At 42.8% G+C, this 72,089-nt stretch overlaps 1 protein-coding gene across 1 annotated transcript; it reads left to right on the top strand.

Moving 5' to 3' along the window:
* The first annotated feature begins 24,931 nt into the window (after positions 1–24,931).
* On the top strand, positions 24,932–30,752 carry LOC136933337 (uncharacterized). Its single transcript, XM_067228652.1, has 6 exons — positions 24,932–25,133; positions 25,514–25,585; positions 25,777–25,881; positions 26,249–27,087; positions 29,186–29,356; positions 30,396–30,752. The coding sequence occupies exons 1-6, from the start codon at positions 24,932–24,934 to the stop codon at positions 30,750–30,752; spliced, it is 1,746 nt and encodes a 581-aa protein (XP_067084753.1).
* The last annotated feature ends 41,337 nt before the right edge of the window (positions 30,753–72,089 follow it).

Here is a 72,089-nt window from a genome sequence, read left to right as displayed (position 1 = left end):
CATAACTTATGTGTGTATGTCTGGGTCAAATAGACCAAAAAGATACAACTTCACATCATTTAAGAGTTGGAATGTTGTTTAATGATACTAGTGTTGACAGTCCAGGCTTCTAACCTTGTTTGAGAGCACCTGACATCCCTGTTTCCTCATACCAGCTAGTCCCTGTGTGTGTGTCCTGTGTATGTGTCCTGTGTGTGTCCTGTGTGTGTGTCCTGTGTGTGTGTCCTGTGTGTGTGTCCGGTGTGTCCTGTGTGTGTGTCCTGTGTGTCCTGTGTGTGTGTCCTGTGTGTGTGTCCTGTGTGTCCTGTGTGTGTGTGTCCTGTGTGTCCTGTGTGTGTGTCCTGTGTGTGTGTCCTGTGTGTGTGTCCTGTGTGTGTGTCCTGTATGTCCTGTGTGTGTCCTGTGTGTGTCCTGTGTGTGTGTCGTGTGTGTGTGTGTCCTGTGTGTGTGTCCTGTGTGTCCTGTGTGTGTGTCGTGTGTGTGTCCTGTGTGTGTGTCCTGTGTGTGTGTGTGTGTCCTGTGTGTCCTGTGTGTGTTCTGCTTCGCTCTCAACATTCTCCACAGCCTTTGAGAAGTCTGACTGGCCTGGCTCGTCGGTTCTCAGAAATAGTGAGCCCAATTACTGGTAAATGTATGTGTCTATCGGAAGTTAACACTACACATAAGTAGCTTTTCTTCACACAATATTGACAAAGGTTTTTGTATACTATTCATAACTTTGTACCACAATTTATAGTGTGTACAACGTTACAAAAATACGATTTTTTATTTATTTATTGGAGGTAATATGTGACTTAGTGATATTCTAAGGACCTTGACATGACCACAGAAACCTTCACTCAGATCCACCAGCTTTTTCCAGCACACACCATTAATATCTGTCATTGTAACGTGGGAAGGGGACCAGGAGTTGGATCCAAATGCAGAACAGAACTTCAATAAGCAGGGTCCAAAGGAGTAATCCAAAACGAGCAAGTATCAGTACAGGAAAACCTGGTGTAGAGGATCAAATCCACAGGAGCAGGGTCAAGGGCTGGGGATGGGTCAGACAGGAGCAAATGAGAGCAGAAGGTTGATCCCAGAGACTGGGTCAGGGTACATCCTAACAGGCTCTGTCAGGGTGGCAGGGTATACACAGGTAGCAACACTAGACAAGACTTTGCAAAGTGACTGTGGTGAGAGGGGATCTACTTACAGGTGGGGATTGCAAATCAAAATAGGTGTGTCAGAAGTGAACAAGGGGTCTGGCTAGAATTCAGGAGATGATGCCCTCTGGTGGTGAACAGGTGAAAGTACATAGGAACGTGTAGGTGTTACAGTCAGCCCTGAAACTATGATGGTGTAAGTGATTCACAATGTGTGTTACACAGTAACACACCATTATAATCAGTTTTATTTACTGTAAGCAAAAAAAAAATATGTGCATTTCATTCAATTAAAAGGACTAAAATTCCAGACGGGTATGTTCATAATTGTATTCCTTTAAAAACTGTGTAACGTAACTGTGAATAAAATAAATCATGGGTTTTTATTATCATCAAAGTCCTTGTTGAGGACGGGGTGACAGTTAGGTAGGCTGTGTGGAACACGACAGTAACAGAGGGGAAAGTGGGTTTGAATGTGCTTGTACATTCCTGCATCGTAGCCACCTAGGGCTGGGCACTGATGTGCTGCTGGGTGCTGCGACACCCAGGAACTCCACACACACCAGCAGTGGTGGACACATTCATCTGGGAGGCACGGAGGACAGCCACTGCCTGATGGATCTTAGAGAGCAGAGCCTGTGGAGACTCCAGCAGGTGGATCAGCTCATCGTTGTCCATCTCCAGGAACATTCCGGTGAGCTGTGAGCCAGGCGTGGTTGCACCTTGTGGATGAGGGTGATGAGACACTCTCCCAGCATCAGTTTCTGGTAGTGCGGAGGAGTGGAGGCCAGCGTGGAGGCTGTCAGAGGCTCCTTGCCCCATGTGTAGACAGCAGGCTGGAGAGAGGCAGGGCACATATCATAGTTAAATACACACAGTTAGATAGATACACTAGACACACAAGGCTATTGCTGCCACCTTGTGTATGACACATTCAAGTTATAAATGTCTGTACGGTATATGTCACAGGCTGGACATAATTTTCCCACTGTGTTTACTTGGTTTGCAGTGATTTATAACTTGGTTTGCAGTTATTGTTATTTTTCCTCTGTGTAGTTGTGTATTATTATTTTTCATCAAATGTTAGTGTCTCTTTGATGACTGTAGACTTATGCCCTCTAAACCTAACTAATGAAGATTGACCGACAGGGCAAGCGGTCAAAAGGATACGTGAGTGTCTGCCCGCTGGGCCTATGGGAGTGGGGTGGGGGTAGGACACTTTGCCCCTCACCAAAATAGGTGGAGACTCTGTACAGGAGAGCAAGAGACAACAAGAGACAACAAGGAGCGAGCAGCTGCAGAGAAACACGCTGGGAGAGGAGGAAGACAGGGAAGCCGCCATGTAGACGCTGACCATGACATCTAAACGCCACAGGGGACACTAGAGAGTAGCATGAACGCACACCCACAAGGCTGCTCAACACACACCTGGGAGGTAAGCCACTGCTTACTCCAGGACAACTGTTCACCCTTAAGTTTCCTTACTTATGGTTGCGTGTTGCTGTGGGTGTACTGAGAGTAGAAGTATTGGGTGCGGTGGGTCTCTGGTGGGTTGTGGAGCGGGTTAGGGTCAGCTGGATAGTCCAGCGGAAGGGCAGGGTGAATCACTGTCTGTGCTGGACGCACTACTGGCCAGTGTTTCTCTGTTTACTGCTGCAAGACACTAAAGAGGAGAAGGACTGCAGCGACCAGCAGGACCGAGGAGCGCGGGCAGAGGACGGCACTCCACAAAGACTGGATCCATGCCCGCCTCTCTTGGAACTAATACTTTCATTAAAACTGTATTTTACTGCTCAATTGTTTTAAGTTTGTTTTGTCTGGGTGTCCCACAAACTGCTCCTCCCTCCCAATACAAACCTTTCTTGAAGCTTAGAGTTCCTGTGTACCTTTAAACTTAAGTGACGTAGTCAAATCACTTGCCGTTCACATACTGTATATACCTTCTGTGTAGACACAAAGGCAAGGATGTGGGCCTGGGTCTGGACCTGAGGCTGTGTCTGGATCAGAGCATTGCCTGGGTCTGGACCTGAGGCTGGGTTAGGACCTGAGGCTGGGTCTGGATCAGAGCATTAGCCTGGGTCAAGACCTGAATCTTAGACTGGACCTGGGCCTGAGGCTGAGTCTGGTCCTTGGCCTGGATCTGGGCACTCATGTGCTGCTGAGGGTTAGTACAATGTGGAATTAATTCTTGAATATTGTCTAAACATAGAAATAGACCGCACTAGAGACAGCACTGTCTTTTTACTGAGCGACTGAAGTCTGCTCACCTGCTCCTTAGAAGGGTTAGGTCATGGAGCTGCTTCTGCTGGAACCCACGCTTGAGCTTGGACTGACGCCCTAACCTCTTCTGGACACGACCAACACAGATCAGCTTGGACTGACGCCCTAACCTCTTCTGGACACGACCAACACAGATCAGCTTGGACTGACGCTCTAACCTCTTCTGGACACGACCGACACAGATCAGCTTGGACTGACGCTCTAACCTCTTCTAGACACGACCAACACAGATCAGCTTGGACTGACGCTCTAACCTCTTCTGGACACGACCGACACAGATCAGCTTGGACTGACGCTCTAACCTCTTCTGGACACGACCGACACAGATCAGCTTGGACTGACGCTCTAACCTCTTCTGGACACGACCGACACAGATCAGCTTGGACTGACGCTCTAACCTCTTCTGGACACGACCAACACAGATCAGCTTGCTGCTCATTTCCATTCCTTTCATGTCATCCAAAGCTTCTTGCGCGTCATCGTGCCTCTCAAAGTTTAGGAAGTCGGGACTTGCCATTCTCCTCCTTCATGACGCAGACGCTGGTGATCTCTCCATCAATGCAGAACACCCCCGTCTGCTTCTGCTCATCCACATCCTGTCCAGAGTTCTTCATGAAGACGTTGGTGAACTTCAGGCGGGAACATAACTCAGCTTTGTGCTTCTTACTGGGTTTAAAGCGTCCCACAAATGCTCTTCTGTCGTACCATCCAACCTCTCTATAGACGTCTCGGCAGCCCCTGAGGGGTTAGCATTTTGGTTGTTTTCTTTTCTTTGGCACCGTTACTTTTTGTTAAGAAATAAAACCCTTGGTTATTTACACGCTGTCTGGTTTGTGTTCGTTGTGGCTGCGACACCTAACCTAACCCCTGTTCCGTTAGGCCCTCATTACCCCATAGACATCGACCTTAAACGTGCAGGTTCAGAGAGGGTCGTAACAATAGATTTGTACTAATTACATTTTTATAGTTTGTTTGAGAGCCATCATCACTATGACCCAGCTGCAGTAATGCAGCATCAGCGCTCTTCTCCCCCAGAACATGTGCAGAACTCTGTGATACGAGGCATCGTATCTGCACGGCAGAGTCACATTCTGGCCTTCGACAGACACAGGACCATCATACACACACATGTACACAGAAACACAGAAACACACACGTGTACACACACATAAACACAAACAGACCCCCACTCACATACACACACATATGCAAACACACAGAGATACACTGACACACATGCCTGACATGTAAACTATATCATTCTCTCAAACTTTCTTTGACCAATCACATCTCTGATCTTAATATCATGATACAGTAACTTACAGCAGTGACTGTTCTTCCTGAGTTTGCCTCCCAGAGTCACTGGTCTCATGACAACTTCTGCTCCTTCTAGAACTTCCTCAGTAGAACTGTGCTGCTCTCTGCTGGCCTCAACCTCTCCTGCAGGGGTTGACTTTCTGACTGCTGCCTCCAGCCAGCCTCAGAAGAAGGAGAACATAGTTAATATGTAACTACTTCTAATGTTTAAACTTCTTAATGAACTCTGCCCTTAAAGGAGTGAAGAGAGAGAGAGTCTGAAGGAGAGATACAGGTGAACTCCGCCCTTAAAGGAGTGGAGAGAGAGAGGGAGTCTGAAGGAGAGTTTCAGGTGAACTCTGCCCTTAAAGGAGTGAAGAGAGAGAGAGGGAGTCTGAAGGAGAGTTTCAGGTGAACTCTTCCAGACTGCCTATGCACTACGTTGTAATAGTGTTACGTTTTATAAATGCTGTGAGGTACTAAAGAACGAGACCCTGTCCTGTTTCTTGCCCACAAACACTGCAGACCCACAGGTTGCCACAACATACACACATGTACACAAACATACATGCACATCCACTCACATAGATACACATTATGTAAACAGACACGCACACACGACCTGACACGTCAAATATATAATAGTCTCAAACTTCCTTTGACCAATAACCTCTGATCTTGATAACATGATAAGGTAAATGTTCCTCCTGAGTTTGCTCCTTCTAGAACTTCCTCAGTAGAACTGTGCTGTCCTCTGCTGGCCTCAACCTCTCCTGCAGGGGGCTGACTTTCTGACTGCTGCCTCCAGCCAGCCTCAGAAGAAGGGAAATGTCTGCATGTGTGAAGAGTAACTTTGGTGTTTCATCTGCAGTTCCTCATCTGACCTCTAGGGATGGAGGAGGGGTTATACACACCTGTTCCCCACCCAGGTTAAAGTACAAGTGTTTTTACAGTACAGCAGATGAATTAAGAAAATACGTTTAGATCATATGTACAACCATGGAAAGGTATGAATTACAGATAGCTAGAGATTTATATTAAACATCTGTCTGATAAAGTATTGGAATTCAAGTTCAGAAAAGGTAAGAAAAGATCTTGATGTGTTCATGTCCGTATTGAGGAAACAGCAGCAAAAACATGTTTCTGTGTGACTCAAAGGTCAGAAGAATAAAGTCCTTGTGGTTTGCCATGTCAAATGGAACAATAATGAAACGGTCATGTTTTGTAATGTTTTAGCATGATCAAGTGTTGTAACTGTCTCTATACAGGAAGGACACATGGCAGAGGCCGGACAACACAGTAAGTGGACACAAGTAGTCTTTGTTTGCATTGAAACATTAAGTATAAATGTACAAACATGTTCACAATCTGACATCCCCAGACATCCCAAGTCTCCCGGAAGGTCCGGGAGTCTCCCGCATTTCAATAGCGTCTCCCTGACGCCCGCAAATGCTGTACAATCTCCCGGAAATCAGGGATTTTGTATTTCGAGCGAGCGAGAGACTGTCTAATGGGCATTTCTTGTAGAGATAGGAGCAGCATATTGCGCGTCGTGATTGCGTCTGGGGAGGGGATGGGGGGGGGGGGGGTATGTGCAGGTTGAGGGGGTACATCATGCGTCCGGATTGCGTCCCGGGGGGGGGGGGGGAGTTTTGGGGGGGAAATGAGTCTCTGCAGGTTGGGATGTCTGCATCCCTCTAGTCATTAAATGAACAAATTCAATACTAAATGAACATATGCAGTATACAAACATTATGCTTGTTTGTATGCTATCATTCTGCTGTGTTGTGTGTGACCCTCTCTACAACCATCCATGCTGCTGTGTTGTATATAACCTCTCCTTACTGGTTACATTATCATCCAAGCTGTCCTTCATGTTTGCTAGTGATGTGAGTTTAGATTCTTCCTACACGTCTCTCTAGGTTGAGTGTGTATAGAGCATATAGAGTCTGTGTGTGATTGTTACTTCATAGATGCAGACTGTATACTTGTCATGCACCTGCAGAGATGTCAGTACTGTTTCTCTTCTCCCCAACAGATGAGTTTAAACTCAGGGTACCAGAGAGGGTTGTGGGGGCTGATGGGGGAAAAGATGTTACCCTCTCATGTCACCTCTCTACTGAGACCAGCGCTGCTGCCATGACAATCAGGTGGTTTAAGAAGACAGAGTGTATTTACCTGTATAAGAATGGCCAGGTGATAGAGGGGAGGGGCTATGAGGGAAGAGTGGGTCTGGTCACCCAGGAGCTGAAGGGAGGCAACGTGTCTCTGAGGCTGAGAGACTACAAGGGGTCAGATGATGGAGTGTACATCTGTCAGGTCACCTATGGAGGACAGAAGGAGGAGGAAGCTGTGTATCTGTTGGACAGGGGTAAGTGTTCTACAGCTACAGAACATGATTATGCACATCTCTACATGAACTATGACAACACCGTCTCTCTGTCTGTACAGATACAATTATACTTTAACATGTAAGTATGAGTTAGATTATTAGAGGTGTTCTGACTTATCTGGTAATGCTGCCCATTCTAACCCCTCTATACTCTAAGCTTGTAGAGATGTACAGTATTGGAAGAGAAACGCTCAAATCACTTACTAGTGATGCAAATTAGTGAAGAATATGTTGAACAAACAATGCACATGACAACATTTAATTATCTTACTGGATTGAAGATGATTATTCTGAGATGTTATATTCTCTCAGTAAAACATGAAATGCTGTAGTCTATATGTGGAGATGAAGAACAGTCATCCTCTTCATGAAAGAGCCTGAACACAGAACACAGGAGCTCCATAGATTACACTGATGTATGTTGATGTAGGACTACTGACATAGAGCAGCGGTATCTCATAGAGCAGCATTTTATTGTTGCTCATAGTTCATCTGCTTATGATAATTTAACTTAATAATAACTTTTTCATTTCTTTTGAAACAGTGGGCTGGGGTGAGTAATTTTTAACTTCTGCATTATAACAACACTAAGTAAAAAAAATTATCTTTATCTGTTAGATAGTAAACATTACACTAAAGTATGTTAGCATTGTCAAAAGTTCAGAGTGAACCCGAGTTCACAACACAGACATGGGAGATGAGGTGAGGTCTAGGAAGGTTTCTTGTAGATGATGGTAGGAGTTGAGGAGTTATGGTGAATGTTGTGGACAGGCTGGGAGCAGAAGTCAGTTACTTTGGAGGATGTTTTGAGGGTAGTTGCAGAGCAAGGTAAAGCCATGAGTGAGTTAACACAGGCTGTAAAGAATCTTGTTACTCCAGAGGTAGGCACTAGTAGAAGGACTAGCAGTAACCTGCAGACACAACCACAATTCACAGAGGAAGGCAAACCCATATGTTTCAGTGTCAGTCAGAGGGACGTATCACTGGGAATTGCCCCACAAAGGGAAATGTAACCGGAAAAGATAGCACTGTGTCTGGTGTGCAGGGAAACGAGACCCCCGGTTGTGTTGACTCGAGCATTTCGGGGGTGCACCTCAGACTCATCTAAAGTCAGCCCATCTCATGACCAGTTATTAGAGCGTGCTGTGGGAACATGTCCTGTAGTGGAGATCAAGATTGGGGGGGTTGTAGCGTCTTGTCTATTGGATACAGGCAGTCGAAGGGTTTCAAAAGGGTTCTTATTTTGGGCAGGGAGGAAGGAGATATGCTCTAGACATCTGGTTGGCTCAAGTTAACAGCAGCCAACGGTTTAGACATACCCTATCTGGGGTGTCTAGAGTTAGTGGTTGAGACAATGGGCATGACAGTTCCAGACTGTGGGTTCTTGGTGGTGAAAGATCCTCAGAGTCTCCAGATGTCAGTGCCTGGAATTGTAGGTATGAACATTATCAACAGGTGCCGACAGGTGCCGACATGCTGAATTTTAGACTACTTTAGGAGGGGAGTTAGATATGGATTGGAGAAATGTTATCCAGCAAGTGCAAAAATGTAAAGTTGACAAGAAGGCCATGGCTAGATTAGCTGGCAAAGAGAAAGTATACATAAATGCAGCGTCCGTGGTAACAGTGAGGGCCCAGGGGCATGTCAAAGGTGCAAAGCAAGGGGAACAGATGCTGGTAGAATCTGTTAATACCTCTCTACCTGATGGGCTCATAGTTCTCCCTATGCTTGTTGACCCTCATCGTCATGGGTTTTCCATACAAGTAGCACATTTGTCACAGGAGGATATGTGGCTCCATCCCAGAACCCGACTAGGTGTCTTGTCTGTAGTGGTACCAGAATTCTGAGTGAGTGTGTGAAGTTAAGTTTCAGCGTCTTTCTTTGAGTATTGAACAAGTTACTGTTGATGTAAAGGATGTACAGGACCCAAATAACTTTCAGTTTATCTTAGACCGGCTAGACATTGTTAGTACTAAAGATCAGCAGGTGGAGTTAAGTGCAGTCTTAGCAAAATATACAAATGTTTTTGCCCTTGAGGATGAAGACCTCGGGTATACAGGCAGCAGTAGAGAAGTGGGACCGGCTTAAAGCAGCATTCACCACTCTGTTTGAGCTATATGAACATCTGTGGATGATAATGGGTGTCTGTAATGGACCTGCAACCTTTAAAAGGTTGATGCAAGCTACCATGAGTGATCTAATTTTCTAGATAATGTTAATGTATTTGGATGATATCATGGTGGATATCACGTACAGCAGTTGGACACAATGCTTGAACGCCTACAAGAGACAGGTCTCAAAGTTACATTTCTTACAGAAAGAAGTCAAGTTCCTGGGGCACACCGTTTCAGCAAATGGCATAGCTACTGATGCTGACAAGATCTCAACTGTCACACCATAGCCAGTCCCGTCCACAGTAAAATAACTCAGATCTTTTCTTGTCTAAGTGCTGCACATTCCAAAGCAAATCAGATGCTAAGTAGTTTGTGGGGAAAGTCAGGTCTCTTTCGATGCCTTAAAGTATAAGCTTACGAGTGCACCCATTCTAGGATTTACTGATTTCACTAAACCCTTTAATGTGGAGACCGATGCCAGCAGTCATGGTTTGGGAGCTATTCTTTATCAGCAACAAGGTGACAAAAAGAGTGATTTCATGAGAAAGAGAAATGTGGACAAGAATGATAAGAACTAGAGTAGTATGAAATTAGAACTCCTTGCACTAAAACGGGAAATAGTAGAGACGTTTCGTGGATACTTGCTTGGTTCAAAATGTACAGTAATTACAAACAACAACCCTTTGTGTCATCTCAACACTGCCAAACTAGGAGCCTAGGTTCACCAGAACCCTACATGAGCTGCTATGCACCCTCCCTCCAGAAAAGAAACACAGATGGCCAGAACATTTGCCTGAGTTGGTACATGCGTACAATGTGACACCACACACAAAAAAACAGGACATTCTCCAGTGAGCCGTATGTCCCCTTGGATGCTCTGTTGAAGTATCCAACTACTGAATATGATCCTGACGATCTTGAGCCTGAACCTGTGGATGAACCGAGTCCACTAGACAGTTTTGGGACAGTTTTCTTTTGAGAGGTTTTGAAGGAGATGAAGAACTCTCTTGCAGTATCTGAGGACAGTGACTTAAGGAGGGGAGAGTGTTACCAGGTGGATCTGGGGAAGTAGTTAGGGAGAGCGGTTAATGCTGTTGTCTCTTTTAAATGAGTCATGTAGGCAGAGACGTAAGTTCCTAGCAGGAAGTTAGATCGGCGAGTCCCTGAATGTGGCGCGGTAGGCGACGTTGTGCGTTGTGGTGCCAAAGGAATATAACTGTGAGCAGACTTTTGGATTCACATGGTGTCGTGTTCGAAGTTGATCCATTGAAGTGCTGCTACCATATTTTGATCTGTATCTGGTTGGGTTAATTTTCTTTTCACAAGTTCAGTAAATCACGAAGCGATTGAATAATGACATGCTTTTATTGAAGTAGGGATGGTAGCAGAGACATGCCAGATTTGTGGTGGAGGCTGGTAGCAGAGCTGAGCCTGATGCAGGTTGGTGGAGGCTGGTAGCAGAGCCAAGCCTGGGGTCCTGAGAGGACGAGAGGGTTCACTGGGATGTGCAGAATGAATGATGATGATGATGATGATGATGATGATGTGAAGGGTGCATGCATAGTTACCAGGCATTGAACTCGGGGTGTGGCAGAGAGTCCTAGTGGGTCACGGCCGAGCAGCAGCTCAGGCAGATCCCCAAAAGGAACAGACTCACCTAGCGGGCTGCAGCGAGGCTGATGCCAGCCTGAGTGTGGTGAAGGTCAGGGAGGTTGGTCCTGACGTACGAGCGGTATGCCTGGGAGGACCAGCGACCCAGGAGCTGGATGGTGTGGTCGGCCACGCTTTGGCTGGAAGCCGAGGAGGCCGCACCGATCCTGAAAGAATGTGCTGAGTAAAGCGAAGGGTCGTTACCTGATTTGGCGAGGATGAGGAGGAGATGATGGTGGAACCAGAGACGGGAGGCAACCTGATTCCGTGTTGAATAGTGGGCTGGAGGGGAGGGCATGACTTCCTGATTTGGAAAGAAGCAGGTTATGCAGAGACTCATAGGGGCTGAGGGGAGAGTTGAGGAGGAAGATGGGAACAGCTGGCCCACTTTGATTTGTTTTGCTGCGTTTCAGGGTGAAGATGAGCGTGTCTGGGGAGTGTAGCATGATGTCGGAGATGCATGGGTGAGCAGAGGGGTCAAAGGTGGAGGAGGTGGAAGTAAATTGTGAGCACCTAAGGAAGCTGAAGGCCAGGAGGAACATGGCCTCTAGGGTGGAATCGGTGGAAGGGGAGGAGTAGCCAGTGCGCAGTGTGTGTATGCAGGCGGCTAGCAGGTCGGCAGTGAGGGGGAGCCGTGCAGAGGGAGAGCAACTTGCAGAAGAAGTTGATGCCACTGAGGTACACAAGGATAGTGGAAGTGCGGATGGAGAGGTGTATGTGTGCGTGGAATGAAGCTTGGAGGATGGCCTCTGGGTGTGGAGTGAAGGTTGTGGAGGGGTGCCGTCGTGGGAAGATGGTACAGGAATCAGTGTGGTAGAGGCTGGTAGCAGAGCCAAGCCCGATGCAGTGTGGTAGAGGCTGGTAGCAGAGCCAAGCCTGTTGTGGTTTGTGGAGGCTGGTAGCAGAGCCAAGCCTGATGCGGTGTGGGGGCCTTGCGCCAGTGGAGATGAAGGGGGGCTGATAGTGAGGAAGTCGTCCAGGAGATGAAGGAGGAGGGGACTTCTGGACTCGTTGAGGAGGATCAAGTGGAGTGCTTCAAGAAACGGTCGAAGATGCACGGTCTGCTTTTGCATCCAATACCCGCAGGAGGGAAGGCACAGGGCAGGGGGAGAGGGGCGCAGCCCGGAGGAGGCAGGGCCAGTCCAGAGCGAGCAGGGGCAGGAACAGGGCCGGGGGCGGAGCTGGAGGCGTTGAACGCCGCCAACGGCAGGTAGGTCGGCGAAGGCAGCAGCCGGGGCAGGAGAACGGGGGGCGTGGGCAAAGCAAGAGGCAGGAACCCGCAAGGTTAGGGGGGCGCGGCCCGTACTAGGCGTGGCCGGAGCACGCAGGGGCAGGTGCGGGGCAGGGAGGCAGCAGAGAGCCCATGGAGGCCGCGGCCGCCAGGAGCGATCCCGAGCGGAAGGCCCCGGAGGCGGAGACCTCGGAGGACGGCAGAACCGACGCCCGGGAACAGGAAGCGGAGCCGTGGGACCCAGGGAGGCGGAGGAGCCCGGAGCAGCACCACACGGGGAGCGACCGGGGGTCTCGGGGACGCAGCCAGAACGCCGGGGACGGGACCGCCTTTCCAGCCGGGAGGGGAACTCGTCGTCCGACGGGAACAGGTCCAGAACGTCCATTCCTCCGTAGACGTCAGGGCCGGGAGGCGATCTGCGAGAGCCAGGAGACGAGGCGAAGAGCCGACGAGTTGAAACAGCAACGGGAGCAGCAGACACGCAAACACGCAACAGAGAAGACAGTGAGGCAACGAGATGTACGCACGCCAAACAATAACATGCTAGCACAAGGACCAGAGGAACGGAGAAGACTTCATGCAGAACTCGTCATTGAAAACGGGGAGTTGGGTTCGGTCGCATTCCTCCGTGCTTTAACTGGGCTGATGCGTATCAGTTGATTGGAGTGAAGGAGGAGTCTTGGTGCGCTATCTTCCTCCCGAACTTCAGTTAATCTAACTCCATTAACACATACAATCATGTTCTGATCAGTTTAGAGGGAACTTTGATATAGCTGTAGTTTGATGAACGGAGTGTATTAACCTGTATAAGAATGGCCAGGTGATAGAGGGGAGGGGCTATGAGGGCAGAGTGAGTCTGGTCACCCAGGAGCTGGAGAGAGGCAACTTGTCTCTGAGGCTGAGAGACTACAGGAGGTCAGATAGAGGAGGGGACATTTGTCAGGTCATCTACATGTGGGTTTGTGGTCCAGGGAGGGTCATTGTTCTGAAAGTAAAGAACATGACTATGAACATCTCTACATGAACTATGACGACACAGACTCTCTGTCTGCACAGATACAATTATAGTCTTCATATAATAATTACATTTTCTTACTGGATTTTGTTACTGGAGTTCTTATATTCTCTCAGTAAAATATAAATGTCTATATGTGTAGCAACTGATGAAGAAAGTGTTTTGTCCGTCTCTTCATAAACGGAGTGATTAAGTTGAGTTCTGGATTTTAATGAGTATTTATCAATCTGCAGATTGGGAGAGAAAACCCGACCTCTGACAATAAATGACAACACAACACCAGGCTTAGGTCTCAATCATGTCTCTCCCTGCTCTGAAAGCTGGAGGACCATCTTTTATAGGCCACAAGAATGTAAACATAGATTGTGACAGTCATGCAGTAATGACGTTACAACAGTCTCAGAGAAAGAGATTCACAGCTCCCAACACATAACCACTCTCAGACTAGATAGTTCATAGTTGGAGCTCTCCTTGTAGTCATGACAAGGAACTTTTAGCCAGTACTTTCTCCTGACCCTGAACATCTATTAACCCTGACACATAGACACAATCTACTCTTATTAATAGCAAGCTTACATGAGAACATACTAACTAGTATCCAATGAATAGTTCTATTGATTAGTGAATAATGTAAGCACACAGGAAATCCCAATTTCTTCCACACTACCAAACAGTCATCCTCTTCATGAAAGAGCCTGAACACAGAACACAGGAGCTCCATAGATTACACTGATGTATGTTGATGTAGGACTACTGATATAGAGCAGCATTTATCCTTGCTCTTAGTTAATCTGCTTATGATAATAATGATGTATTCATTTCATAGGCTCGTTAACATTAATTATGTTGACTCACAAACATTTGTTAATAACGTGTTTGTAATATATAAAATGATTGGTGTTTTAATGATCTTTTTCATTTCTTTTTAAACAGAGGAATGGGGTGAGTAATTTCTAACTTCTTCTTCATAACAAAATATCAGGACTACATTATGTTTTAGATAGTAAACATTACACCAAAGTATGTTTCTGTTGTCTCAAGTTCAGAGTAAACCCGAGTTCACAACACAGACATGAGAGATGAGATGTGGTCTAGGATGTGTTGTTTTTCTTGACACACAACTATATATATCCACTGAACCCAACGATGCAACGGCCATCAATTCCATTACCAACTGCCTGTTGGCAATAAACAAATGGATGAATGATAACTTTCTTAAATTAAATGAAGACAAAACCGAAGTCCTACTATGTGGCCCCAAATCCAAAAGAGAGATGCTTATTAAGAATCTTAATAAGCATTTTTCTCTCACATTAATAAAGTGACCAAAACAGCTTTCTTTCACCTGAGGAATATAGCAAAGGTACGACCATTCATAAACCAAAATGATGCAGAGAAGTTAATTCATGCTTTTATATCCAGCCGGCTGGACTACTGTAACGCACTTTTCACTGGTCTTCCCAAGAAAACCACTGAAAGACTACAGCTCATTCAAAATTCTGCAGCTAGATTATTAACCAAAACTAAAAGGAGAGAACACATTAGTCCTGTCCTAGCTACTTTACACTGGCTCCCTGTTACCTTCAGAATTGACTTTAAGGTCCTTTTCCTCACATACAAAGCTCTACACGGACAAGGACCTAGCTACATTGCTAACTCCTTTATAAACTACACACCAGCTAGAACACTGCGATCATCAAATGCAGGCCTATTAGAGGTCACCAGAAGCAGTCATAAGAAGATTGGTGATTCGGCCTTTGTCAATTACGCCCCAAAACTATGGAACAAATTACCCATAAATATTAGGGAAGCAAACACTCTAGACATTTTTGAAAGACAGCTTAAAACCTACCTTTTTACCGAAGCATTTAAGTAATTTGATCTCAAAAGGGTTTTCCTACTTTTAAAGTTGTTTTCTCTCTTGAACAGAGATCTTATTGGGATTTTTATTTTTGATTGAATTGTTTATCACTTGTATTATTGTTTTTATTGATTTTATGTAAAGCACCTTGAGCTACAATTCTTGTATGAAATGTGCTATATAAATAAAGTCTTACTTCTTTATATTTAATTATGTTATACTGATTGTAAACAAATCTGATAATTTGTGTAGCTCCACCCTCTTCCACAAAACACTTCTAATACCTCCCTGATTGGTCAAGCCTGAGAGCAGAGATACACCCATGGGATGATTCAGATTGTATCCTATAAAAAGCATTGATCCTGAGGTTAACCTTTGCTCTGGAACATCGAATCTAAATCCAATTTCATTTGTGTAGTCCCTTTTACAAGCAATGTCACAGAGGGCTTAAAGGATGCCCATAGCAATGCCCTTCAACCAACCTTCAAGGAAGGCAAGGAAAAACTCCCAGTAAAACTCATTGAGAAAAACCTTGGCAGGAGCAATTCAGTGAGGGATTCCCTCCTCCAAAGACGGTCAATGACACAGAGGTGCAGACCTCAGGCTAAACAGTCATACATTAGGAGTAGAGAATACAAATGTGCAAATGGATGTTGAAACACATATCCAGGGTTCAACAGTTCTCTGAATTGGCGCATGTCAGTTTAAGCAATGGTAGCCACATGGCTGGGGGTGTGGGATTGGCACAGTATGACAGGACTGCCAGGTAGATGGACAGGAAGGGACCAGTGTCACGCTGAGAGGTGTGGTAGGACCCAAATGCACGAGAGATGCGAGGCATGGAAGAACAAAAGGTTTAATCTTGAAAACGGGAAACAGCTAGGGTACTCACAGGGACAGGGGTAGTAGGACAAGACAAAGACTGGACACAAAACAGAAACCTAAATACACAGAACCAAACGACACACAGGTGGACACAATGACGCTAACGAGAACGAGACACAGGTGAAGACAATGACAGGGAAACACTAGGACAGGGCAAAACCAAAAACAAGGGGGGCACGGCTGTGGCCGTGACAACCAGTTTTCCATCATAGGAGACCGATGTCCACTGGGCAACTTAGTCAAATGTAGGCAGACTGTCATAGACTGATGTCTTTTTTTGAAGTAGGGATGGTAGCAGAGCCAAGCCTTATGCAGGTTGGTGGAGGCTGGTAGCAGAGCCAGGCCTGGGGTCCTGAGAGGACGAGAGTGTGTTTACTGGGATGTGCAGAATTAATGATGATGATGATGATGATGATGATGATGTGAAGGGTGCATGCATAGTTACCAGGCATTGAACTCGGGGTGTGGCAGAGAGTCCTAGTGGGTCACGGCCGAGCAGCAGCTCAAGCAGATCCCCAAAAGGAACAGACTCACCTAGCGGGCTGCAGCGAGGCTGATGCCAGCCTGAGTGTGGTGAAGGTCAGGGAGGTTGGTCCTGACGTACGAGCGGTATGCCTGGGAGGACCAGCGACCCAGGAGCTGGATGGTGTGGTCGGCCACGCTTTGGCTGGAAGCCGAGGAGGCCGCACCGATCCTGAAAGAATGTGCTGAGTTAAGAGAAGGGTCGTTACCTGATTTGGCGAGGAGGAGGAGGAGATGATGGTGGAACCAGAAACGGGAGGCAACCTGATTTCATGGTGAATAGTGGGCTGGAGGGGAGGGCATGACTTCCTGCTTTGGAAAGAACCAGGTTATGCAGAGACTCATAGGGGCTGAGGGGAGAGTTGAGGCGGAAGAGGAAGATGGAAACGGCTGGCCCACTTTGATTTGTTTTGCTGCGTTTCAGGGTGAAGATGAGCGTGTCTGGGGAGTGTAGCGTGATGTCGGAGATGCATGGGTGAGCAGAGGGGTCAAAGGTGGAGGAGGTGGAAGTCAATTGTGAGCACCTAAGGAAGCTGAAGGCCAGGAGGAACATGGCCTCTAAGGTGGAATCGGTGGAAGGGGAGGAGTAGCCAGTGCGCAGTGTGTGTATGCAGGCGGCTAGCAGGTCGGCAGTGAGGGGGAGCCGTGCAGAGGGAGAGCAACTTGCAGAAGAAGTTGATGCCACTGAGGTACACAAGGATAGTGGAAGTGCGGATGGAGAGGTGTATGTGTGCGTGGAATGAAGCTTGGAGGATGGCCTCTGGGTGTGGAGTGAAGGTTGTGGAGGGGTGCCGTCGTGGGAAGATGGTACAGGAATCAGTGTGGTAGAGGCTGGTAGCAGAGCCAAGCCTGTTGTGGTTTGTGGAGGCTGGTAGCAGAGCCAAGCCTGATGCGGTGTGGGGGCCTTGCGCCAGTGGAGATGAAGGGGGGCTGATAGGGAGGAAGTCGTCCAGGAGATGAAGGAGGAGGGGACTTCTGGACTCGTTGAGGAGGATCAAGCAGAGTGCTTCAAGAAACGGTCGAAGATGCACGGTCTGCTTTTGCATCCAATGCCAGGCAGACGGCAAGCAGTTTGAGTGCTGCCAGTGAACCCCAAGGCAACCCAGCAAGGCGGGCGGACGGGAGGGCCTCGAACGCGGTCCCAAGGCCCGCAGGCCGGCCGGGTCGAGGGAGCGAGAGCGGGTCCTGCCGCAGAAGGAGCATGCATGGAGGCTCCGGCAGGCAAGGAGAGACAAGGAGCAGCCATCGAAATCGTTACGGACCACCAGGGTCGGGGCCCGCGAGGCCGGACGGGAGGGGCTGCAGGGAGGGGCAGGGAAAGGAGGGCCGGAGGAGGCGAAAGGGGGCCAGGTGGGAGCCAGGACCGGACGGGAAGGAGAGCGGGGGCAGGGCGGACAGCGAAACCCGACAACAGAGGAGGACAGGGCCACGACAACGGTGCGGGGGGCAGCAACCCGGGACGGGAGGAGAAGGACGGCCAGGTCCACGTAATGACCTGGGGACGGCCGCCCGGAGGGAGGCAGACACGGGGGGTGAGGCCCGGAGGCAGAGGGGGCCACAGAGGGGGCAACGGGAGGGGCCGTGGGCAGAGCGAAAGCAGGGGCGACAGGGCCCCAACAGGGAAGGCAGCAGCCGGGGCGGGCAGGATGGCCAGAGCGGGGCCACCCGCAGGAGGGAAGGCACAGGGCAGGGGGAGAGGGGCGCAGCCCGGAGGAGGCAGGGCCAGTCCAGAGCGAGCAGGGGCAGGAACAGGGCCGGGGGCAGAGCTGGAGGCGTTGAATGCCGCCAACGGCAGGAAGGTCGGCGAAGGCAGCAGCCAGGGCAGGAGAACGGGGGGCGTGGGCAAAGCAAGAGGCAGGAACCCGCCAGGCGCGGCCCAGTGCCCTGCAGCGGGAGAGGCAGGGCACCAACGGGAAGGGGAACGGGCGGGCGGACCGGAGCGGAGCCACCCAGGAGGACAGCGGCCCGGAGGGAGAGAGACAGTGGAAGGCCAGGAGGCAGGAGCGAGCAGGGGGAGGCGCCGTAGCCAGCATGAAGGCGGAGACAGGAGGGGGCGGGAAGTCCGGAGCGGAGCCGGCCAGCAGGAAGCGGCCCAGAGGGAGGGAGACACGGGGGAAGGCCCGGAAGCAGAGGGGGCCACGGGGCGGACAGGGGGAGGCGCCGGGGCCAGCGTGAAGGCAGGGGCGGGCAGGGGCCTGACAGGGGGACGTCCGGAGTGGAGCCACCTTCAGGGGAAAAAGCACAGGACAAGGTTAGGGGGGCGCGGCCCCTAGGCGGGGCCGGAGCACACAGGGGCAGGTGCGGGGCAGGGAGGCTGCAGAGAGCCCATGGAGCTGAGGAGCCCGGAGCAGCACCGCTCGAGGAGCGGCCGGGGCCCCGAGGACGCAGCCAGAACGCCACGGGCGGGACCGCCTCTCCAGCCGGGAAGGGAAGACGTCGTGGGACGGGCGGAGGTCCAGGAGGTACATCCCCACCGTGGAAGACGAGGCCGGGAAACGAACAGCCTGAGCCAGGAGACGGGGAGAGCAGGACAGGCGGAGCGGGAGCAGCAGACGAATGACAACAACATGCTAGCAACAACATGCTAGCACAAGGACCAGAGGAACGGAAGATACTTTATACAGAACTCTTATTGACAAAGGGGAGTTTGGTTGCATTCTTCCGTGCTTTACTGGGCTGATGCGTATTAGTTTGATTGGAGAAGGAGGAGTCTTGGTGTGCCACCTTCCTCCCGAACTTTAGTTAACCCTTTCATGCCTAACTCCATTTCAGGTACAAGTCAGACCAGTACTTAACCTGTATAAGAATGGCCAGGTGATAGAGGTGAGGGGCTATGAGGGCAGAGTGAGTCAGTTGCTGGAGAGAGGCAGCTTGTCTCTGAGGCTGAGAGACTACAGGAGGTCAGATAGAGGAGGGGACATTTGTCAGGTCATCTACATGTGGGTTTATTATCCAGGGAGGGTCATTGTTCTGCAGATATTGAACATGATTATGAACATCTCTACATTAACTATGACGCCACAGTCCCTCTGCATGTACAAATACAATTATACTTTCAAATATAAGTAGGAGTTGGAGCATTAGTGGTGTTTAGCTGGTTATGCTGCCCATTCTAACCACTCCATACTCTGAGCTTGTATATATCTACAGTGTTTGATGACACAGACTCACATCATTTAGCAGTGGTGCATAGTGAAGAACATGTTGAAAAAAACATGCAACTCATATCGCCATAGATTACACGCATGTATGTTGATGTAGGACCATTAACATACAGCAGCTGCATCTCATAGAGCATCCTTGCTTTCCAAAAATATGGTTACTCATCATCAATGTTTAAGATGAACTCGCACAGTATACTGATGTGTTCTGTTTTAATCATGTTTTAACTTTCTATTTCATATCCTTCTACAAAACTTCAGAATATGGTGAGTAATTTTATATATCTGTTTCATGACATACAACATCATGGGTTAAGAATGCACCAATATATTTTAGATTTTGAAGATAACACTGTTATTGTTTTATTTTAAGTTCCATGGTGCCATTATTTAAATATCTGAAAACCCTCCCTTCATGGTCAAACCTGTGAGCAGAGATACACTCACAGTATTATTCTGATGTATCCCATAATAAGTTGTGCTGCTAAGCTGCACTTGAACCTGCTCCCTGGTACAACACCACATAGAGAAAGACCCTAATAAGGAGAGGATGAATACAATGTGTTATAAACTCACATTTAAGATATTTTGGCAAAGAAAGTATGCATCTAGGCTGTCCTCTAACATGTATTAAAACATTAGAGGGAACTTTGATGTAGCTGTAGTTTGATGAACAGAGTGTATTAACCTGTATAAGAATGGCCAGGTGATAGAGGGGAGGGGCTATGAGGGCAGAGTGAGTCTGGTCACCCAGGAGCTGGAGAGAGGCAACGTGTCTCTGAGGCTGAGAGACTACAGAAGGTCAGATAAAGGAGGGGACATCTGTCAGGTCCTCGTAGTGTGGGTTTGTGGTCCAGGGAGGGTCATTGTTCTATAGGTAAAGAACATAATAATGAACATCTTTACATTAACTATGACGACACAGTCTCTCTGCATGTACAAATACAATTATACTTTCAAATGTAAGTAGGAGTTGGAGCATTAGAGGTGGTTAGCTGGTTATGCTGCCCATTCTAACCACTCTATACTCTAAGCTTGTATATACCTACAGTGTTTGATAAGAGAGGCTCACTTAGCAGTGGTGCATAGTGAAGAACATGTTGAAAAAAACATGCAACTCATAGCGCCATAGATTACACGGATGTATGTTGATGTAGGACCATTAACATACAGCAGCTGCATCTCATAGAGAATCCTTGTTTTCAACAAATCTGGTTACTGACACTACCATGTTATTCATCATCAATGTTTAAGATAAACTCACACAGTATATAACTGAAGTGTTCTATTATAATGATGTTTTAACTTTCTATTTTATGTCCTTCTACACAACTTCAATAGCTGGTGAGTAATTTCATATATCTGTTTTATGACATACAACATCATGGGTTAAGAATGTACCAATATATTTCAGACTTTGAAGATAACACTGCTATTGTTTTCTTTTAAATTTCATGGTGCCATTATTTCAATATCTGAAAACCCTCCCTTCATGGTCAAACCTGTGAGCAGAGATACACTCACAGTATTATTCTGATGTATCCCATAATAAGTTGTGCTGCTAAGCTGCACTTGAACCTGCTCCCTGGTACAACACCACATAGAGAAAGACCCTAATAAGGAGAGGATGAATACAATGTGTTATAAACTCTCACATTTAAGATATTTTGGCAAAGAAAGGATGCATCTAGGCTGTCCTCTAACATGTATTAAAACATACTATCATGTTTTGATCAGTTTAGAGGGAACTTTGATGTAGCTGTAGTTTGATGAACAGAGTGTATTAACCTGTATAAGAATGGCCAGGTGATAGAGGGGAGGGGCTATGAGGGCAGAGTGAGTCTGGTCACCCAGGAGCTGGAGAGAGGCAACTTGTCTCTGAGGCTGAGAGACTACAGGAGGTCAGATAGAGGAGTGGACATCTGTCAGGTCATCTACGTGTGGGTTTATGATCCAGGGAGGGTCATTGTTCTGCAGATATTGAACATGATTATGAACATCTTTACATTAACTATGACGACACAGTCTGTCTGCATGTACAAATACAATTATACTTTCAAATGTAAGTAGGAGTTGGAGCATTAGAGGTGGTTAGCTGGTTATAATGCCCATTCTAACCACTCTATACTCTAAGCTTGTATATACCTACAGTGTTTGATAAGAGAGGCTCACTTAGCAGTGGTGCATAGTGAAGAACATGTTGAAAAAAACATGCAACTCATATCGCCATAGATTACACGCATGTATGTTGATGTAGGACCATTAACATACAGCAGCTGCATCTCATAGAGCATCCTTGCTTTCCAAAAATCTGGTTACTGAAACTACCATGTTATTCATCATCAATGTTTAAGATGAACTCACACAGTATACTGATGTGTTCTGTTTTAATGATGTTTTAACTTTCTATTTCATATCCTTCTACAAAACTTCAGAATATGGTGAGTAATTTTATATATCTGTTTCATGACATACAACATCATGGGTTAAGAATGTACCAATATATTTTAGATTTTGAAGATAACACTGCTATTGTTTTATTTTAAGTTCCATGGTGCCATTATTTAAATATCTGAAAACCCTCCCTTCATGGTCAAACCTGTGAGCAGAGATACACTCACAGTATTATTCAGATGTATCCCATAATAAGTTTTGCTCCTGAGATCCACGTGAGCCTGGGTCCAGGTCTGATGTTAGTCAAACTTCTCGGTTAAGAAGTAGAAGACTGTGTTCTTCACCAGGAGGAAGGTAGTGGAGGAGGTCTGCCTGATGTTGTATGGGAATGATTTGGAGAGGGAGCAGGTACTCAGGTTTCTGGGGTCTATTTTGATGAGAGGTTGACCTGGGCTGATCATATTGAAGAAGTGTATGTGAACACGTATGTGGTTCTGGTTAGAGCAGTTATAGATTATGGGTGTATTGTCTATGGGTCAGCAGCTCTTCTCTGACCAAGCTAGACACAGTGCAAGCCCGGGTCCTAACACTGTGCAGTGGGGCAGTATGAGGACAGGGTGGGAGCCAACTTGGCTGAGATGTTCTGTAGTCGGGTGTTTCTGTGTACAATGGATGACTACAAATATTCACAAGTGGGCAGCGTTTGTTGTACCTGATAGGGAGGTCATGGTCTGAAAGTGCTTCTAAGATCACCTGGCTGTATTTACAGTGGAGCTGTTGGTGATTTGACTGGCCTGACAGTGGATGGAGGAGGTTGGAGTGGTTATATGCTCAGACTCTAGTGCAGTTCTGATGAGTGTACAGTCCTTCACATCCCACAGTAGACAGGATGGATGAGGTGCTCCGAGGTCACAATGGTGTGAGGAGGATGGGGGTGTGGGTAAAACTGATGTGGGTTCCAGAGTGCAGACAGTCTGGCTTAGCAGGCCCTCAGGGAGGAGGGGGGTGAGGTGATGGTGTCTATCAGTAAGGCAGAGGCTGAGGCCCTGATATGGACGGAGGGAAAGGGAGAGGTTAAAGGTGAGTCTGAGGGCTCAGGGCATTACAAGACTGACAGTGGAGGCCTTGTTGTGGGATTGTACAAGCAGAGAGAGATCTTCACTGGTCCTTTTCTAAGAGAAACCAGACCAATAGGGAGGATTTAGATGTCTGTCTCTGGACCACACTCCAGTACAGTAGGTGTTTTTTTTTTTAAGTGACAGCTTAATGTCACATTGGGAAATGCAAGCAATCCAACCTTTAATTGAAGTAGATTCATTTTGAGAGAAAGAAAATCTGACATCAAGAAATAATTATTTTTGGTGAAACCATGTGTGACACAATTATTGGCACCCCTACATTTAATGCTTTGTACAACCTCTCTTCGTCAATAAAACAGCACTTAACGTCTATTAAGGTTGGAGAATACACAGCTAGGAGTCTGAGAACATTCCTCTTTACAGAATCTCTCCAGATCATCCAGGGTCCGAGGTCCTCCCTTGTGCACTCTTCTGTTCAGCTCAGCCCACTGGTTTTAAAGGAGGTTTAGATCAGGGGACTGAGATGACTATGGCAGAAGACTGTTTTTGTGTTCAGTTAACCATTTGCGTCTGTATTTGCACCTAAATAAATTTACTTCAATTGAAGGTTGAATTGTTCAAATTGTTTCCAATGTGACATTAAGTTGAATTACAAAAAGGTGAAAACACTTTTCACTCATCTTTGCCAAGGGGTGCCAGTAATGTTGGAACCCACTGTAGGTGTGACGGTCAGGTGTCCCAATACTTTCATCCATGTAGTGTAGAATGTGCACCTGTAGTGTAATACATGCAGATCTAACCTGTCAGTTCTCCATCATTGTTTCAGCTGAAGAATGTTTACAAAGTGAGAGTCCAGAGGACAAGAGGAGTAGAGAGGAATCTGCCCGGTTACTTGGTGAGTATAAAACTACAATAATAGAAAAATGTATAAAAAGGATTTCAATTTCTATAGTGAAAATACATTATCAAGTATATTTATGTTCTTAATACAGATTAATTTACATTTAAAGTTTAATTTGATCAAAACGGGCATTTTGTGAACTGTGTTTAATGTGTCAGGTAGTCAGACTTACAGTATTGCTGAATTTAAAATGTCTACAAATGATCAGCCTGCTAAGTCAGTGATGTATAGATATACTGCTCTACTACTAAAGTCTTCTCATCCCCTCTAGAGAATCAGATGTACCGTAAACTAGTAGACGAGAAAGACCAACTACTAAAAGACAAACAAAAGGAACTAGAGAGAGAGACCAATCAAAGGAAGGAGTTAGAGAAACATCTGGATGAGAAGAGGGAGCTGGAAGAGAAACACAAGGAGACAGAGAAAAATAGGAATGAACTTGAAGAAGAGTTACGAGCATCTAGAGAACAATTAAAAGAAAGAGATCGGACACTAGAGAGACTAGAGAGTGAAGGTAAAGAGAGAGAGAAGAGACTGGAAGAGAAAGACAAACAACTAGCAGAGAGAGATAAACTACTGAAGGAGAGAGATAAAGTGTGTGAAGAGAAAGACAAGCAGCTGAAGGAGAAAGATGATGAACTAAAGAGGAGGCAGGAGGAACTGGGAGAGAAAAACAAACAACTAGAAGAGAGAGAACATCGACTGGAGAGACTAGAGAGTGAAGGCAAAGAGTTAGAGAAGAGTCTGGAAGGGAAGGACAAACAACTAAGAGAGAGAGATGAACTTCTAGAGGACAGGAACCAGAAGCTGGAGGAAAAGGGCCGACACCTGGAGGAGGTGAATAAGACACTGAGGGAGAGTGAAAAGAGGATAGAAGAGAAGGATTCACTCCTGGAGGAGAGGAATAAACAACTAGAGGACACAGAGAGCAGACTGGAGGAAACCACAACACAACTGAAGGAGAAGAACCAACACCTTCAGGAGAAAGAGACACAACTGGATGACATGACCCAGCAGGTGAGAGAGAAGGAGAGACAACAGGAGGAGCTTAGAAAAGACCTGCAGGACAAGAACAACCAAGTAGAGAAGCTTACAGTCCAACTGCAGGAGAAAGACTCGGAAGTGGAGGAGAGGAAACAGAGACTGAGAGACAAGGAGGGAGAATTAGAAGAAAGAGACCAACGACTGGAGAGACTAGAGAGTGAAGGTAAAGAGAAACAGAAGAGACTGGAAGAGAAGGACATTCAAATGGCAGAGAGAGGTGAATTGCTGAAGGAGAGAGACAGACATGTTGAAGATGTCAAAAATGAAAACATTAAACTTGGTAAGATTTCATGGCGTAACTTGAATTTCATATAATTTCTGTGATACATTTGAAGTGTTTTGTGTTTGGAAATGGTATGTTTATGGTTTTTATTTTCTATTATTTCAGCACAGCAGATATGTGACCTAAACACTGAGGTACAGAGACAGAGAAATGAGTTATCGGTTAAAACCACTGGTGAGTGTTATAATGTGAAGTTTTAGTTTGAATATTTCCCTCTAAATATGATGCCCTCTGAATGGTTGTTTCATCTTGTGTTTTAGAGAGAGGAAAGATCTCAGCAGAACCCAAACTACCAATCAGGAGGAGAGACAGCATGGATCCACCTCTAAACAGTGAGTCCTCAACTGTTAAAACACCTGAATACCCAGTCCATTCTCTATACACTGGTCATGCACCTACAGGAACCTGTCTAACGCTGGGTTCAGTATCAGTCAGATGACTCTGTTGAGGTGAACATCTGGTATGAATGTCCAGGGTGACCCTCACGTCAATAGTTTGAGCTGTGTCCTGTGTTGTGTTGCAGTGGGAGGAGAGACCCCAGATACAGACCCACCACTACCACAGGATGAAGGTTCTACTGTGGTACCTGGGGTCAGGAGGAGACGCAGCATGGAACAACCTCCAAAGAGTGAGTCATCAACTCTGTTACAGACACCTACAAACACCTGAACATCTAACCCATCCTCTACTGTCCTTACATCTTCTATCCTACTGTGTGTTTCATAGTGATTATAGAGTTCAGGTTTATAATCTCAAACGTCCTGATACTGCTATGTATACTGCTCTGCAGTGAGGAACTTTTATTATGATTTATTCTTATAGAGATGTTCATTATTACACATTTTTTATTCATGTTATTTTGTATTTTTCAGACAATAATCACAGTTTTAAAACATAGCTAATTGAGTAGTTAATATCAGACTAGATGTACTTTCCTCTTCAACTAGAAACCATCTAGACCAGTGGTGTGACCATGTCCCTGTGTTGTGTTGCAGTGGGGGGAGAGAGCAGCAGTCCAGACCCTCCAGTGTCTCCCAGTGTGTCTGAGCTGAGACTGGTGCTGCTGGGGAGGACTGGGGCTGGGAGGAGGGCAGCAGGAAACACCATCCTGGGCAGAGAGGAGTTTGGGGCCCAGGACAGCCCCTCTGCAGTCACCCAGAGGAGCAGGAGGAGAGAGGGGGACGTGTGTGGGAGACGGCTGGTGCTGGTGGACACTCCAGACTGGTTCTGCCCTGGACTCTCTCTGGAGGAGATGAGACAGGATGTAGGGCTGTGTGTCCGTCTGTCCGCCCCGGGACCCCACGCCTTCCTCCTGGTCGTACCAGTGGAGCCCTCTGAGGGGGAGGAGAGAGGAGCCATGGAGAGAATGGAGGACATGTTTGGAGAGGGTTGTTGGGGACACACTGTCATTCTGTTCACCCATGATGACAGTCTGAGAGAGCAGAGCATGGAGGAGTTTCTCCAAACAGGAAGTCAGGAACTCCAGCAGCTTGTAGAGAAATGTGGGAACAGGTACCACGTCCTCAACATGAAGGACAGGGCCCATGGCACTCAGGTCCCAGAGCTGCTGCACCAGGTAGAGGAGATGGTGGCAGGAAACAGAGAGAGCTTCTACAGCAGTCAGACCTACCAGGAGGCAGAGGCCCAGGTCAGAGAGATGGAGGGAAAGATTCAGAGGGAGAGAGAGGAGAAGATACAGAGGGAGGAGACAGAGAGGAAAGAGAAGTTTGAGACAGAGCTGCAGAACTCTCTGAAGAAGATAAAGGGAGTGATCCAGGAGCACGAGGGAGACATCAGAACACTCAGCCATCGAACATCTGAACTGGAGAGACAGGTGAAGGAAGAGAGGAATGAGGAGAAGAAGAGAGAGCTGGAGAGGGAGCTGAAGAGAGAGACTGACCGGAGAGAGGAGATGGAGAGAAAGCTGGAGAGATTTAGAGAGGAGGGAGAGAATGAGAGGAGGGAGAGGGAGGAGAGACACAGGCAGGAGATGGAGGAGTTCAGGGAGAACTATGAAGGAGAGGCCAGAGTTGAAGCAGAGAGAAACCTGATGAAGGTGGTCCTACCTGAGCTACAGAGGAGCATCATGATCTCACACACTAAGATGCAGAGAGACTTCAGCAGACAGATGCAGGAGATGAATAGAGAGATGCAGGAGAAGAATAGAGAGATAAATAGACTTCAGCATAAAATAATAGATCTCAGTACTAAGTTTTTAGATGAAGTCCATGAAGTCAGTGCATAGAACAACTCTTACCTAGGACCAGAGGAGGGGGTGGAGGAAGTGGAAGAGGAGGAAGAAGCTACTGATACAACTCCTTTCTATAGAGGGGGGATTGAACAACTGACATAGCCAGAGAGCTGAGCTTGATTCATACTGTGTTGATGTCTGTAAATATCCTTTTACTCTGTTTATCTGCTGTTAAACTTGTTAAGATCCTGGAGAAATGGTCCTTTGGAAATTCTGAAAATAAAAATAAATTAAGCATTTATATTTTATACTAATCTATTAAATAAATACAAAAGATCCGCAGAATGTTTCTTGTGCTTTTTGTTGAACAGTGTTTTCAGAGGAGAATAAGGTGGTTAATGTTCTGGGGGAGAACAAGTCATAAAGAGCATTAGTCCTGTAGTTTCCTCTTCTGAACACTAGAGAGAACTAGAGCATAATTAAACAAGAGTTGTCTATATTGTTAACATATTATGTACATTCATGTATTAAACCCTTATTTAATGAGACGTACAGGAAGTACGTCAGACAGGATCCAGACACACAGATGATTCCTCCACTGTAGATGGGTGGTGACAGTGAAGCTTGGCTCTGTGCAGACAGACGTACAGGGGGCTTCAGGGTCTCTGACCTGACAGGAGACCAGGCCCCACGGAGCACCAAGGACCCTGAACCTCACACTGCTGCTAACACCTGCCCCAGTACTGCTAACACCTGCCCCAGTACTGCTAACACCTGCCCCAGTACTGCTATCACCTGCCCCAGTACTGCTAACACCTGCCCCAGTACCGCTAACACCTGCCCCAGTACTGCTATCACCTGCCCCAGTACTGCTAACACCTGCCCCAGTACTGCTATCACCTGCCCCAGTACTGCTAACACCTGCCCCAGTACTACTAACACCTGCCCCACTGCTGCTAACACCTGCCCCAGTACTGCTAACACCTGCCCCAGTACTGCTAACACCTGCCCCAGTGCTGCTAACACCTGCCCCAGTACTGCTATCACCTGCCCCAGTACTGCTAACACCTGCCCCAGTACTGCTAACACCTGCCCCAGTGCTGCTAACACCTGCCCCAGTGCTGCTAACACCTGCCCCAGTACTGCTAACACCTGCCCCAGTGCTGCTAACACCTGCCCCAGTACTGCTAACACCTGCCCCAGTGCTGCTAACACCTGCCCCAGTACTGCTATCACCTGCCTCAGTACTGCTAACACCTGCCCCAGTACTGCTAACACCTGCCCCAGTACTGCTAACACCTGCCTCAGTACTGCTAACACCTGCCCCAGTGCTGCTAACACCTGCCCCAGTACTGCTAACACCTGCCCCAGTACTGCTAACACCTGCCCCAGACCTTCTAACACCTGCCTCAGTACTACTAACACCTGCCCCAGACCTTCTAACACCTGCCCCAGTACTGCTTACACCTGCCCCAGTACTGCTATCACCTGCCCCAGTACTGCTTACACCTGCCCCAGTGCTTCTAACACCTGCCCCAGTACTGCTTACACCTGCCCCAGTACTGCTTACCCCCATCTAGGGCAGTCTGACCATCTGACCCTCTTTCTCGCACCAGCGTACAGACCCGCGTTTAAGAGATCTGTGCACACAGTGAAACTAATAAAACTGTGGCGTGCTACTGCGATTCCACAACTGCAAGACTGTTTTCAGCGCACTGACTGGGCCCTTTTTTCACAGCAGAGTCTTGAGGGCTACACTTGCACTGTTCTGCACGACATTAAGACCTGCATTGACAATGTCACTGCTGAGAGACAGGTCAAACGCTATCACAACAACAAACCATGGATGAACAGGGCGGTCAAGCTGCTGCTGAAAAACCGTGATAAGGCCTTCAGGTCTGGGGACATGGAAGTATACAGCACTGCCAGATCCAACTTAAAGACAGGCATCAAGGAAGCAAAAGCAGCCTAGAGGAGGAAGATTGAGGGACACTTCAACGCTCGACCATTTCTTTGCGCGCTTTGAGGCAAACGGGACCAGGACTGAGTTAACATCAGCCACACCATTACCACTCTTGCCCACAGATGCCCTGACATTCTCTCTGAACACAGAGAAGGTCAGGAGGGCATTTCTTGGTGTGAACCCCAGGAAGGCTGCCGGCCCTGAGAGAGTGTTGAGGGACTGTGCCGACCAGCTGGCTGAGGTATTTACCTCCATCTTCAACCTCTCTCTGTCTACTTACATTTACATTTAGTCATTTAGCAGACGCTCTTATCCAGAGCGACTTACAGTAAGTACAGGGACATTCCCCCGATGCAAGTAGGGTGAAGTGCCTTGCCCAAGGACACAACGTCAGTTGGCATGACTGGGAATCGAACTGGCAACCTTCGGATTACTAGCCCGATTCCCTCACCGCTCAGCCACCTGACTCCCTACTTGCTCCATCCCCAAGAGCCTCATATCAGCCACCATTGTGCCCATTCCAAAACAATCCGCTGTAAGTAGCCTCAATGACTATAGACCAGTCGCCCTCACTTCCACGGTTATGAAGTGCTTTGACAGACTGCTGCTAAATCACATAAAAGCCTCCCTCCCCTCCACACTGGATCAGCACCAGTTCGCCTATAAAGCAAACAGGTCAACCTCGGATGGCATCAACTCAGCCCTGCACTGTGTGCTGACCCACCTTGAACATCCTGGCACCTACGTTTTGGGGACTTGAGCTCTGCATTCAACTGCATCATCCCCGGAAGACTGGTGTCCAAGCTACAAAGCCTGGGCATCAGCACTAACATCTGCAGATGGATCCACGACTTCTTAACAAACCGTCCCCAGTCAGTTGGGCTGGGCTCCCAACTTTCCTCTGTCCTCACACTCAGCACTGGGGCCCCCCAGGGTTGTGTGTTGAGTCCCCTGTTATACACCTTATACTCTCACGACTGCACCCCAGTTCATGTCCAATATTTGGATCAAGTTTGCGGATGACACCACTGTGGTAGGACTTATTCACAACAATGATGAGTCCGCCTACAGGGATGAAATCCCCAAACTCTCCACCTGGTGCTCCACCAACAACCTGTCTCTCACTTTTAAGACCAAAGAAGTGGTGGTAGACTTCCGTAGGAAGAGGACTGACCTTGCCCAGGTCTACATCAATGGGGACACTGCGGAGAGGGTTAAGGACTTCAGATTCCTGGGGACACACATCTCACAGGACATCACCTGGGCAACCAACACCACAGGACATCACCTGGGCAACCAACACCACAGGACATCACCTGGACAACCAACACCACAGCCCTTGTGAAGAAAGCACAGCAGCGGCTGTACTTTCTCAGGTCACTCAACAAAACCAACCTCCCCCAGAAGCTGCTTTTATCCTTTTACAACTGTTCTGTCCAAAGTATCATTTTGCACGACATTCTGGTTTAGCTGCTGCACCGCTGATGACAAAAAGGCGCTGGACAGAGTCAGGAAATCAGCACAATACATAATTCACACAAATCTCCCCTCACTTACTGATATATATGACACCAGATGCCTGCAGCGGGCAAAACATATAATTAAGGATTGTTCCCAACCAGGTCACAACCTCTTCACTCTGCTGCCATCTGGAAGGCGTTACAGACCTTTCCTGGGGTCGCACTTCCAGGCTTTTGAATATTTTTTATCCAAGTGCCATAAAACACCTGAACTCATGACCCATAGGGACCGCACTGCACTTTATAGACTATGTCTTCTTTTAGCTACTTATACATTTTTAGAATGGATTTACTTATTTATTCATTTACTTATTTGTACTTATTTATTTACATATTGCTTAGGTCTCTTTTTTATGTCTTAATTCATGTTTTACTATACTGTCCTGTCGTACTATGTGTCACCACCAGGAGAAGTGCAATTTAATTTTGTTGTTATATGCAATGACTCTAAAGGCATTCATTCTAACTACTGCCCCAGTACTTCAAACAACTACCCCAATACTTCTAACTCCTGCCCCAGGGCTTTTAACAACTACCCCAGTACTTCTAACACCTGCTCCAGTACTTCAACACGTGACCAGCTGTGGTATTCCATGACTAACATCTGTGGAGAGTCGAGGCCTTCCTCGTGCTCTCAGCACCAGGGACGGCAACACCGGGCTCCACATGGACAGGTCAGGTGGGCAGAGTGTACACTCGTCTATCCACCACACGCTCCACTGACAGGCTGCACAGCTGAGCCCTGTCAGCGATCAGCCTGCCGGTCCACAAACCAGAGCAGCGGTGCTCAGAAGAAGGAGGACGAGGAAACGAGAGGGAGCAGAGGCTGAGCGCTGGTCTCCGGCAACTTAGATTGGTGATTGAACTAACCGGTGTCTCTCTTGCAACCGGTGCAGGCTGAGGAGAGTTACTGGGCGGAGCATGGCTCACTGAAGAGAAGACGCCCCATTCTAATCTTCTGCTTGGACGCCTTTGTTTTTTAAACGCATGTATGTGTGGGAGCCAGGTGGCTGAGCGGTTAGGGGTTCGGGCTGGTAATCTGAAGGTTGCCAGTTTGATTCCCAGCCGTGAAAAATGACGTTGTGTCCTTGGGCCAGGCACTTCACCCTACTTGCCTCGGGGAGAATGTCCCTGTACTTACTGTAAGTCGCTCTGGATAAGAGCGTCTGCTAAATGACTCAATTTAAATGTAAATGTGCTTAAATCGTCCCAAGGCCTCCGACTCTGCCTGCATGTTACACATGATATGATGTTTGAATGTATCATTAAAGTGTTGCATATTTTGGCATCATCGTTTACATTTAATTTAGCAGGCTTTTATCCAAAGCGACCTATAATAGTGCATGTATGAAGTGCTGCAGATAATCAAGGACTAGAAGTGCCTGGTTGTAACAGTGTTACTGTAGTAGATGCCAAGGAACAGTCTGTGTAACTCCATAACCTATGTGTGTATGTCTGGGCCTAACAGACCTAAATATATCACTTCACATCATTCGAGAGCTGGACTGTTGTTTAATGTTACCAGTGTTAACAATCAAGGCTGCTAAACTGGTTAGATAAAGACAGCACCTGACATCCCTGTTTCCTCATTCCAGCTGTTCCCTGTGTGTGTGTGTACAGACAGGAGGAAGAGAACAAATCAAATACCAGTGAACACATTTTCCATAATCAAAGACACATCTAAGGGATATGTAAGTGCTTCAAGAAGACTGATACTTTTGCAGATACCATATAGACTTCTGTCAACATATTTTCAATGTATGTGTCAGAATCATGTTACAAAACATGATCTTTATTTATGTGTGAAACAGTTCTGCTTGGCTCACATCATTCTCCACAGCCGTTGAGAAGTCTGACTGGTCTGGTTAGTCGGTTCTCAGAAATTGCGGGCACAAATACATGTAAGTCTCTGTCTATATGAAGTAAACACTACACTGAAGTACAATCTCTTCACACAGTATTGAGAAAAGGTTTTGAATAGTATTTGTTGCTTTGTACCATTGTGTATGATGTACACAATGTTTAAAAAATGAAAGGGTTTGCGTTCATTGTAGGTAATGTACAACTTTGATATTCTAGTCGTATTCTAGTCATATTCTACCTTCCAGAACTACAGCTGGTGTTTCCAATTGTTCAGAAACAATCTCCACATTCTAAAGACTGGAACATACATCTAGCAGATGCTCTAGTAAGAATGAAAGAAAACTGAGAATGTTTGCCATAGTCAGGATCATGTTTTCTATCTTTCTCTATAAAGGGAGGGAAAATGGCAGAGGTAGGAAACCACACTAAGTGTTAACTAGTTATCATGGCATTGATACATTCAGTATACATGTATGAACTTTGAAGGATATATTGATACATTCACAATCAGAGTGGTGGGCAGGTGCATACAGTAAACATATAAACATAGTGAATCTTAAAATCTTAAAGTAAGTGTGCTTATCCTTAAATATAAAAACAATGTTTTAAAAATGTACAACAACATACTGACAGAACTATACAATATAAAATATCAAATAAAACTAACAATCTGAGAGTGCAGTAGGGCTGTATGTGATAAAGTGACAGTGTCAGTTGGGGGCCTTGTTGATAAGGCTAGTTACAGGAGGGAAGAAACTGTTCTTATGGCGTGAGGTTTTGGTCTTGGCGGTCTAGGCGCTCAAAAGACTTCATTACCACAGAGGTCAGGGCGACGGGTCTGTAGTCATTAAGTCCTGTTGGCCTTGGCTTTTTGGGCACAGGAATGATGGTGGAGGACTTGAGACAGGCTGGCACATGGCATGTCTCCAGGGAGGTGTTGAAGATGTTGGTGAACACCGGAGACAGCTGGTCAGCACAGTGCTTGAGGGGGGCAGGAGAGACAGAGTCCAGCCCAGCTGCTTTGCGGGGGTTCTGCCTCTTGAACAGTCTGTTAACTTCTCCTTCCTGAATGGAGAGAGTTGTCTCTATGGTGATGGGGGGGGGGGGAGGCCTCAAGGGTGGGTAGGTGTTGTTGTTGTTCAGGACAGTCCAATTGTATTTCAAATCGACAGTAGAACTCGTTTAGGTCGTTGGCCAGGCGAGAGTTGTTAGTGGTGTGGGGGGCTCTGGGCTGGTAGTTGGTGATCTGCCTGAGCCCTCTCCAGACAGAAGCAGAGTCGTTAGCTGAGAATTGGTGTTTTAGTCTCTCAGAGTACAGTCGTTTAGCCTTTCTCACCGCCTTGCTAAACCTGTTCTTCGACTCCCTGAATCTGTCTCTATCCCCACTCCTAAACACTTCCTCCTTCTCCAACCTCAACCCCATGGAAAGGTATGAATTACAGGCAGCTAGAGATTTATATTAAACATCTATCTGATAAAGTATTGGAATTCAAGTTCAGAAAAGGTAAGAAAAGATCTTGATGTGTTCATGTCCGTATTGAGGAAACAGCAGCAAAAACATGTTTCTGTGTGACTCAAAGGTCAGAAGAATAAAGTCCTTGTGGTTTGCCATGTCAAATGGAACAATAATGAAACGGTCATGTTTTGTAATGTTTTAGCATGATCAAGTGTTGTAACTGTCTCTATACAGGAAGGACACATGGCAGAGGCCGGACAACACAGTAAGTGGACACAAGTAGTCATTGTTTGCATTGAAACATTAAGTATAAATGTACAAACATGTACAAACATGTTCACAATCTGACATCCCTCTAGTCATTAAATGAACAAATTCAATACTAAATGAACATATGCAGTATACCAACATTATGTTTGTTTGTATGCTATCATTCTGCTGTGTTGTGTGTGACCCTCTCTACAACCATCCATGCTGCTGTGTTGTATATAACCTCTCCTTACTGGTTACATTATCATCCATGCTGTCCTTCATGTTTGCTAGTGATGTGAGTTTAGATTCTTCCTACATGTCTCTCTAGGTTGAGTGTGTATAGAGCATATAGAGTCTGTGTGTGATTGTTACTTCATAGATGCAGACTGTATACTTGTCATGCACCTGCAGAGATGTCAGTACTGTTTCTCTTCTCCCCAACAGATGAGTTTAAACTCAGGGTACCAGAGAGGCTTGTGGAGGCTGATAGGGGAGAGGATGTTACCGTCCCATGTCACCTCTCTCCTGAGACCAGCACTGCTGCCATGACAATCAGGTGGTTTAAGAAGACAGAGTGTATTTACCTGTATAAGAATGGCCAGGTGATAGAGGGGATGGGCTATGAGGGCAGAGTGAGTCTGGTCACCCAGGAGCTGAAGGGAGGCAACGTGTCTCTGAGGCTGAGAGACTACAAGGGGTCAGATGATGGAGTGTACATCTGTCAGGTCACCTATGGAGGACAGAAGGAGGAGGAAGCTGTGTATCTGTTGGACAGGGGTAAGTGTTCTACAGCTACAGAACATGATTATGCACATCTCTACATGAACTATGACAACACCGTCTCTCTGTCTGTACAGATACAATTATACTTTAACATGTAAGTATGAGTTAGATTATTAGAGGTGTTCTGACTTATCTGGTAATGCTGCCCATTCTAACCCCTCTATACTCTAAGCTTGTAGAGATGTACAGTATTGGAAGAGAAACGCTCAAATCACTTACTAGTGATGCAAATTAGTGAAGAATATGTTGAACAAACAATGCACATGACAACATTTAATTATCTTACTGGATTGAAGATGATTATTCTGAGATGTTATATTCTCTCAGTAAAACATGAAATGCTGTAGTCTATATGTGGAGATGAAGAACAGTCATCCTCTTCATGAAAGAGCCTGAACACAGAACACAGGAGCTCCATAGATTACACTGATGTATGTTGATGTAGGACGACTGACATAAAGTAGCGGTATCACAGAGCAACATTTTATTGTTGCTCTTAGTTCATCTGCTTATGATAATAATGATGTATTCATTTCATAGGCTCGTTAACGTTAATTCTGTTGACTCACAAATTTGTAAATAACATGTTGGTACTATATTGTAATATGATTGATGTTTTAATGATCTTTTTCATTTATTTTTTAAACAGAGCAATGGGGTGAGTAATTTCTAACTTCTGCATTATTACAACACAAAGTAAAAAAAAAAAACTTTATCTGTTAGATAGTAAACAGTACACTAAAGTATGTTAGTGTTGTCAAAAGTTCAGAGCGAACCCGAGTTCACAACACATACATGGGAGATGAGGTGAGGTCTAGGAAGGTTTCTTGTAGATGATGGTAGGAGTTGAGGAGTGATGGTGAATGTTGTGGACAGACTGGGAGCAGAAGTCAGTTACTTTGGAGGATGTTTTGAGGGTCGTTGCAGAGCAAGGTAAAGCCATGAGTGAGTTAACACAGGCTGTAAAGAATCTTGTTACTCCAGAGGTAGGCACTAGTAGAAGGACTAGCAGTAACCTGCAGACACAACCACAATTCACAGAGGATGGCAAACCCATATGTTTCAGTGTCAGTCAGAGGGACATATCACTAGGAATTGCCCCACAAAAATGGAAATGTAACCGGAAAAGATAGCACTGTGTCTGGTGTGCAGGGAAATGAGACCCCCGGTTGTGTTGAGTCGAGCAGTTCGGGGGTGCACCTCAGACTCATCTAAAGTCTCAGACTCATCTCATGACCAGTTATTAGAGCGTGCTGTGGGAACATGTCCTGTAGTGGAGATCAAGATTGGGGGGGTTGTAGCGTCTTGTCTATTGGATACAGGCAGTCAAGTAAGTATTATTTCAGAAAGGTTCTTCTTTTGGGCAGGGAAGATGGAGATATGCTCTCTACATCTGATTGGCTCAAGTTAACAGCAGCCAACGGTTTAGACATACCCTATCTGGGGTGTCTAGAGTTAGTGGTCGAGACAATGGGCAATGAGTATCCAGATCAGATTAGATTAGCTGGTAAAGAGAAAGTATACATACCTGCAGCGTCCGTGGTAACAGTGAGGGCCCAGTGGCATGTCAAAGGTGCAAAAGGGTCATGGGTTTTCCATACAAGTAGCACATTTGTCACAGGAGGATATGTGGCTCCATCCCAGAACCTGACTAGGTGTCTTGTCTGTAGTGGAGTACCAGAATTCATAGCGGTCCTGTCAAGTTAATTTTTAGCGTATTTCTGTGAGTATTGAACAAGTTATCATTGATGTAAAGGATGTACAGGACCCACATAACTTACAGTTTATCTTAGACCGGCTAGACATTGTTAGTTAAAGATCAGCAGGTGGAGTTAAGTGCAGTCTTAGCAAAATATACAAATGTTTTTGCCCTTGAGGATGAAGACCTCGGGTATACAGGTAACAGTAGAGAAGTGGGACCGGCGTAAAGCAGCATTCACCACTCTGTTTGAGCTATATGAACATCTGTGGATGATAATGGGTGTCTGTAATGGACCTGCAACCTTTCAAAGGTTGATGCAAGCTACCATGAGCGATCTAATTGTCTAGATAATGTTAATGTATTTGGATGATATCATGGTGGATATCACGTACAGCAGTTGGACACAATGCTTGAACGCCTACAAGAGACAGGTCTCAAAGTTACATTTCTTACAGAAAGAAGTCAAGTTCCTGGGGCACACCGTTTCAGCAAATGGCATAGCTACTTATGCTGACAAGATCTCAACTGTCACACCATAGCCAGTCCCGTCCACTGTAAAATAACTCAGATCTTTTCTTGTCTAAGTGCTGCACATTCCAAAGCAAATCACATGCTAAGTAGTTTGTGGGGAAAGTCAGGTCTCTTTCGATGCCTTAAAGTATAAGCTTACCAGTGCACCCAGTCTAGGATTTACTGATTTGCACTCCAGGGACGGGTGGGAAGGAGCGCCACACAGGGAGCAGGGCAGGGCAGACCGGGCAGCAAAAACACCACAATAGATTTCATTGTCCAGCGAGCCCCAGTAGGTGGCCTCATTGAATTGTTGGAGCCGCCCCGCGGCCTCGGAGGAGAACCGGACGTGATACGTGTAAAACCCGGAGTCCCCGAACCGTAGGGCGAGCTGCAGGATGAGGGAGAGATAGTCGTCCAGCTCCGCCCGGCGCCCGGGAATTGAGGAACAGACGACGTCCCGGAACAGGGAGAACGCGTAAGAGAACTCTGCTGCCGTGAGCTCCTGTCGCCGGGCGGGTTCAGGGTGGCGGAGCAGGACGGGGCCACAGGACCCGACGATGGTGCGGGGGGCAGAGACCTGGGACGGGAGGAGAAGGTCGGCCAGGTCCACGTAATCACCCTGAAGGATGGCTGGCCGAAAAAATAAAAAATAAAAGACAAGCAACAATAATAAAAACAATATATCACAGCGAGTACAAACAATTTTAAATCAGTTACCACTAACCACAAGAGCAACAAGTCTCTGAGCAAGAGTCGTGATCCTTGAGGAAACTAACATCTAACTTCTGCTTTATAACGACCCTAAGTAAAACAATTACCTTTATCTTTTAGATAGTAAACATTACACTAAAGTATGTTACTGGTGTTAACAGTTCACAACACAGACATGGGGGGTGAGCTCTAGGAAGGTTTCTTGTAGATGATGGTAGGAGTTGAGGAGAGATGGTGACTGGTGTGGACAGGCTGGAGTGGAGGAAAGACTGGCAGGCAGACAAGGAATGACCCTGAGCATAAGGAACGACTGTTGGAATTCAAACACAAAGAGCTAAATGAAAGACTATAGCGGTCTTAAGCATGTCACTACCACTGGAGCTGAAACAACAATCTGACGAGGTCTGGGAGTGAGAGATGGGTTCTTATACTGTGGAGGAGATGAGTTGATGAAAGGCAGGTGAGCTGATTGTAGATGAGGAGCAGGTGTGTTAGTGGAGCTGGGAACCAGGAGAGAGGGAGAGAGACACGCCCAGGACACAGACACACAGAGAGACCGACAGGGGGCACAGGAGAGGGAAACACAGAAACACAATAGAACACACGTAGGCCATGGCTCTGACAACTGTCTTTTATTTCATTATGACATGATTGTTAAAAAAAATCTGATAACTTTATATTAAGTGAACTTAACTTTACTTAATTTGTGTGGTTCCACCCTCTTCCACATAACATTTCAAATACCTCCATTATTGGTCAAACCTGAGAGCAGAGATACAAACATGGAATAATTCAGATTGTATCCTATAAAAAGCATTGATCTTGAGGTCCACTTTAAGCTTTGCTCTGGAAAATCACATCTAAATCTAATTTTATTCATATAGTCCTTTGTAAAAAGCAATGTCACAGAGGGCTTAACAGATGCCCATAGCAATGCCCCTCAACCAACCTTCAAGGAAGACAGGGAAAAACTCCCCGTAAAACTATTTGAGAAAAACCTTGGCAGGAGCAATTCAGTGAGGGATTCCCTCCTCCAAAGACGGTCAGTGACAGAGAGGTGCAGACCTCAGGCTAAACATAGTCATACATTAGGAGTAGAGAATACACATGTGTAAATGGATGTTGAAACACAGGTATCCAGGGTTCAACACTGCTCTGAATTGGCGCATGTCAGTTTAAGCAATGGTAGCCACAAGGCTGGGGGCGTGGGATTGGCACAGTATGACAGGACAGCCAGGTAGAGGGACAGGAAGGGACCAGGAACTCTGTGTTGTCCTTCATAGGAGACCGATGTCCACTGGGCGACTAAGTCAAATGTAGGCAGACTGTCATAGACTGATGTCCACTTGGCGACTGAGTCCAACGTTGGCAGACCGGCGACCAGGCAGATGTTGACAGCTCAACCCCCCACACCACAGGGGGGGTGGAGGAGGACAGAGAGAAGAAAGCAGGATTAGACAATGCAAAGGAACACATAACAGTTACATTGACAGTAAGGGTGAGGTCCCCACTGGTCAAGTGTTAACTAATGCAGCAGATCAGCAGACAGCCTAGACACCAAGACAGCGCCGGCCCCCCTAGGTAGGAACAGGAAGTCTGTTCCAGACAAGATCAACTCTAAATAACAACACACTTTCCCCCGTCGTATTCAACTAGTGACACAAGTAACAAACCAGGTCAGGTTCTCTTTATTTGTCATTTCCAGTTGCATAATACACACAGACACACACTTCATCAGCCATAACACTGACTAAACAGAATGGTTTTTAATATAGCTTTGAATAGTAAAACAGGTAAAACACTAAGGATGGAATAACTCTAAGTAAAAAATTCATCTAATCTAAAGAAAAATCTCAAATTGTTTTCATTTTAATCAATTTACTTAAACTGACATATGACGTGTTACCTGGTGGATCTGGTACCATTATTTCAATATCTGAAAACTCTCCCCAAGGTCAAACCTGTGAGCAGAGATACACTCACAGTATTATTCTGATGTATCCAATAATAAATTGTCCTGCTAAGCTGCACTTGAACCTGCTCCCTGGTACAACACCACATAGAGAAAGACCCTAATAAGGAGAGGATGAATACAATGTGTTATAAACTCTCACATTTAAGATATTTTGGCAAAGAAAGTATGCATCTAGGATGTCCTCTAACATGTATTAAAACATACTATCATGTTTTGATCAGTTTAGAGGGAACTTTGATGTAGCTGTAGTTTGATGAACAGAGTGTATTAACCTGTATAAGAATGGCCAGGTGATAGAGGGGAGGGGCTATGAGGGCAGAGTGAGTCTGGTCACCCAGGAGCTGGAGAGAGGCAACGTGTCTCTGAGGCTGAGAGACTACAGAAGGTCAGATAAAGGAGGGGACATCTGTCAGGTCATCGTAGTGTGGGTTTGTGGTCCAGGGAGGGTCATTGTTCTATAGGTAAAGAACATAATAATGAACATCTTTACATTAACTATGACGACACAGTCTCTCTGCATGTACAAATACAATTATACTTTCAAATGTAAGTAGGAGTTGGAGCATTAGAGGTGGTTAGCTGGTTATGCTGCCCATTCTAACCACTCTATACTCTAAGCTTGTATATATCTACAGTGTTTGATAAGAGAGGCTCACTTAGCAGTGGTGCATAGTGAAGAACATGTTGAAAAAAACATGCAACTCATAGCGCCATAGATTACACGGATGTATGTTGATGTAGGACCATTAACATACAGCAGCTGCATCTCATAGAGAATCCTTGTTTTCAACAAATCTGGTTACTGACACTACCATGTTATTCATCATCAATGTTTAAGATAAACTCGCACAGTATATAACTGAAGTGTTCTATTATAATGATGTTTTAACTTTCTATTTTATGTCCTTCTACACAACTTCAATAGCTGGTGAGTAATTTCATATATCTGTTTTATGACATACAACATCATGGGTTAAGAATGTACCAATATATTTCAGACTTTGAAGATAACACTGCTATTGTTTTCTTTTAAATTTCATGGTGCCATTATTTCAATATCTGAAAACCCTCCCTTCATGGTCAAACCTGTGAGCAGAGATACACTCACAGTATTATTCTGATGTATCCCATAATAAGTTGTGCTGCTAAGCTGCACTTGAACCTGCTCCCTGGTACAACACCACATAGAGAAAGACCCTAATAAGGAGAGGGTGAATACAATGTGTTATAAACTCTCACATTTAAGATATTTTGGCAAAGAAAGTATGCATCTAGGCTGTCCTCTAACATGTATTAAAACATACTATCATGTTTTGATCAGTTTAGAGGGAAGTTTGATGTAGCTGTAGTTTGATGAACAGAGTGTATTAACCTGTATAAGAATGGCCAGGTGATAGAGGGGAGGGGCTATGAGGGCAGAGTGAGTCTGGTCACCCAGGAGCTGGAGAGAGGCAACTTGTCTCTGAGGCTGAGAGACTACAGAAGGTCAGATAAAGGAGGGGACATCTGTCAGGTCATCGTAGTGTGGGTTTGTGGTCCAGGGAGGGTCATTGTTCTATAGGTAAAGAACATAATAATGAACATCTTTACATTAACTATGACGACACAGTCTCTCTGCATGTACAAATACAATTATACTTTCAAATGTAAGTAGGAGTTGGAGCATTAGAGGTGGTTAGCTGGTTATAATGCCCATTCTAACCACTCTATACTCTAAGCTTGTATATACCTACAGTGTTTGATAAGAGAGGCTCACTTAGCAGTGGTGCATAGTGAAGAACATGTTGAAAAAAACATGCAACTCATATCGCCATAGACTACACGGATGTATGTTGATGTAGGACCATTAACATACAGCAGCTGCATCTCATAGAGCATCCTTGCTTTCCAAAAATCTGGTTACTGACACTACCATGTTATTCATCATCAATGTTTAAGATGAACTCGCACAGTATACTGATGTGTTCTGTTTTAATGATGTTTTAACTTTCTGTTTCATATCCTTCTACACAACTTCAGCAAGAGGTGAGTAATTTCATATATCTGTTTTATGATCTACAACATCATGGGTTAAGAATGTGCCAATATATTTTAGATTTTGAAGATAACACTGTTATTGTTTTATTTTAAGTTCCATGGTGCCATTATTTAAATATCTGAAAACCCTCCCTTCATGGTCAAACCTGTGAGCAGAGATACACTCACAGTATTATTCTGATGTATCCCATAATAAGTTGTGCTGCTAAGCTGCACTTGAACCTGCTCCCTGGTACAACACCACATAGAGAAAGACCCTAATAAGGAGAGGGTGAATACAATGTGTTATAAACTCTCACATTTAAGATATTTTGGCAAAGAAAGTATGCATCTAGGCCTTTCCTCTGACATGTATTAAAACATACTATCATGTTTTGATCAGTTTAGAGGGAAGTTTGATGTAGCTGTAGTTTGATGAACACAGTGTATTAACCTGTATAAGAATGGCCAGGTGATAGAGGGGAGGGGCTATGAGGGCAGAGTGAGTCTGGTCACCCAGGAGCTGGAGATAGGCAACGTGTCTCTGAGGCTGAGAGACTACAGAAGGTCAGATAAAGGAGGGGACATCTGTCAGGTCATCGTAGTGTGGGTTTGTGGTCCAGGGAGGGTCATTGTTCTATAGGTAAAGAACATAATAATGAACATCTTTACATTAACTATGACGACACAGTCTCTCTGCATGTACAAATACAATTATACTTTCAAATGTAAGTAGGAGTTGGAGCATTAGAGGTGGTTAGCTGGTTATAATGCCCATTCTAACCACTCTATACTCTAAGCTTGTATATACCTACAGTGTTTGATAAGAGAGGCTCACTTAGCAGTGGTGCATAGTGAAGAACATGTTGAAAAAAACATGCAACTCATATCGCCATAGACTACACGGATGTATGTTGATGTAGGACCATTAACATACAGCAGCTGCATCTCATAGAGCATCCTTGCTTTCCAAAAATCTGGTTACTGACACTACCATGTTATTCATCATCAATGTTTAAGATGAACTCGCACAGTATACTGATGTGTTCTGTTTTAATGATGTTTTAACTTTCTGTTTCATATCCTTCTACACAACTTCAGCAAGAGGTGAGTAATTTCATATATCTGTTTTATGATCTACAACATCATGGGTTAAGAATGTGCCAATATATTTTAGATTTTGAAGATAACACTGTTATTGTTTTATTTTAAGTTCCATGGTGCCATTATTTAAATATCTGAAAACCCTCCCTTCATGGTCAAACCTGTGAGCAGAGATACACTCACAGTATTATTCTGATGTATCCCATAATAAGTTGTGCTGCTAAGCTGCACTTGAACCTGCTCCCTGGTACAACACCACATAGAGAAAGACCCTAATAAGGAGAGGGTGAATACAATGTGTTATAAACTCTCACATTTAAGATATTTTGGCAAAGAAAGTATGCATCTAGGCCTTTCCTCTGACATGTATTAAAACATACTATCATGTTTTGATCAGTTTAGAGGGAAGTTTGATGTAGCTGTAGTTTGATGAACACAGTGTATTAACCTGTATAAGAATGGCCAGGTGATAGAGGGGAGGGGCTATGAGGGCAGAGTGAGTCTGGTCACCCAGGAGCTGGAGAGAGGCAACGTGTCTCTGAGGCTGAGAGACTACAGAAGGTCAGATAAAGGAGGGGACATCTGTCAGGTCATCGTAGTGTGGGTTTGTGGTCCAGGGAGGGTCATTGTTCTATAGGTAAAGAACATAATAATGAACATCTTTACATTAACTATGACGACACAGTCTCTCTGCATGTACAAATACAATTATACTTTCAAATGTAAGTAGGAGTTGGAGCATTAGAGGTGGTTAGCTGGTTATAATGCCCATTCTAACCACTCTATACTCTAAGCTTGTATATACCTACAGTGTTTGATAAGAGAGGCTCACTTAGCAGTGGTGCATAGTGAAGAACATGTTGAAAAAAACATGCAACTCATATCGCCATAGACTACACGGATGTATGTTGATGTAGGACCATTAACATACAGCAGCTGCATCTCATAGAGCATCCTTGCTTTCCAAAAATCTGGTTACTGACACTACCATGTTATTCATCATCAATGTTTAAGATGAACTCGCACAGTATACTGATGTGTTCTGTTTTAATGATGTTTTAACTTTCTGTTTCATATCCTTCTACACAACTTCAGCAAGAGGTGAGTATTTTCATATATCTGTTTTATGATCTACAACATCATGGGTTAAGAATGTGCCAATATATTTTAGATTTTGAAGATAACACTGTTATTGTTTTATTTTAAGTTCCATGGTGCCATTATTTAAATATCTGAAAACCCTCCCTTCATGGTCAAACCTGTGAGCAGAGATACACTCACAGTATTATTCTGATGTATCCCATAATAAGTTGTGCTGCTAAGCTGCACTTGAACCTGCTCCCTGGTACAACACCACATAGAGAAAGACCCTAATAAGGAGAGGGTGAATACAATGTGTTATAAACTCTCACATTTAAGATATTTTGGCAAAGAAAGTATGCATCTAGGCCTTTCCTCTGACATGTATTAAAACATACTATCATGTTTTGATCAGTTTAGAGGGAAGTTTGATGTAGCTGTAGTTTGATGAACACAGTGTATTAACCTGTATAAGAATGGCCAGGTGATAGAGGGGAGGGGCTATGAGGGCAGAGTGAGTCTGGTCACCCAGGAGCTGGAGAGAGGCAACGTGTCTCTGAGGCTGAGAGACTACAGAAGGTCAGATAAAGGAGGGGACATCTGTCAGGTCATCTATGTGTGGGTTTGTGGTCCAGGGAGGGTCATTGTTCTATAGGTAAAGAACATAATAATGAACATCTTTACATTAACTATGACGACACAGTCTCTCTGCATGTACAAATACAATTATACTTTCAAATGTAAGTAGGAGTTGGAGCATTAGAGGTGGTTAGCTGGTTATAATGCCCATTCTAACCACTCTATACTCTAAGCTTGTATATACCTACAGTGTTTGATAAGAGAGGCTCACTTAGCAGTGGTGCATAGTGAAGAACATGTTGAAAAAAACATGCAACTCATATCGCCATAGACTACATGGATGTATGTTGATGTAGGACCATTAACATACAGCAGCTGCATCTCATAGAGCATCCTTGCTTTCCAAAAATATCGTTACTGAAACTACCATGTTATTCATCATCAATGTTTAAGATGAACTCACACAGTATACTGATGTGTTCTGTTTTAATGATGTTTTAACTTTCTATTTCATATCCTTCTACAAAACTTCAGAATATGGTGAGTAATTTCATATATCTGTTTTATGATCTACAACATCATGGGTTAAGAATGTGCCAATATATTTTAGATTTTGAAGATAACACTGTTATTGTTTTATTTTAAGTTCCATGGTGCCATTATTTAAATATCTGAAAACCCTCCCTTCATGGTCAAACCTGTGAGCAGAGATACACTCACAGTATTATTCTGATGTATCCCATAATAAGTTGTGCTGCTAAGCTGCACTTGAACCTGCTCCCTGGTACAACACCACATAGAGAAAGACCCTAATAAGGAGAGGGTGAATACAATGTGTTATAAACTCTCACATTTAAGATATTTTGGCAAAGAAAGTATGCATCTAGGCCTTTCCTCTGACATGTATTAAAACATACTATCATGTTTTGATCAGTTTAGAGGGAAGTTTGATGTAGCTGTAGTTTGATGAACACAGTGTATTAACCTGTATAAGAATGGCCAGGTGATAGAGGGGAGGGGCTATGAGGGCAGAGTGAGTCTGGTCACCCAGGAGCTGGAGAGAGGCAACGTGTCTCTGAGGCTGAGAGACTACAGAAGGTCAGATAAAGGAGGGGACATCTGTCAGGTCATCGTAGTGTGGGTTTGTGGTCCAGGGAGGGTCATTGTTCTATAGGTAAAGAACATAATAATGAACATCTTTACATTAACTATGACGACACAGTCTCTCTGCATGTACAAATACAATTATACTTTCAAATGTAAGTAGGAGTTGGAGCATTAGAGGTGGTTAGCTGGTTATAATGCCCATTCTAACCACTCTATACTCTAAGCTTGTATATACCTACAGTGTTTGATAAGAGAGGCTCACTTAGCAGTGGTGCATAGTGAAGAACATGTTGAAAAAAACATGCAACTCATATCGCCATAGACTACACGGATGTATGTTGATGTAGGACCATTAACATACAGCAGCTGCATCTCATAGAGCATCCTTGCTTTCCAAAAATCTGGTTACTGACACTACCATGTTATTCATCATCAATGTTTAAGATGAACTCGCACAGTATACTGATGTGTTCTGTTTTAATGATGTTTTAACTTTCTGTTTCATATCCTTCTACACAACTTCAGCAAGAGGTGAGTAATTTCATATATCTGTTTTATGATCTACAACATCATGGGTTAAGAATGTGCCAATATATTTTAGATTTTGAAGATAACACTGTTATTGTTTTATTTTAAGTTCCATGGTGCCATTATTTAAATATCTGAAAACCCTCCCTTCATGGTCAAACCTGTGAGCAGAGATACACTCACAGTATTATTCTGATGTATCCCATAATAAGTTGTGCTGCTAAGCTGCACTTGAACCTGCTCCCTGGTACAACACCACATAGAGAAAGACCCTAATAAGGAGAGGGTGAATACAATGTGTTATAAACTCTCACATTTAAGATATTTTGGCAAAGAAAGTATGCATCTAGGCCTTTCCTCTGACATGTATTAAAACATACTATCATGTTTTGATCAGTTTAGAGGGAAGTTTGATGTAGCTGTAGTTTGATGAACACAGTGTATTAACCTGTATAAGAATGGCCAGGTGATAGAGGGGAGGGGCTATGAGGGCAGAGTGAGTCTGGTCACCCAGGAGCTGGAGAGAGGCAACGTGTCTCTGAGGCTGAGAGACTACAGAAGGTCAGATAAAGGAGGGGACATCTGTCAGGTCATCGTAGTGTGGGTTTGTGGTCCAGGGAGGGTCATTGTTCTATAGGTAAAGAACATAATAATGAACATCTTTACATTAACTATAACTACACAGTCTCGCTGCATGTACAAATACAATTATACTTTCAAATGTAAGTAGGAGTTGGAGCATTAGAGGTGGTTAGCTGGTTATAATGCCCATTCTAACCACTCTATACTCTAAGCTTGTATATACCTACAGTGTTTGATAAGAGAGGCTCACTTAGCAGTGGTGCATAGTGAAGAACATGTTGAAAAAAACATGCAACTCATATCGCCATAGACTACATGGATGTATGTTGATGTAGGACCATTAACATACAGCAGCTGCATCTCATAGAGCATCCTTGCTTTCCAAAAATATCGTTACTGAAACTACCATGTTATTCATCATCAATGTTTAAGATGAACTCACACAGTATACTGATGTGTTCTGTTTTAATGATGTTTTAACTTTCTATTTCATATCCTTCTACAAAACTTCAGCAAGAGGTGAGTAATTTCATATATCTGTTTTATGATCTACAACATCATGGGTTAAGAATGTGCCAATATATTTTAGATTTTGAAGATAACACTGTTATTGTTTTATTTTAAGTTCCATGGTGCCATTATTTAAATATCTGAAAACCCTCCCTTCATGGTCAAACCTGTGAGCAGAGATACACTCACAGTATTATTCTGATGTATCCCATAATAAGTTGTGCTGCTAAGCTGCACTTGAACCTGCTCCCTGGTACAACACCACATAGAGAAAGACCCTAATAAGGAGAGGGTGAATACAATGTGTTATAAACTCTCACATTTAAGATATTTTGGCAAAGAAAGTATGCATCTAGGCCTTTCCTCTGACATGTATTAAAACATACTATCATGTTTTGATCAGTTTAGAGGGAAGTTTGATGTAGCTGTAGTTTGATGAACACAGTGTATTAACCTGTATAAGAATGGCCAGGTGATAGAGGGGAGGGGCTATGAGGGCAGAGTGAGTCTGGTCACCCAGGAGCTGGAGAGAGGCAACGTGTCTCTGAGGCTGAGAGACTACAGAAGGTCAGATAAAGGAGGGGACATCTGTCAGGTCATCGTAGTGTGGGTTTGTGGTCCAGGGAGGGTCATTGTTCTATAGGTAAAGAACATAATAATGAACATCTTTACATTAACTATGACGACACAGTCTCTCTGCATGTACAAATACAATTATACTTTCAAATGTAAGTAGGAGTTGGAGCATTAGAGGTGGTTAGCTGGTTATGCTGCCCATTCTAACCACTCTATACTCTAAGCTTGTATATATCTACAGTGTTTGATAAGAGAGGCTCACTTAGCAGTGGTGCATAGTGAAGAACATGTTGAAAAAAACATGCAACTCATAGCGCCATAGATTACACGGATGTATGTTGATGTAGGACCATTAACATACAGCAGCTGCATCTCATAGAGAATCCTTGTTTTCAACAAATCTGGTTACTGACACTACCATGTTATTCATCATCAATGTTTAAGATAAACTCGCACAGTATATAACTGAAGTGTTCTATTATAATGATGTTTTAACTTTCTATTTTATGTCCTTCTACACAACTTCAATAGCTGGTGAGTAATTTCATATATCTGTTTTATGACATACAACATCATGGGTTAAGAATGTACCAATATATTTCAGACTTTGAAGATAACACTGCTATTGTTTTCTTTTAAATTTCATGGTGCCATTATTTCAATATCTGAAAACCCTCCCTTCATGGTCAAACCTGTGAGCAGAGATACACTCACAGTATTATTCTGATGTATCCCATAATAAGTTGTGCTGCTAAGCTGCACTTGAACCTGCTCCCTGGTACAACACCACATAGAGAAAGACCCTAATAAGGAGAGGGTGAATACAATGTGTTATAAACTCTCACATTTAAGATATTTTGGCAAAGAAAGTATGCATCTAGGCTGTCCTCTAACATGTATTAAAACATACTATCATGTTTTGATCAGTTTAGAGGGAAGTTTGATGTAGCTGTAGTTTGATGAACAGAGTGTATTAACCTGTATAAGAATGGCCAGGTGATAGAGGGGAGGGGCTATGAGGGCAGAGTGAGTCTGGTCACCCAGGAGCTGGAGAGAGGCAACTTGTCTCTGAGGCTGAGAGACTACAGAAGGTCAGATAAAGGAGGGGACATCTGTCAGGTCATCGTAGTGTGGGTTTGTGGTCCAGGGAGGGTCATTGTTCTATAGGTAAAGAACATAATAATGAACATCTTTACATTAACTATGACGACACAGTCTCGCTGCATGTACAAATACAATTATACTTTCAAATGTAAGTAGGAGTTGGAGCATTAGAGGTGGTTAGCTGGTTATAATGCCCATTCTAACCACTCTATACTCTAAGCTTGTATATACCTACAGTGTTTGATAAGAGAGGCTCACTTAGCAGTGGTGCATAGTGAAGAACATGTTGAAAAAAACATGCAACTCATATCGCCATAGACTACATGGATGTATGTTGATGTAGGACCATTAACATACAGCAGCTGCATCTCATAGAGCATCCTTGCTTTCCAAAAATATCGTTACTGAAACTACCATGTTATTCATCATCAATGTTTAAGATGAACTCACACAGTATACTGATGTGTTCTGTTTTAATGATGTTTTAACTTTCTATTTCATATCCTTCTACAAAACTTCAGAATATGGTGAGTAATTTCATATATCTGTTTTATGATCTACAACATCATGGGTTAAGAATGTGCCAATATATTTTAGATTTTGAAGATAACACTGTTATTGTTTTATTTTAAGTTCCATGGTGCCATTATTTAAATATCTGAAAACCCTCCCTTCATGGTCAAACCTGTGAGCAGAGATACACTCACAGTATTATTCTGATGTATCCCATAATAAGTTGTGCTGCTAAGCTGCACTTGAACCTGCTCCCTGGTACAACACCACATAGAGAAAGACCCTAATAAGGAGAGGGTGAATACAATGTGTTATAAACTCTCACATTTAAGATATTTTGGCAAAGAAAGTATGCATCTAGGCCTTTCCTCTGACATGTATTAAAACATACTATCATGTTTTGATCAGTTTAGAGGGAAGTTTGATGTAGCTGTAGTTTGATGAACACAGTGTATTAACCTGTATAAGAATGGCCAGGTGATAGAGGGGAGGGGCTATGAGGGCAGAGTGAGTCTGGTCACCCAGGAGCTGGAGAGAGGCAACGTGTCTCTGAGGCTGAGAGACTACAGAAGGTCAGATAAAGGAGGGGACATCTGTCAGGTCATCGTAGTGTGGGTTTGTGGTCCAGGGAGGGTCATTGTTCTATAGGTAAAGAACATAATAATGAACATCTTTACATTAACTATGACGACACAGTCTCTCTGCATGTACAAATACAATTATACTTTCAAATGTAAGTAGGAGTTGGAGCATTAGAGGTGGTTAGCTGGTTATAATGCCCATTCTAACCACTCTATACTCTAAGCTTGTATATACCTACAGTGTTTGATAAGAGAGGCTCACTTAGCAGTGGTGCATAGTGAAGAACATGTTGAAAAAAACATGCAACTCATATCGCCATAGACTACACGGATGTATGTTGATGTAGGACCATTAACATACAGCAGCTGCATCTCATAGAGCATCCTTGCTTTCCAAAAATCTGGTTACTGACACTACCATGTTATTCATCATCAATGTTTAAGATGAACTCGCACAGTATACTGATGTGTTCTGTTTTAATGATGTTTTAACTTTCTGTTTCATATCCTTCTACACAACTTCAGCAAGAGGTGAGTAATTTCATATATCTGTTTTATGATCTACAACATCATGGGTTAAGAATGTGCCAATATATTTTAGATTTTGAAGATAACACTGTTATTGTTTTATTTTAAGTTCCATGGTGCCATTATTTAAATATCTGAAAACCCTCCCTTCATGGTCAAACCTGTGAGCAGAGATACACTCATAGTATTATTCTGATGTATCCCATAATAAGTTGTGCTGCTAAGCTGCACTTGAACCTGCTCCCTGGTACAACACCACATAGAGAAAGACCCTAATAAGGAGAGGGTGAATACAATGTGTTATAAACTCTCACATTTAAGATATTTTGGCAAAGAAAGTATGCATCTAGGCCTTTCCTCTGACATGTATTAAAACATACTATCATGTTTTGATCAGTTTAGAGGGAAGTTTGATGTAGCTGTAGTTTGATGAACACAGTGTATTAACCTGTATAAGAATGGCCAGGTGATAGAGGGGAGGGGCTATGAGGGCAGAGTGAGTCTGGTCACCCAGGAGCTGGAGAGAGGCAACGTGTCTCTGAGGCTGAGAGACTACAGAAGGTCAGATAAAGGAGGGGACATCTGTCAGGTCATCGTAGTGTGGGTTTGTGGTCCAGGGAGGGTCATTGTTCTATAGGTAAAGAACATAATAATGAACATCTTTACATTAACTATGACGACACAGTCTCTCTGCATGTACAAATACAATTATACTTTCAAATGTAAGTAGGAGTTGGAGCATTAGAGGTGGTTAGCTGGTTATAATGCCCATTCTAACCACTCTATACTCTAAGCTTGTATATACCTACAGTGTTTGATAAGAGAGGCTCACTTAGCAGTGGTGCATAGTGAAGAACATGTTGAAAAAAACATGCAACTCATATCGCCATAGACTACACGGATGTATGTTGATGTAGGACCATTAACATACAGCAGCTGCATCTCATAGAGCATCCTTGCTTTCCAAAAATCTGGTTACTGACACTACCATGTTATTCATCATCAATGTTTAAGATGAACTCGCACAGTATACTGATGTGTTCTGTTTTAATGATGTTTTAACTTTCTGTTTCATATCCTTCTACACAACTTCAGCAAGAGGTGAGTAATTTCATATATCTGTTTTATGATCTACAACATCATGGGTTAAGAATGTGCCAATATATTTTAGATTTTGAAGATAACACTGTTATTGTTTTATTTTAAGTTCCATGGTGCCATTATTTAAATATCTGAAAACCCTCCCTTCATGGTCAAACCTGTGAGCAGAGATACACTCACAGTATTATTCTGATGTATCCCATAATAAGTTGTGCTGCTAAGCTGCACTTGAACCTGCTCCCTGGTACAACACCACATAGAGAAAGACCCTAATAAGGAGAGGGTGAATACAATGTGTTATAAACTCTCACATTTAAGATATTTTGGCAAAGAAAGTATGCATCTAGGCCTTTCCTCTGACATGTATTAAAACATACTATCATGTTTTGATCAGTTTAGAGGGAAGTTTGATGTAGCTGTAGTTTGATGAACACAGTGTATTAACCTGTATAAGAATGGCCAGGTGATAGAGGGGAGGGGCTATGAGGGCAGAGTGAGTCTGGTCACCCAGGAGCTGGAGAGAGGCAACGTGTCTCTGAGGCTGAGAGACTACAGAAGGTCAGATAAAGGAGGGGACATCTGTCAGGTCATCTATGTGTGGGTTTGTGGTCCAGGGAGGGTCATTGTTCTATAGGTAAAGAACATAATAATGAACATCTTTACATTAACTATGACGACACAGTCTCTCTGCATGTACAAATACAATTATACTTTCAAATGTAAGTAGGAGTTGGAGCATTAGAGGTGGTTAGCTGGTTATAATGCCCATTCTAACCACTCTATACTCTAAGCTTGTATATACCTACAGTGTTTGATAAGAGAGGCTCACTTAGCAGTGGTGCATAGTGAAGAACATGTTGAAAAAAACATGCAACTCATATCGCCATAGACTACATGGATGTATGTTGATGTAGGACCATTAACATAAAGCAGCTGCATCTCATAGAGCATCCTTGCTTTCCAAAAATATCGTTACTGAAACTACCATGTTATTCATCATCAATGTTTAAGATGAACTCACACAGTATACTGATGTGTTCTGTTTTAATGATGTTTTAACTTTCTATTTCATATCCTTCTACAAAACTTCAGAATATGGTGAGTAATTTCATATATCTGTTTTATGATCTACAACATCATGGGTTAAGAATGTGCCAATATATTTTAGATTTTGAAGATAACACTGTTATTGTTTTATTTTAAGTTCCATGGTGCCATTATTTAAATATCTGAAAACCCTCCCTTCATGGTCAAACCTGTGAGCAGAGATACACTCACAGTATTATTCTGATGTATCCCATAATAAGTTGTGCTGCTAAGCTGCACTTGAACCTGCTCCCTGGTACAACACCACATAGAGAAAGACCCTAATAAGGAGAGGGTGAATACAATGTGTTATAAACTCTCACATTTAAGATATTTTGGCAAAGAAAGTATGCATCTAGGCCTTTCCTCTGACATGTATTAAAACATACTATCATGTTTTGATCAGTTTAGAGGGAAGTTTGATGTAGCTGTAGTTTGATGAACACAGTGTATTAACCTGTATAAGAATGGCCAGGTGATAGAGGGGAGGGGCTATGAGGGCAGAGTGAGTCTGGTCACCCAGGAGCTGGAGAGAGGCAACGTGTCTCTGAGGCTGAGAGACTACAGAAGGTCAGATAAAGGAGGGGACATCTGTCAGGTCATCGTAGTGTGGGTTTGTGGTCCAGGGAGGGTCATTGTTCTATAGGTAAAGAACATAATAATGAACATCTTTACATTAACTATGACGACACAGTCTCTCTGCATGTACAAATACAATTATACTTTCAAATGTAAGTAGGAGTTGGAGCATTAGAGGTGGTTAGCTGGTTATAATGCCCATTCTAACCACTCTATACTCTAAGCTTGTATATACCTACAGTGTTTGATAAGAGAGGCTCACTTAGCAGTGGTGCATAGTGAAGAACATGTTGAAAAAAACATGCAACTCATATCGCCATAGACTACACGGATGTATGTTGATGTAGGACCATTAACATACAGCAGCTGCATCTCATAGAGCATCCTTGCTTTCCAAAAATCTGGTTACTGACACTACCATGTTATTCATCATCAATGTTTAAGATGAACTCGCACAGTATACTGATGTGTTCTGTTTTAATGATGTTTTAACTTTCTGTTTCATATCCTTCTACACAACTTCAGCAAGAGGTGAGTAATTTCATATATCTGTTTTATGATCTACAACATCATGGGTTAAGAATGTGCCAATATATTTTAGATTTTGAAGATAACACTGTTATTGTTTTATTTTAAGTTCCATGGTGCCATTATTTAAATATCTGAAAACCCTCCCTTCATGGTCAAACCTGTGAGCAGAGATACACTCACAGTATTATTCTGATGTATCCCATAATAAGTTGTGCTGCTAAGCTGCACTTGAACCTGCTCCCTGGTACAACACCACATAGAGAAAGACCCTAATAAGGAGAGGGTGAATACAATGTGTTATAAACTCTCACATTTAAGATATTTTGGCAAAGAAAGTATGCATCTAGGCCTTTCCTCTGACATGTATTAAAACATACTATCATGTTTTGATCAGTTTAGAGGGAAGTTTGATGTAGCTGTAGTTTGATGAACACAGTGTATTAACCTGTATAAGAATGGCCAGGTGATAGAGGGGAGGGGCTATGAGGGCAGAGTGAGTCTGGTCACCCAGGAGCTGGAGAGAGGCAACGTGTCTCTGAGGCTGAGAGACTACAGAAGGTCAGATAAAGGAGGGGACATCTGTCAGGTCATCTATGTGTGGGTTTGTGGTCCAGGGAGGGTCATTGTTCTATAGGTAAAGAACATAATAATGAACATCTTTACATTAACTATGACGACACAGTCTCTCTGCATGTACAAATACAATTATACTTTCAAATGTAAGTAGGAGTTGGAGCATTAGAGGTGGTTAGCTGGTTATAATGCCCATTCTAACCACTCTATACTCTAAGCTTGTATATACCTACAGTGTTTGATAAGAGAGGCTCACTTAGCAGTGGTGCATAGTGAAGAACATGTTGAAAAAAACATGCAACTCATATCGCCATAGACTACATGGATGTATGTTGATGTAGGACCATTAACATACAGCAGCTGCATCTCATAGAGCATCCTTGCTTTCCAAAAATATCGTTACTGAAACTACCATGTTATTCATCATCAATGTTTAAGATGAACTCACACAGTATACTGATGTGTTCTGTTTTAATGATGTTTTAACTTTCTATTTCATATCCTTCTACAAAACTTCAGAATATGGTGAGTAATTTCATATATCTGTTTTATGATCTACAACATCATGGGTTAAGAATGTGCCAATATATTTTAGATTTTGAAGATAACACTGTTATTGTTTTATTTTAAGTTCCATGGTGCCATTATTTAAATATCTGAAAACCCTCCCTTCATGGTCAAACCTGTGAGCAGAGATACACTCACAGTATTATTCTGATGTATCCCATAATAAGTTGTGCTGCTAAGCTGCACTTGAACCTGCTCCCTGGTACAACACCACATAGAGAAAGACCCTAATAAGGAGAGGGTGAATACAATGTGTTATAAACTCTCACATTTAAGATATTTTGGCAAAGAAAGTATGCATCTAGGCCTTTCCTCTGACATGTATTAAAACATACTATCATGTTTTGATCAGTTTAGAGGGAAGTTTGATGTAGCTGTAGTTTGATGAACACAGTGTATTAACCTGTATAAGAATGGCCAGGTGATAGAGGGGAGGGGCTATGAGGGCAGAGTGAGTCTGGTCACCCAGGAGCTGGAGAGAGGCAACGTGTCTCTGAGGCTGAGAGACTACAGAAGGTCAGATAAAGGAGGGGACATCTGTCAGGTCATCTATGTGTGGGTTTGTGGTCCAGGGAGGGTCATTGTTCTATAGGTAAAGAACATAATAATGAACATCTTTACATTAACTATGACGACACAGTCTCTCTGCATGTACAAATACAATTATACTTTCAAATGTAAGTAGGAGTTGGAGCATTAGAGGTGGTTAGCTGGTTATAATGCCCATTCTAACCACTCTATACTCTAAGCTTGTATATACCTACAGTGTTTGATAAGAGAGGCTCACTTAGCAGTGGTGCATAGTGAAGAACATGTTGAAAAAAACATGCAACTCATATCGCCATAGACTACATGGATGTATGTTGATGTAGGACCATTAACATACAGCAGCTGCATCTCATAGAGCATCCTTGCTTTCCAAAAATATCGTTACTGAAACTACCATGTTATTCATCATCAATGTTTAAGATGAACTCACACAGTATACTGATGTGTTCTGTTTTAATGATGTTTTAACTTTCTATTTCATATCCTTCTACAAAACTTCAGAATATGGTGAGTAATTTCATATATCTGTTTTATGATCTACAACATCATGGGTTAAGAATGTGCCAATATATTTTAGATTTTGAAGATAACACTGTTATTGTTTTATTTTAAGTTCCATGGTGCCATTATTTAAATATCTGAAAACCCTCCCTTCATGGTCAAACCTGTGAGCAGAGATACACTCACAGTATTATTCTGATGTATCCCATAATAAGTTGTGCTGCTAAGCTGCACTTGAACCTGCTCCCTGGTACAACACCACATAGAGAAAGACCCTAATAAGGAGAGGGTGAATACAATGTGTTATAAACTCTCACATTTAAGATATTTTGGCAAAGAAAGTATGCATCTAGGCCTTTCCTCTGACATGTATTAAAACATACTATCATGTTTTGATCAGTTTAGAGGGAAGTTTGATGTAGCTGTAGTTTGATGAACACAGTGTATTAACCTGTATAAGAATGGCCAGGTGATAGAGGGGAGGGGCTATGAGGGCAGAGTGAGTCTGGTCACCCAGGAGCTGGAGAGAGGCAACGTGTCTCTGAGGCTGAGAGACTACAGAAGGTCAGATAAAGGAGGGGACATCTGTCAGGTCATCGTAGTGTGGGTTTGTGGTCCAGGGAGGGTCATTGTTCTATAGGTAAAGAACATAATAATGAACATCTTTACATTAACTATGACGACACAGTCTCTCTGCATGTACAAATACAATTATACTTTCAAATGTAAGTAGGAGTTGGAGCATTAGAGGTGGTTAGCTGGTTATAATGCCCATTCTAACCACTCTATACTCTAAGCTTGTATATACCTACAGTGTTTGATAAGAGAGGCTCACTTAGCAGTGGTGCATAGTGAAGAACATGTTGAAAAAAACATGCAACTCATATCGCCATAGACTACACGGATGTATGTTGATGTAGGACCATTAACATACAGCAGCTGCATCTCATAGAGCATCCTTGCTTTCCAAAAATCTGGTTACTGACACTACCATGTTATTCATCATCAATGTTTAAGATGAACTCGCACAGTATACTGATGTGTTCTGTTTTAATGATGTTTTAACTTTCTGTTTCATATCCTTCTACACAACTTCAGCAAGAGGTGAGTAATTTCATATATCTGTTTTATGATCTACAACATCATGGGTTAAGAATGTGCCAATATATTTTAGATTTTGAAGATAACACTGTTATTGTTTTATTTTAAGTTCCATGGTGCCATTATTTAAATATCTGAAAACCCTCCCTTCATGGTCAAACCTGTGAGCAGAGATACACTCACAGTATTATTCTGATGTATCCCATAATAAGTTGTGCTGCTAAGCTGCACTTGAACCTGCTCCCTGGTACAACACCACATAGAGAAAGACCCTAATAAGGAGAGGGTGAATACAATGTGTTATAAACTCTCACATTTAAGATATTTTGGCAAAGAAAGTATGCATCTAGGCCTTTCCTCTGACATGTATTAAAACATACTATCATGTTTTGATCAGTTTAGAGGGAAGTTTGATGTAGCTGTAGTTTGATGAACACAGTGTATTAACCTGTATAAGAATGGCCAGGTGATAGAGGGGAGGGGCTATGAGGGCAGAGTGAGTCTGGTCACCCAGGAGCTGGAGAGAGGCAACGTGTCTCTGAGGCTGAGAGACTACAGAAGGTCAGATAAAGGAGGGGACATCTGTCAGGTCATCTATGTGTGGGTTTGTGGTCCAGGGAGGGTCATTGTTCTATAGGTAAAGAACATAATAATGAACATCTTTACATTAACTATGACGACACAGTCTCTCTGCATGTACAAATACAATTATACTTTCAAATGTAAGTAGGAGTTGGAGCATTAGAGGTGGTTAGCTGGTTATAATGCCCATTCTAACCACTCTATACTCTAAGCTTGTATATACCTACAGTGTTTGATAAGAGAGGCTCACTTAGCAGTGGTGCATAGTGAAGAACATGTTGAAAAAAACATGCAACTCATATCGCCATAGACTACATGGATGTATGTTGATGTAGGACCATTAACATACAGCAGCTGCATCTCATAGAGCATCCTTGCTTTCCAAAAATATCGTTACTGAAACTACCATGTTATTCATCATCAATGTTTAAGATGAACTCACACAGTATACTGATGTGTTCTGTTTTAATGATGTTTTAACTTTCTATTTCATATCCTTCTACAAAACTTCAGAATATGGTGAGTAATTTCATATATCTGTTTTATGATCTACAACATCATGGGTTAAGAATGTGCCAATATATTTTAGATTTTGAAGATAACACTGTTATTGTTTTATTTTAAGTTCCATGGTGCCATTATTTAAATATCTGAAAACCCTCCCTTCATGGTCAAACCTGTGAGCAGAGATACACTCACAGTATTATTCTGATGTATCCCATAATAAGTTGTGCTGCTAAGCTGCACTTGAACCTGCTCCCTGGTACAACACCACATAGAGAAAGACCCTAATAAGGAGAGGGTGAATACAATGTGTTATAAACTCTCACATTTAAGATATTTTGGCAAAGAAAGTATGCATCTAGGCCTTTCCTCTGACATGTATTAAAACATACTATCATGTTTTGATCAGTTTAGAGGGAAGTTTGATGTAGCTGTAGTTTGATGAACACAGTGTATTAACCTGTATAAGAATGGCCAGGTGATAGAGGGGAGGGGCTATGAGGGCAGAGTGAGTCTGGTCACCCAGGAGCTGGAGAGAGGCAACGTGTCTCTGAGGCTGAGAGACTACAGAAGGTCAGATAAAGGAGGGGACATCTGTCAGGTCATCTATGTGTGGGTTTGTGGTCCAGGGAGGGTCATTGTTCTATAGGTAAAGAACATAATAATGAACATCTTTACATTAACTATGACGACACAGTCTCTCTGCATGTACAAATACAATTATACTTTCAAATGTAAGTAGGAGTTGGAGCATTAGAGGTGGTTAGCTGGTTATAATGCCCATTCTAACCACTCTATACTCTAAGCTTGTATATACCTACAGTGTTTGATAAGAGAGGCTCACTTAGCAGTGGTGCATAGTGAAGAACATGTTGAAAAAAACATGCAACTCATATCGCCATAGACTACATGGATGTATGTTGATGTAGGACCATTAACATACAGCAGCTGCATCTCATAGAGCATCCTTGCTTTCCAAAAATATCGTTACTGAAACTACCATGTTATTCATCATCAATGTTTAAGATGAACTCACACAGTATACTGATGTGTTCTGTTTTAATGATGTTTTAACTTTCTATTTCATATCCTTCTACAAAACTTCAGAATATGGTGAGTAATTTCATATATCTGTTTTATGATCTACAACATCATGGGTTAAGAATGTGCCAATATATTTTAGATTTTGAAGATAACACTGTTATTGTTTTATTTTAAGTTCCATGGTGCCATTATTTAAATATCTGAAAACCCTCCCTTCATGGTCAAACCTGTGAGCAGAGATACACTCACAGTATTATTCTGATGTATCCCATAATAAGTTGTGCTGCTAAGCTGCACTTGAACCTGCTCCCTGGTACAACACCACATAGAGAAAGACCCTAATAAGGAGAGGGTGAATACAATGTGTTATAAACTCTCACATTTAAGATATTTTGGCAAAGAAAGTATGCATCTAGGCCTTTCCTCTGACATGTATTAAAACATACTATCATGTTTTGATCAGTTTAGAGGGAAGTTTGATGTAGCTGTAGTTTGATGAACACAGTGTATTAACCTGTATAAGAATGGCCAGGTGATAGAGGGGAGGGGCTATGAGGGCAGAGTGAGTCTGGTCACCCAGGAGCTGGAGAGAGGCAACGTGTCTCTGAGGCTGAGAGACTACAGAAGGTCAGATAAAGGAGGGGACATCTGTCAGGTCATCGTAGTGTGGGTTTGTGGTCCAGGGAGGGTCATTGTTCTATAGGTAAAGAACATAATAATGAACATCTTTACATTAACTATGACGACACAGTCTCTCTGCATGTACAAATACAATTATACTTTCAAATGTAAGTAGGAGTTGGAGCATTAGAGGTGGTTAGCTGGTTATAATGCCCATTCTAACCACTCTATACTCTAAGCTTGTATATACCTACAGTGTTTGATAAGAGAGGCTCACTTAGCAGTGGTGCATAGTGAAGAACATGTTGAAAAAAACATGCAACTCATATCGCCATAGACTACACGGATGTATGTTGATGTAGGACCATTAACATACAGCAGCTGCATCTCATAGAGCATCCTTGCTTTCCAAAAATCTGGTTACTGACACTACCATGTTATTCATCATCAATGTTTAAGATGAACTCGCACAGTATACTGATGTGTTCTGTTTTAATGATGTTTTAACTTTCTGTTTCATATCCTTCTACACAACTTCAGCAAGAGGTGAGTAATTTCATATATCTGTTTTATGATCTACAACATCATGGGTTAAGAATGTGCCAATATATTTTAGATTTTGAAGATAACACTGTTATTGTTTTATTTTAAGTTCCATGGTGCCATTATTTAAATATCTGAAAACCCTCCCTTCATGGTCAAACCTGTGAGCAGAGATACACTCACAGTATTATTCTGATGTATCCCATAATAAGTTGTGCTGCTAAGCTGCACTTGAACCTGCTCCCTGGTACAACACCACATAGAGAAAGACCCTAATAAGGAGAGGGTGAATACAATGTGTTATAAACTCTCACATTTAAGATATTTTGGCAAAGAAAGTATGCATCTAGGCCTTTCCTCTGACATGTATTAAAACATACTATCATGTTTTGATCAGTTTAGAGGGAAGTTTGATGTAGCTGTAGTTTGATGAACACAGTGTATTAACCTGTATAAGAATGGCCAGGTGATAGAGGGGAGGGGCTATGAGGGCAGAGTGAGTCTGGTCACCCAGGAGCTGGAGAGAGGCAACGTGTCTCTGAGGCTGAGAGACTACAGAAGGTCAGATAAAGGAGGGGACATCTGTCAGGTCATCTATGTGTGGGTTTGTGGTCCAGGGAGGGTCATTGTTCTATAGGTAAAGAACATAATAATGAACATCTTTACATTAACTATGACGACACAGTCTCTCTGCATGTACAAATACAATTATACTTTCAAATGTAAGTAGGAGTTGGAGCATTAGAGGTGGTTAGCTGGTTATAATGCCCATTCTAACCACTCTATACTCTAAGCTTGTATATACCTACAGTGTTTGATAAGAGAGGCTCACTTAGCAGTGGTGCATAGTGAAGAACATGTTGAAAAAAACATGCAACTCATATCGCCATAGACTACATGGATGTATGTTGATGTAGGACCATTAACATACAGCAGCTGCATCTCATAGAGCATCCTTGCTTTCCAAAAATATCGTTACTGAAACTACCATGTTATTCATCATCAATGTTTAAGATGAACTCACACAGTATACTGATGTGTTCTGTTTTAATGATGTTTTAACTTTCTATTTCATATCCTTCTACAAAACTTCAGAATATGGTGAGTAATTTCATATATCTGTTTTATGATCTACAACATCATGGGTTAAGAATGTGCCAATATATTTTAGATTTTGAAGATAACACTGTTATTGTTTTATTTTAAGTTCCATGGTGCCATTATTTAAATATCTGAAAACCCTCCCTTCATGGTCAAACCTGTGAGCAGAGATACACTCACAGTATTATTCTGATGTATCCCATAATAAGTTGTGCTGCTAAGCTGCACTTGAACCTGCTCCCTGGTACAACACCACATAGAGAAAGACCCTAATAAGGAGAGGGTGAATACAATGTGTTATAAACTCTCACATTTAAGATATTTTGGCAAAGAAAGTATGCATCTAGGCCTTTCCTCTGACATGTATTAAAACATACTATCATGTTTTGATCAGTTTAGAGGGAAGTTTGATGTAGCTGTAGTTTGATGAACACAGTGTATTAACCTGTATAAGAATGGCCAGGTGATAGAGGGGAGGGGCTATGAGGGCAGAGTGAGTCTGGTCACCCAGGAGCTGGAGAGAGGCAACGTGTCTCTGAGGCTGAGAGACTACAGAAGGTCAGATAAAGGAGGGGACATCTGTCAGGTCATCTATGTGTGGGTTTGTGGTCCAGGGAGGGTCATTGTTCTATAGGTAAAGAACATAATAATGAACATCTTTACATTAACTATGACGACACAGTCTCTCTGCATGTACAAATACAATTATACTTTCAAATGTAAGTAGGAGTTGGAGCATTAGAGGTGGTTAGCTGGTTATAATGCCCATTCTAACCACTCTATACTCTAAGCTTGTATATACCTACAGTGTTTGATAAGAGAGGCTCACTTAGCAGTGGTGCATAGTGAAGAACATGTTGAAAAAAACATGCAACTCATATCGCCATAGACTACATGGATGTATGTTGATGTAGGACCATTAACATACAGCAGCTGCATCTCATAGAGCATCCTTGCTTTCCAAAAATATCGTTACTGAAACTACCATGTTATTCATCATCAATGTTTAAGATGAACTCACACAGTATACTGATGTGTTCTGTTTTAATGATGTTTTAACTTTCTATTTCATATCCTTCTACAAAACTTCAGAATATGGTGAGTAATTTCATATATCTGTTTTATGATCTACAACATCATGGGTTAAGAATGTGCCAATATATTTTAGATTTTGAAGATAACACTGTTATTGTTTTATTTTAAGTTCCATGGTGCCATTATTTAAATATCTGAAAACCCTCCCTTCATGGTCAAACCTGTGAGCAGAGATACACTCACAGTATTATTCTGATGTATCCCATAATAAGTTGTGCTGCTAAGCTGCACTTGAACCTGCTCCCTGGTACAACACCACATAGAGAAAGACCCTAATAAGGAGAGAGTGAATACAATGTGTTATAAACTCTCACATTTAAGATATTTTGGCAAAGAAAGTATGCATCTAGGCCTTTCCTCTGACATGTATTAAAACATACTATCATGTTTTGATCAGTTTAGAGGGAAGTTTGATGTAGCTGTAGTTTGATGAACACAGTGTATTAACCTGTATAAGAATGGCCAGGTGATAGAGGGGAGGGGCTATGAGGGCAGAGTGAGTCTGGTCACCCAGGAGCTGGAGAGAGGCAACGTGTCTCTGAGGCTGAGAGACTACAGAAGGTCAGATAAAGGAGGGGACATCTGTCAGGTCATCGTAGTGTGGGTTTGTGGTCCAGGGAGGGTCATTGTTCTATAGGTAAAGAACATAATAATGAACATCTTTACATTAACTATGACGACACAGTCTCTCTGCATGTACAAATACAATTATACTTTCAAATGTAAGTAGGAGTTGGAGCATTAGAGGTGGTTAGCTGGTTATAATGCCCATTCTAACCACTCTATACTCTAAGCTTGTATATACCTACAGTGTTTGATAAGAGAGGCTCACTTAGCAGTGGTGCATAGTGAAGAACATGTTGAAAAAAACATGCAACTCATATCGCCATAGACTACACGGATGTATGTTGATGTAGGACCATTAACATACAGCAGCTGCATCTCATAGAGCATCCTTGCTTTCCAAAAATCTGGTTACTGACACTACCATGTTATTCATCATCAATGTTTAAGATGAACTCGCACAGTATACTGATGTGTTCTGTTTTAATGATGTTTTAACTTTCTGTTTCATATCCTTCTACACAACTTCAGCAAGAGGTGAGTAATTTCATATATCTGTTTTATGATCTACAACATCATGGGTTAAGAATGTGCCAATATATTTTAGATTTTGAAGATAACACTGTTATTGTTTTATTTTAAGTTCCATGGTGCCATTATTTAAATATCTGAAAACCCTCCCTTCATGGTCAAACCTGTGAGCAGAGATACACTCACAGTATTATTCTGATGTATCCCATAATAAGTTGTGCTGCTAAGCTGCACTTGAACCTGCTCCCTGGTACAACACCACATAGAGAAAGACCCTAATAAGGAGAGGGTGAATACAATGTGTTATAAACTCTCACATTTAAGATATTTTGGCAAAGAAAGTATGCATCTAGGCCTTTCCTCTGACATGTATTAAAACATACTATCATGTTTTGATCAGTTTAGAGGGAAGTTTGATGTAGCTGTAGTTTGATGAACACAGTGTATTAACCTGTATAAGAATGGCCAGGTGATAGAGGGGAGGGGCTATGAGGGCAGAGTGAGTCTGGTCACCCAGGAGCTGGAGAGAGGCAACGTGTCTCTGAGGCTGAGAGACTACAGAAGGTCAGATAAAGGAGGGGACATCTGTCAGGTCATCTATGTGTGGGTTTGTGGTCCAGGGAGGGTCATTGTTCTATAGGTAAAGAACATAATAATGAACATCTTTACATTAACTATGACGACACAGTCTCTCTGCATGTACAAATACAATTATACTTTCAAATGTAAGTAGGAGTTGGAGCATTAGAGGTGGTTAGCTGGTTATAATGCCCATTCTAACCACTCTATACTCTAAGCTTGTATATACCTACAGTGTTTGATAAGAGAGGCTCACTTAGCAGTGGTGCATAGTGAAGAACATGTTGAAAAAAACATGCAACTCATATCGCCATAGACTACACGGATGTATGTTGATGTAGGACCATTAACATACAGCAGCTGCATCTCATAGAGCATCCTTGCTTTCCAAAAATCTGGTTACTGACACTACCATGTTATTCATCATCAATGTTTAAGATGAACTCGCACAGTATACTGATGTGTTCTGTTTTAATGATGTTTTAACTTTCTGTTTCATATCCTTCTACACAACTTCAGCAAGAGGTGAGTAATTTCATATATCTGTTTTATGATCTACAACATCATGGGTTAAGAATGTGCCAATATATTTTAGATTTTGAAGATAACACTGTTATTGTTTTATTTTAAGTTCCATGGTGCCATTATTTAAATATCTGAAAACCCTCCCTTCATGGTCAAACCTGTGAGCAGAGATACACTCACAGTATTATTCTGATGTATCCCATAATAAGTTGTGCTGCTAAGCTGCACTTGAACCTGCTCCCTGGTACAACACCACATAGAGAAAGACCCTAATAAGGAGAGGGTGAATACAATGTGTTATAAACTCTCACATTTAAGATATTTTGGCAAAGAAAGTATGCATCTAGGCCTTTCCTCTGACATGTATTAAAACATACTATCATGTTTTGATCAGTTTAGAGGGAAGTTTGATGTAGCTGTAGTTTGATGAACACAGTGTATTAACCTGTATAAGAATGGCCAGGTGATAGAGGGGAGGGGCTATGAGGGCAGAGTGAGTCTGGTCACCCAGGAGCTGGAGAGAGGCAACGTGTCTCTGAGGCTGAGAGACTACAGAAGGTCAGATAAAGGAGGGGACATCTGTCAGGTCATCTATGTGTGGGTTTGTGGTCCAGGGAGGGTCATTGTTCTATAGGTAAAGAACATAATAATGAACATCTTTACATTAACTATGACGACACAGTCTCTCTGCATGTACAAATACAATTATACTTTCAAATGTAAGTAGGAGTTGGAGCATTAGAGGTGGTTAGCTGGTTATAATGCCCATTCTAACCACTCTATACTCTAAGCTTGTATATACCTACAGTGTTTGATAAGAGAGGCTCACTTAGCAGTGGTGCATAGTGAAGAACATGTTGAAAAAAACATGCAACTCATATCGCCATAGACTACATGGATGTATGTTGATGTAGGACCATTAACATACAGCAGCTGCATCTCATAGAGCATCCTTGCTTTCCAAAAATATCGTTACTGAAACTACCATGTTATTCATCATCAATGTTTAAGATGAACTCACACAGTATACTGATGTGTTCTGTTTTAATGATGTTTTAACTTTCTATTTCATATCCTTCTACAAAACTTCAGAATATGGTGAGTAATTTCATATATCTGTTTTATGATCTACAACATCATGGGTTAAGAATGTGCCAATATATTTTAGATTTTGAAGATAACACTGTTATTGTTTTATTTTAAGTTCCATGGTGCCATTATTTAAATATCTGAAAACCCTCCCTTCATGGTCAAACCTGTGAGCAGAGATACACTCACAGTATTATTCTGATGTATCCCATAATAAGTTGTGCTGCTAAGCTGCACTTGAACCTGCTCCCTGGTACAACACCACATAGAGAAAGACCCTAATAAGGAGAGGGTGAATACAATGTGTTATAAACTCTCACATTTAAGATATTTTGGCAAAGAAAGTATGCATCTAGGCCTTTCCTCTGACATGTATTAAAACATACTATCATGTTTTGATCAGTTTAGAGGGAAGTTTGATGTAGCTGTAGTTTGATGAACACAGTGTATTAACCTGTATAAGAATGGCCAGGTGATAGAGGGGAGGGGCTATGAGGGCAGAGTGAGTCTGGTCACCCAGGAGCTGGAGAGAGGCAACGTGTCTCTGAGGCTGAGAGACTACAGAAGGTCAGATAAAGGAGGGGACATCTGTCAGGTCATCTATGTGTGGGTTTGTGGTCCAGGGAGGGTCATTGTTCTATAGGTAAAGAACATAATAATGAACATCTTTACATTAACTATGACGACACAGTCTCTCTGCATGTACAAATACAATTATACTTTCAAATGTAAGTAGGAGTTGGAGCATTAGAGGTGGTTAGCTGGTTATAATGCCCATTCTAACCACTCTATACTCTAAGCTTGTATATACCTACAGTGTTTGATAAGAGAGGCTCACTTAGCAGTGGTGCATAGTGAAGAACATGTTGAAAAAAACATGCAACTCATATCGCCATAGACTACATGGATGTATGTTGATGTAGGACCATTAACATACAGCAGCTGCATCTCATAGAGCATCCTTGCTTTCCAAAAATATCGTTACTGAAACTACCATGTTATTCATCATCAATGTTTAAGATGAACTCACACAGTATACTGATGTGTTCTGTTTTAATGATGTTTTAACTTTCTATTTCATATCCTTCTACAAAACTTCAGAATATGGTGAGTAATTTCATATATCTGTTTTATGATCTACAACATCATGGGTTAAGAATGTGCCAATATATTTTAGATTTTGAAGATAACACTGTTATTGTTTTATTTTAAGTTCCATGGTGCCATTATTTAAATATCTGAAAACCCTCCCTTCATGGTCAAACCTGTGAGCAGAGATACACTCACAGTATTATTCTGATGTATCCCATAATAAGTTGTGCTGCTAAGCTGCACTTGAACCTGCTCCCTGGTACAACACCACATAGAGAAAGACCCTAATAAGGAGAGGGTGAATACAATGTGTTATAAACTCTCACATTTAAGATATTTTGGCAAAGAAAGTATGCATCTAGGCCTTTCCTCTGACATGTATTAAAACATACTATCATGTTTTGATCAGTTTAGAGGGAAGTTTGATGTAGCTGTAGTTTGATGAACACAGTGTATTAACCTGTATAAGAATGGCCAGGTGATAGAGGGGAGGGGCTATGAGGGCAGAGTGAGTCTGGTCACCCAGGAGCTGGAGAGAGGCAACGTGTCTCTGAGGCTGAGAGACTACAGAAGGTCAGATAAAGGAGGGGACATCTGTCAGGTCATCTATGTGTGGGTTTGTGGTCCAGGGAGGGTCATTGTTCTATAGGTAAAGAACATAATAATGAACATCTTTACATTAACTATGACGACACAGTCTCTCTGCATGTACAAATACAATTATACTTTCAAATGTAAGTAGGAGTTGGAGCATTAGAGGTGGTTAGCTGGTTATAATGCCCATTCTAACCACTCTATACTCTAAGCTTGTATATACCTACAGTGTTTGATAAGAGAGGCTCACTTAGCAGTGGTGCATAGTGAAGAACATGTTGAAAAAAACATGCAACTCATATCGCCATAGACTACATGGATGTATGTTGATGTAGGACCATTAACATACAGCAGCTGCATCTCATAGAGCATCCTTGCTTTCCAAAAATATCGTTACTGAAACTACCATGTTATTCATCATCAATGTTTAAGATGAACTCACACAGTATACTGATGTGTTCTGTTTTAATGATGTTTTAACTTTCTATTTCATATCCTTCTACAAAACTTCAGAATATGGTGAGTAATTTCATATATCTGTTTTATGATCTACAACATCATGGGTTAAGAATGTGCCAATATATTTTAGATTTTGAAGATAACACTGTTATTGTTTTATTTTAAGTTCCATGGTGCCATTATTTAAATATCTGAAAACCCTCCCTTCATGGTCAAACCTGTGAGCAGAGATACACTCACAGTATTATTCTGATGTATCCCATAATAAGTTGTGCTGCTAAGCTGCACTTGAACCTGCTCCCTGGTACAACACCACATAGAGAAAGACCCTAATAAGGAGAGGGTGAATACAATGTGTTATAAACTCTCACATTTAAGATATTTTGGCAAAGAAAGTATGCATCTAGGCCTTTCCTCTGACATGTATTAAAACATACTATCATGTTTTGATCAGTTTAGAGGGAAGTTTGATGTAGCTGTAGTTTGATGAACACAGTGTATTAACCTGTATAAGAATGGCCAGGTGATAGAGGGGAGGGGCTATGAGGGCAGAGTGAGTCTGGTCACCCAGGAGCTGGAGAGAGGCAACGTGTCTCTGAGGCTGAGAGACTACAGAAGGTCAGATAAAGGAGGGGACATCTGTCAGGTCATCTATGTGTGGGTTTGTGGTCCAGGGAGGGTCATTGTTCTATAGGTAAAGAACATAATAATGAACATCTTTACATTAACTATGACGACACAGTCTCTCTGCATGTACAAATACAATTATACTTTCAAATGTAAGTAGGAGTTGGAGCATTAGAGGTGGTTAGCTGGTTATAATGCCCATTCTAACCACTCTATACTCTAAGCTTGTATATACCTACAGTGTTTGATAAGAGAGGCTCACTTAGCAGTGGTGCATAGTGAAGAACATGTTGAAAAAAACATGCAACTCATATCGCCATAGACTACACGGATGTATGTTGATGTAGGACCATTAACATACAGCAGCTGCATCTCATAGAGCATCCTTGCTTTCCAAAAATCTGGTTACTGACACTACCATGTTATTCATCATCAATGTTTAAGATGAACTCGCACAGTATACTGATGTGTTCTGTTTTAATGATGTTTTAACTTTCTGTTTCATATCCTTCTACACAACTTCAGCAAGAGGTGAGTAATTTCATATATCTGTTTTATGATCTACAACATCATGGGTTAAGAATGTGCCAATATATTTTAGATTTTGAAGATAACACTGTTATTGTTTTATTTTAAGTTCCATGGTGCCATTATTTAAATATCTGAAAACCCTCCCTTCATGGTCAAACCTGTGAGCAGAGATACACTCACAGTATTATTCTGATGTATCCCATAATAAGTTGTGCTGCTAAGCTGCACTTGAACCTGCTCCCTGGTACAACACCACATAGAGAAAGACCCTAATAAGGAGAGGGTGAATACAATGTGTTATAAACTCTCACATTTAAGATATTTTGGCAAAGAAAGTATGCATCTAGGCCTTTCCTCTGACATGTATTAAAACATACTATCATGTTTTGATCAGTTTAGAGGGAAGTTTGATGTAGCTGTAGTTTGATGAACACAGTGTATTAACCTGTATAAGAATGGCCAGGTGATAGAGGGGAGGGGCTATGAGGGCAGAGTGAGTCTGGTCACCCAGGAGCTGGAGAGAGGCAACGTGTCTCTGAGGCTGAGAGACTACAGAAGGTCAGATAAAGGAGGGGACATCTGTCAGGTCATCGTAGTGTGGGTTTGTGGTCCAGGGAGGGTCATTGTTCTATAGGTAAAGAACATAATAATGAACATCTTTACATTAACTATGACGACACAGTCTCTCTGCATGTACAAATACAATTATACTTTCAAATGTAAGTAGGAGTTGGAGCATTAGAGGTGGTTAGCTGGTTATGCTGCCCATTCTAACCACTCTATACTCTAAGCTTGTATATATCTACAGTGTTTGATAAGAGAGGCTCACTTAGCAGTGGTGCATAGTGAAGAACATGTTGAAAAAAACATGCAACTCATAGCGCCATAGATTACACGGATGTATGTTGATGTAGGACCATTAACATACAGCAGCTGCATCTCATAGAGAATCCTTGTTTTCAACAAATCTGGTTACTGACACTACCATGTTATTCATCATCAATGTTTAAGATAAACTCACACAGTATATAACTGAAGTGTTCTATTATAATGATGTTTTAACTTTCTATTTTATGTCCTTCTACACAACTTCAATAGTTGGTGAGTAATGTCATATATCTGTTATATGACATACATTATCATGGTTTAAGAATGTACCAATATATTTCAGACTTTGAAGATAACACTGCTATTGTTTTCTTTTAAATTTCATGTTGCCATTATTTCAATATCTGAAAACCCTCCCGTCATGGTCAAACCTGTGAGCAGAGATACACTCACAGTATTATTCTGATGTATCCCATAATAAGTTGTGCTGCTAAGCTGCACTTGAACCTGCTCCCTGGTACAACACCACATAGAGAAGGACCCTAATAAGGAGAGGATGAATACAATGTGTTATAAACTCTCACATTTAAGATATTTTGGCAAAGAAAGTATGCATCTAGGCTGTCCTCTAACATGTATTAAAACATACTATCATGTTTTGATCAGTTTAGAGGGAAGTTTGATGTAGCTGTAGTTTGATGAACAGAGTGTATTAACCTGTATAAGAATGGCCAGGTGATAGAGGGGAGGGGCTATGAGGGCAGAGTGAGTCTGGTCACCCAGGAGCTGGAGAGAGGCAACTTGTCTCTGAGGCTGAGAGACTACAGGAGGTCAGATAGAGGAGGGGACATCTGTCAGGTCATCGTAGTGTGGGTTTGTGGTCCAGGGAGGGTCATTGTTCTATAGGTAAAGAACATAATTATGAACATCTTTACATTAACTATGACAATACAGTCTCTCTGCATGTACAAATACAATTATACTTTCAAATGTAAGTAGGAGTTGGAGCATTAGAGGTGGTTAGCTGGTTATAATGCCCATTCTAACCACTCTATACTCTAAGCTTGTATATATCTACAGTGTTTGATAAGAGAGGCTCACTTAGCAGTGGTGCATAGTGAAGAACATGTTGAAAAAAACATGCAACTCATAGCGCCATAGATTACACGGATGTATGTTGATGTAGGACCATTAACATACAGCAGCTGCATCTCATAGAGCATCCTTGTTTTCAACAAATCTGGTTACTGACACTATCATGTTATTCATAATCAATGTTTAAGATAAACTCACACAGTATATAACTGAAGTGTTCTATTATAATGATGTTTTAACTTTCTATTTTATGTCCTTCTACACAACTTCAATAGCTGGTGAGTAATGTCATATATCTGTTATATGACATACATTATCATGGTTTAAGAATGTACCAATATATTTCAGACTTTGAAGATAACACTGCTATTGTTTTCTTTTAAATTTCATGTTGCCATTATTTCAATATCCGAAAACCCTCCCGTCATGGTCAAACCTGTGAGCAGAGATACACTCACAGTATTATTCTGATGTATCCCATAATAAGTTGTGCTGCTAAGCTGCACT

Source organism: Osmerus mordax, chromosome 25 (genome assembly GCF_038355195.1).
Source record: "Osmerus mordax isolate fOsmMor3 chromosome 25, fOsmMor3.pri, whole genome shotgun sequence".
In the NCBI taxonomy this organism is placed as follows: domain Eukaryota; kingdom Metazoa; phylum Chordata; class Actinopteri; order Osmeriformes; family Osmeridae; genus Osmerus; species Osmerus mordax.
The sequence above is the reverse complement of the archived record's forward strand: the minus strand, read 5'-3'. Positions and strand labels throughout refer to the sequence as shown.

Bases quoted from the DNA above. Each gene is read 5' to 3' on its own strand.
- LOC136933337 (XM_067228652.1), top strand. From the start codon at position 24,932: ATGACCCAGCAGGTGAGAGAGAAGGAGAGACAACAGGAGGAGCTTAGA. The intron at 25,134-25,513 runs GTAAAGAGAAAC...CTTGTGTTTTAG, and splicing joins GGAGAGACTAGAGAGTGAAG to AGAGAGGAAAGATCTCAGCA. The intron at 25,882-26,248 runs GTGAGTCATCAA...GTTGTGTTGCAG, and splicing joins CATGGAACAACCTCCAAAGA to TGGGGGGAGAGAGCAGCAGT.